The sequence below is a fragment of the Gouania willdenowi genome, unplaced genomic scaffold (genome assembly GCF_900634775.1).
Source record: "Gouania willdenowi unplaced genomic scaffold, fGouWil2.1 scaffold_258_arrow_ctg1, whole genome shotgun sequence".
Classification (NCBI taxonomy): domain Eukaryota; kingdom Metazoa; phylum Chordata; class Actinopteri; order Blenniiformes; family Gobiesocidae; genus Gouania; species Gouania willdenowi.
Genome location: NW_021145015.1, coordinates 1,019,087 through 1,089,613, shown reverse-complemented (window position 1 = coordinate 1,089,613; position 70,527 = coordinate 1,019,087). Strand labels below are relative to the sequence as shown.

Here is a 70,527-nt window from a genome sequence, read left to right as displayed (position 1 = left end):
TACAATTAGTGTAGCAGTTTGTCCTTGAGTCAGAATAACATCTCCTGGTGGCTGTGTGACTTTCTCCTCTCCTTTACACTCTGTGGAAGAACAGAACATCCAGAAGGAGAGACCAGTCAGCTCCAAAGGAATTTAACATTGAAATCCAAAGCGTACCATGAAGAGTTCATCAATGTATTCAAATGTTTCAGAGACAAACATGTACAGTCTGTATGTTACCGAAGCAAAAAGCAGCGAGAAGAATCCACAGCCAAAGTTCCATTTGTACAAGCAGGTTTGAATGTGTGGAAGAAAGCAGCTCCTGTTCATATTCAGTAGTAGAATAGCTCTCTTTAAAGCAGCACTTCTTATCCACACAGAGGCTGAACATAGAGGAGTGGATATAGCACAGTGCTGCCCTCTAGTGGAGCTACAGAGTGCAGTGAAGCCACCCAGCAGCCAGTCACTAGACATCCATGAGACATGAAGAACATCTGAGAACATCTACATCCTCTAATGGAGGAAATCCCTGGATTGTTCTCAGGTTCTTTGGAAAACTTTCTGATGGAACTCAGTGTGTGTGTGTGTGTGTGTGTGTGTGTGAGTGTGTGTGTGTGTGTGTGTGTGTGTGTGTGGACTGCAGCCCTTAAACTAAACAGAATTGAAATTAAATGTGTTAGAGCCAAAGTCGACTAAAGCATGACATTTAATATTTAATAAATAAAAGTCACTGTGACATTAAACTAATTAAGTTTTTTTGTCTATTGTTATTTTTAGTCATTTTTATAGTTTGTAGATTTATGACAGTTTCTTTCTCTCTTTTGAAGGTACATATAACAATCCAGGATGGACAAATCTTGCCAGAATTGGGACAAAGCAGGACATGCTTCAAACTGGTTCATTGTCCATTTTGCAGCTCAACTTGTTTCAGCCAACAAAGCTGAACAATGTAGGAAACACCTGGAGTCACACTTTAACAGAGCTGGTAATTATTAAGGTAAAGTCTGAACACATTCTCCTAGGACATGGTTTGTTTCACGTCCTTCTTGTGTTGGTCGTTCTTGTCTTCTTACCTGATAGATTTCTGTACTTTGACATCTGGGTTTTTCTCAGATCCTGACAAAAGGGTTTTAGAAAATCATACATGATCCAGCTTTTTCATTCATTAAGTTTAAAAAAATACTAGTGAAGGCCAGGACATGTTGTCACACCTTTCAGACTCTTTTTATATATCGTGGGATCAGTGCATCATATTTTTAAAAACAGCAAATCAAATGAACGAACAATGATTCAGGAAAATCTACCAGCAAAGACTGACTATAATAATTAAATTCAAGAGCTTCACAACCACTACCACTGCTTGTACTGCAGCTCAACATTAGTTAGAAAACCAGACTTTTTCAAGAGGGTCCAGCTGCAGAACCTCCACACTCAGAACCTCCACACTCAGAACCTCCACACTCAGAACCTCCACACTCAGAACCTCCACACTCAGAACCTCCACACTCAGCTCCTCCACACTCAGCTCCTCCACACTCAGAACCTCCACACTCAGAACCTCCACACTCAGAACCTCCACACTCAGAACCTCCACACTCAGCTCCTGAAGTGACATCAGGAAATGAAAAAACCAAACAAAATCAAACCGATAGCATAGCCATGTTGGGTAACATCAACAACATATAAATTGATCAGCATTTCGTGAATGATTTCCTCAAGAAACACAATGGTTTCATTTGTGCTGCAGTCCTATCACAACCTCTTTGTTTTAACCTTAAGATGAAGATAAATGTAGGATAAATTCAATGTTTAAAGATTCACAGCATTATTAATACCTTCAAACTTTAAGTACAACACATGAAGGTGAAATATTTCATTAAGTTTTATGATAACTGTGTCACAGTTATGTATAGTATCTATATATATGTAAATATATTATTTTTTGTGATTAAAGTAATTATTACAGTCCAGAGCTAATTGTTTTATGAAACAATATCAAAACGTTACATTAGACAATTTGTGTTAATGTTTTACGTATTCTGTAATTTTAAAAAAAATTGCAATTTTAAGGTTTTACTAGGATGGTGTCTCATGTGCTCATAATTTATGCACAATCGCATTAACATTACACTAGAAATAATTAACCATATGCAGAATCACATGACTTGATAATCACAGCTTATAGCTCAGATCTGGTAACAGTAGACATCAAGGAACATAATTATTGATATATATATATATATATCACAAATCTAATATTAATGACATCAGTAAAATATACACAAATGTACATTGTGTTACAGTTGTGAATAGGCATATTATTATTAACCTATTAAGTATACAATGCCAGATACAAATACATTTACATTAGAACCACTAAAACGAAGAATTACGTAGGTAACTACGGTTCTATGAATCCCAGATGACCGCCAGAGGCGGTGCATAAAGCACTGAATGATCATCCTTGCGCATACGCAGGTCAAGAATTAAATGACAACAAAGTCACATGTGACCTCCCGGTGGCTCACGCGAGGCTATATAGTCATGTGACACCGGAAGCTCAGTCCCTCAAAACTTCTCGCAAGCAGGTGATTCCGAGGGACTGGACGCTCTGGCGGTCATCCGGGATTCATAGAACCGTAGTTACCTACGTAACTCTTCGTTCTATTTCATCCCTTCTGACCGCCAGAGGCGGTGCATAAAGCACTGGATCTTGCTTCTCTCGACGAGGTCAGTCGCATTCTCTGTTTCTCCCTCCCTTCCGTCTTATCTCTCTCCTAGCTGCTGCTTTGTCAGGTCTTGTGAAACTAACAAGAGCCTCTCTCTGCAACTCATCCAAAACCGGAATAATGGAACTAATTAGTTGGTCTCTCAGTGCTATCGATCAGATTTTTTCGACGCAAAGAACCAGGGGTGGTGACCCCGCATGTCCAAGCGGGACGTTTGCGGCTGGATACACACTTGACCCTTGGAACAAGTGGCGAGTTGTGTGTCTGTCCATCCTTTCCGTGGAAGACGTGGAGGACATCTACATGATTGGAATAATGATAGTAGGCATGCTGCTGATCGGAACTGGTGGCTTCCTAATCTATCGAAAAGTCCGTACTACGCTGGCGACTGTTTTGGAAAAGCTGCCAGTGATTTCTGAAGGATGTAGCAGGGCTCTGAACACTCAGACTCATGTGTTGATCGATATCAAAAGCAAGCAGGAGCTGCTTTTGGATCGTCTACGCGTTATGGATAACAACTGGGAGAAGTTCGAGACCCGGCTTGGAAGTGGAAACTAGGCCACTCATTGGATTACAGCAGAGAGACCCAGGACAGAAGGCTATTGGAAATTAACATAGCCTGTATCAAATCACATTGCTTATCTCCCTTTCGGCTCCCCAGCTGCCAAGGCTAAAGCCAAGGTTGTCTCAACTCTTATCACCAGGAAGTTTCTGCAGACGGCGGCTCTTACCCCCCACTCCCTCCCCCCGCTCCTTCCCTACATTCCTCCTGGAACTGTTGATGCTGAACTTTTCCACACGTCATCTGGTCATCAGTAACGCAGCTACAGGTCTTCAACTTCAAATGCCTCGTCGGCCATCTTTCCCCACCTCCCCATCCACAGCTGCATGGAGGCGTGGTTGCAGCGCCGACTGGCAGCACGCCCATGTCCCCAAACGGCTGGACTCCTGTTGTTCTTCCCACCTGACCCCCTCCCCCAGCCAACCTCCCACCCAACCCTTCCTACATGCCTTGTCTCGAGTTGTTTGACTGTGTCATGCTTACATTTATGTTTGCAGAGGCGGTTTTTTTCCTGGTTTCACACTGTTTTCTCTGTTTAGGGAAATCAGTTTCAAACTGGCAGTTTTTTTTCCCCTCACCCCTCCTCTCCTCCTGTTATTGATCCCTTTTTTCACCTAAATATGTGGGCGCCGCAAATGGCTGCTCCGGTGTGTTGATGTGTCTCCTCTCACTGCAACTACCTAGTCAAATTCCTCGTATTGTTCTAAACTGTACCTGGTCAATAAAGCTGATTCTGATTCTGATTCTGATTCTGATGACACATATCAACAAAGTCCCGAGGATTTCGAGAAAAAGCTGATAATAGAATCAGCCTACCTTATGACGCAGATGAATGCTGCCGAAGGACTCCCTCCAGTGGGTGAGACACCGCCACGTTCACCCTGTAGAACTTTGAAAAAGTTGATGCAGACGTCAATGAAGCTGCTTCACAAATGACGTCCAGGGGAACACCGGTCAATGCCGCCCATGAGGTGGTCAAACCACGAGTCGAGTGGCACCTCACACTATCCGGTAGAGAATGCCCCCGTGAGAGATAAGCCCGTTCGATTACGTCTACAACCCAATGGGAAAGGCGTTGTTTCGACAGGGTCCGACCCAAGCGCGGACCGGCATAGCAGACAAACAAGTTCTCGGTTTTGCGTATTTCCGCTGTGGCACGTATGTATAATTCAAGAGCACGAACAGGACACAGAGGTTCGGGCGAAGCTGTAGACCCAAAGCGCGCCAGCTGGAGTGGGCGCACATTGGTAGTAGTAGTAAGTACCTTGGGGAGAAAAGAGGCATTAGGCCATAGTGTCACTCCGGAGCCGTCAGCGTTCCACCTACAACATGTCTCATGAATTGACATGGCCTGCAGCTCCCCAACGCGCTTACCTGAGGCCATAGCCAATAGAAATGCTGTTTTTAACGACAGCCACTTCAAATCAACCTGGTCCAAGGGCTCGAATGGAGGGACCCGCAGGGACTTCAGGACTAGGGACAGGTCCCATGATGGAGCCACCGGTCGAGTGGAAGGACGGAGGCGACGGGTACCCTTCAAAAAAGCTGACACCGTAGTGTCTCTGCCAACCGAACGGCCCTGAAAACCATGATGCAAGCAAGAAATTGCGGCAACATACACCCTAAGGGTCGACGGTGAGCGACCCTGGTTGAAGAGGTCCTATAAAAACTCCAATACGGACAGCAGCGGGCATTGGACAGAGTCAAGACCCCTGCTCCGACACCACCTATCAAAGAACCTCCATCTGCTGGTATACAGCTAACGTGTGGATGGTGCCCGGGCACTGGCAATAGTACGGCCTATATCGCCACTGTACTCAGAGAACGAGACCCCTGGCCCTGCAGCAGCCACACCCATAACCGGAGATGATCGGGATTGGGGTGCAAGCTCTTTCCCCTTGTACTGGGACAGGAGGTCCCTCCGGGACGGCAGGCGCCTCGGCAAGCTGCTGCAGAGCTTGCGCAGCAGCGGAAACCAGGTCCTGGCTGGCCAAAATGGGGCTATCAGGATCAATTGATGCCCCTTGTGAGAGACACGGAGTAGTGTAGGAAAGATCAGGGGAAACGGTGGAAATGCGTACAGCAGAGTTCTGGGCCTATGTGTGCCAGTGCATCCAGGCCCAGGGGAGACGTGTCGTTCGCAAGACTGAACCATTGGGGGCAATGCGTGGATTCTTTGGATGCAAACAGGTCTACTGTTGCCTTGCCGAAGGTCTGCCAAACCCGTTCCACCACTTCCGGTTGAAGTCTCCAGTCTCCTGACAGTGGTGACGGCCGGGACAGGAAATCTGCCGACATGTTCTGTACCCCCGGAATATGCATGGCCCTCAGGCTGACAAGACGTGGCGCCGACCACGTCAGAATCTGAGTGGCTAACTTCACCAAACCCCAAGACCGAGTGCCCCCTTGGTGGTTGATATAAAAAACCACACTTGTGTTGTCTGACCTGACCAGCACATGTCTTTCTCGTAAATGTGGGAGAAAATGCCGCAGTGCTAATCCCACAGTCATCATCTCTAGAGAATTGATGTGTTGCGTTTGTTGCCATGGCGACCACGTCCCCTGTACCATCCGCCCCTGCCATGTTGCTGCCATGTTCCGTATGGACGACCTCCCGTCGAGCTGGAAGGGAACCCCGTGGAACTCCCTGTGTAATGTAGCGACTCTTTTGCCACTGAGAGAGAGACACCAGGCATTGAGAAGACACGCGCAGGCGCCTGTGCCTGTGATCGTGTCGCTCGGGATTCAGGTGCAGGCTGTTCAGCCACATCTGTAACGGACGCAGAGACAGAAGGCCCAGAGGAACTACTGTTGACGCCGCCACCAATTTCCCTAAAAGGCGTAGGTAGAGGACATAGGGAGGGGCTCCCCCGTGCTGGAACTGCAGGAACATGTCCAGAATATCCTGGACTTGCTGAGGCGAGGGGTATGCGTTCATGGTTTGGGAATCCAAAACCATCCCAAGAAGGATGGTCACCTGTGTAGGGACCAAGTTGCTCTTCTCCATGTTGACACGCAAGCCGAGAGAGGCTGCATGGTCGAGCACAACTTGTGTGTCCCGAATGGCTTCCTCGCGAGACGGGGCGCATATCAGCCAATCGTCCAGATAGGGCAACATTTTGGGCCCCCGAACTTGCAGGGGGGACAGAGTTGCAGCAATGCATCTGGAGAACACTCGAGAAGATAGGGAGAGTTCGAAGGGAAGGACCCGGAACTGATAATGCCTCCCTTGAAAAGCAAACCGAAGGAACCGACAATGTTGAGGTGCAATTGGAACATGAAAATAAGCGTCCTTCAAATCGATCGTCGTGAACCAGTCCCCTGGTGATATTGCCTGGAGGACCTGCGGGACACGCAGCATTCTGAACTGAAGAACTTTTAAAAAACGCGTTCAGACCTCGAAGGTCCAGAACTGGGCGTAAGTCGCCCGTTTTCTTCAGGACGAGGAAATATCTCGAGTAAAAACCCCCTGCATCCAGCAGGGGGTCAACTGGCACAATAGCACCCTTGGCCATTAAGGTGCCTATCTCTGCTGACAGTGATTGTGCCCTGACTGGGTGGTGAATGATGGTAAGTCTGACCCGGCCATGAACGGGAGGTTGGCGGCGGAACTGAATGCGGTACCCCTTGGATAGTGTGGCATGTACCCAAACGTCTGGGGTGTGGGCAGCCCAGAACTTGAGTTGACCCGGGGTAAAATATCCAACCGCCGGCCGACGTGCCTCAACTGCGTGCCCCCCGTCCTCTGGAGGACTTGGGGGGTCGCTGGTAAAACTTCCCAGACCGCAAAGGGCGTGGGGGCAGAGCTGAACCCTGTGACCTCCTCTCTGCGGCTGTTCTGTGATCCTGTCGACGAGACTCAGGCAACGGATTCGATGGAGCAGAGGAGTACCTCCGTGAAGATGAAGAGATAGCTGCTGAACTCCCATAAGGAGGGGGGCGCCTCTGAAGACCCACTAATTGTTGCCCTGTGCGATTCGCCTGGGCGGTTCGCTCTAGGGCCTCCAAAGCAGCGGACCCAAACAGCTCCCCAGGAACTACCGGCACACTCCGTAATGTTCGTTGACTCAACTCTGAAAGCGGGGACTGCGCCAGCCAAACTTGGCGTCGAGTCTGGACAAGGGTAGACATTAAACGCCCCAGCTCCCTTGACATTAGGGCAAACGCCTGTAGAGACGCATCCATCAAGCCCTGTGTGGGCTGGTCGACAGCACCACCCACCAGTGATGCCGCCAGACCCAACATGAGGTGAGAGAGAGAGTTCCCAATACGCCCCGTGCATGCACCCATGTCGTATGCCATACACAACAGGTCATCTGTGGTCCGGCACTGTGGCCTCAGGCACCTCGCATTTGGTCGCAGGGTCTCCTCTGGATGTACAATAAGGGATGCAATAGCTGGTTCGACTACCGGCATCTGTCCCAGGACAAACTTATTGGCATCTTGCATTGCTGCTAACGCTCGCCCATCCCTTGTACTCTGTGAAAACGCCTTAGTATCCATCCAACAGCGTGTAGCTCCTTCACATATTCCTCTGAAGGAGGAACAGCAAAAGACATAGCGGTCAGTTGGCGCCGAAAGAACGCGCTGGACTGGGCCTGTTGTGCATGTGGCACATCCAACCCTAAACGAGTGAGAGTGGTCTTAATGGCTACAGCCACCGAGTCGTCTCCCGTGCAGGGAGAACCCGTAGAATTATGAGAACCGGCCTCTGAGGCTCGAGAGCTCAGCACATCGTGTTCCTCCCGAAACTGGGTATCAGACGCGGCCACGGACATCACATCCTCCTGAGAGGCCACTTCGTGTCCCTGTGGAACCACCACATTTCGTCCCACGTTGGGTTGAAGTTTTGGAGAAGAGCCTTCATTTGAGCCAGCTCCAATGTGAGGTTGTCCACCTTATTGGACAACCTGCCGTCCGAGTCCTTCTTCCTCGGACGAGACTGGGTCTCCGAGGGAGTGCGCTTGTGTGTAGTTGGCCGTCCCTCAGGTACCCCAGTAGCTGTGGTGCCCCACTCAGGCAGGTCCTCAAATGCTGCCAGGCGATCAACCTTCACAGAATGTGGCATCACCATGCAATTAGGGCAGGTAGTGCTCGTGAGGGCATCCCGCAGATGGTCCACACCAATGCAGGAGGGGCACAAATCATGGCCATCCTCCGGTTAGAGCGAGGACAAGCAGAGTCTGCAGCACAGCTGTTCCAACATTGTACCGTACAGACAATTGGGTGAGCGAGAGTCAGGTCGAGCAGAAAACGCCACGAGTAACTCTAGAATGTTTGAGCACAGGGCCACAACCCGGGTCGAGCAGAAAACGCCACTTGCGAGTTGTGACAGACTCACAGATAACAGCCGATATAAATGTCAACGAATCAAGGAAGACAGCGTTGAATCTGTAAAAAAGAAACTAATAACGTGGCAAAAACTGATAACAAGCTGAAGGGTCAGAAGGGATGAAATAGAACGTACCTTGGCGAGCACTAACAGTAAATGTTACAAAAATCCTACTACAATTTTGTTCCAAAGTATCAAACCAGTATTATTTAAGTTATAATTAAGTAATAAGATAATAATTTGATAACTAAAGACACAAATCAGTGGTTGACAAAAGGCAATATTTAGTAATGTAAAAAAAAAGTACATATTAAGTTATGTAAGATCAACATAAAACAATATTAAACAAATACAATGGGTTGTTTTGTGTCTTTATTTAATTTAATTTCAATTCAATTGTATTTATAAAAAGATAACTAAAAGAAAAAAATCACATCATAGTTCTCATAAAAAAATATTAAATTAAGAAAAAACAACAATTCCACATAAACAAGCATCAGCTACAGTGGAGAAAAAATTCCCTTTTAGAATAGAAGCTTTTATTGTCATTATACATATGTAGAATATTAAGGTGATCTCCAAGAATGACATAAAACACACAAATAAATAAAATACTGGAAAAGGAAAGACATAAATATGTAATCCTAAAAAACTACTCAGCAAACTATACACATTACCATACACACAATATAAAAATATAAAGTGACCAGTTAGGAGATAAATAAATATAACTCAGTGTATTACACATTGATGTGGATTATTGCACATGTAGTGTTACGGTTCAGTGTGGACACAAATGCAGAGAGAGAAGGAGGAAGGATCAAAGCATAACGTTCCTGGAACCAGTCCAAGTTTTATTCTCAAAAAACAAAAGTTAAATCCAAAAGGGGAACAGGACCAGACAACCTGACAACATCACACAATGATCCCACAGTCATACTGTGTCCAAGCACTCAGCTAAATAGTGAGGGAAGCTTAATTGGGAATGGCCCACACCTGGGTGGAAACATGAGGGAGCTAATCAGGCACCAACCAAGCACATAGACATCACTGGGGGGTGGAGCCACAAGTAGGAATACCTGAAACACAGACAAGAGTTAAACATGACCAGACTCAAAACCAAATAAACAAAGACACAGAATAACTAAAAGAGAACCTTAAGGCTAAATAACTAACAGAACATGACATGTAGTCTGAGTCATGGGAGGAAAAAGGTTATTTTATGTTCAGGGTTCTCATGGTCCAGGGATACAAACTGTTTGCCATTCTGGAGGTGGAGCTTTGATTGATCTGTATCTCCTTCTGAGGGGAGCAGGGTGGGAGGGGTCAGAGAGGATGGGTGGGAGGGGTCAGAGATGATGGTCTGGTGGTGGCCCAGGAGAGCTCCTCCTGGATGTGAACACCCAGGAACCTGAAGGATGATACTTTCTCCACCAGGTCACCATTGATGATGAGAGGAGCGTAGTCTACCAGGTTCCTCCTGAAGGTGATTGTGTTGTGTGTTTCTTTTGGATACGTGTAGGGACATTTATTCAGAATAATAAGAGGCTACAGTGAAGATATTTGACCATTTTAGATCATACTGTAGGTGAAAGAGTGGAGGGAACTGGTGCATCTGTTGAAGCAGGTTGTGAAGGAGAAGTAGTGACTAGGATAGGTTCAGTAGAGGTAGGTAGACATTGGGCACGGCTGCACATATTGAGGTGTACTTCCATATGACCCACATCTCTGCACTGTAAAGTGAAACAGCAAATCAACATATCTAAAACAAATAGAAGCAAAATAAAATGATTATTACAGACAAAGAATAAAACAAGGACAAAAATAACTTGTATAACTAATAGGAGCATTTATTTTTAATCAGCATTGATATCAGATGTACATTTACACAATAGTCTGTCTGAGTGCATGTGAATCTTACCTTTAAATGTTATTGTATTGTTTACATGTGCATCAAAATGCTTCTCCAACTTCTAAAACTTAAATAACTTCAGTTTAGGACAAATGGATCAGTGATAACGCTCGCAGCACGTTGTGCAGCAGCTCACCTCAGATTTCAAGTTGTTGACAAAAATAAAAACATTTCAAACATGAAGCATCAGTGAGTTAAATAGGTTCACTTGGAAAAAGTTGATTTGATTCAATAATAACTCATAAAGAGAGAAAACATGAGATTTGGTCAGATAATATTTTTATTTAACAATCAACACAAAACCTTCAAATCTACATTTAAAACTCATGAAGTTTTAATTTACATTACGACAAACTCTGCTAAATAAGACCAACCATGCCATCCTTTTTTAATGGATACACAAATACAACAATAAATCAAACTACAGATTTTTATAATTCCCAGAGTAAACTGTGAAACCATTATTATAAATACGTACTCGATTACGACTGTTATTACAATATAATCATATCAAAATAAACCTCTGCGACTAAATTCAATATCATGACAAATAATAGAAAGTTTTTTGATTTAATCTATTTGAGAAAAACAAAACCACGTTAGCTTGACCTTGGGGTTGTGTTTGATCAGTCAATGTCTTTGGAGGGTCACTGTCGTCAACTGACCAAAAACTGGTTTTATTACCTGAGAATTATTTCTAAAGTGAAGAATTTTTGTCAAAATCAGATCTTGAAATGATCATCCAAGCGTTCATCTCGTCTCACATTGATTATTGTAATTCTGTTTTCACTTGTTTCAACAAGTCGACTCTAAACACACTTCAGATTGTACAAAATGCTGCTGCCAGACTTTTGATTGGTGCACCCAGAACATCCCACATTACCCCCATTCTATCAAGTTTTCATTGGCTTCCAGTCAAACTTTGCATCGAGTTTAAATCTTTTGTCTTGGCTTTCTGTGCGTTGCGTGGTGAGGCCCCTCAGTATATCACTGATTTGTTGAACCCCTACACTTCAGGGCTCAGCCTTCTGTCTGCAGTAAAAAGCGCTACGTTCACTAAGCTAAGTATATATGCTTGAGTACATAAAAATAAAAAGAGAAATCTTAGTGGAAGAAAGAAAGAGAAATAAAAACAACAACATGCTGTTAGAACAACTCCAAAGCTTTTTGTCCAGACGTTGGTGGTTTCCTGTCACTGTGGGCCTCAGAGCACAGTAGTACACAGCAGAGTCACACACATGAAGATCCTGAATCATCAGAGGAACAGAGCTGTCTTTGAGCTCAGCATCAAATCTGTCCTTCACAAACTCTGGAGAATTATCTGCTACATAACGTGAACGTCTCAGAATAAACTTTGGGTAACTGTTCACTTCTTGTTTGTACCAGAACAAATTAGGGTCTGAATAAGTGGTGGTAAAAGTACATTTAAGTGTAGCAGTTTGTCCTTGAGTCAGAATAACATCTCCTGGTGGCTGTGTGACTTTCTCCTCTCCTTTACACTCTGTGGAAGAACAGAACATCCAGAAGGAGAGACCAGTCAGCTCCAAAGGAATTTAACATTGAAATCCAAAGCGTACCATGAAGAGTTCATCAATGTATTCAAATGTTTCAGAGACAAACATGTACAGTCTGTATGTTACCGAAGCAAAAAGCAGCGAGAAGAATCCACAGCCAAAGTTCCATTTGTACAAGCAGGTTTGAATGTGTGGAAGAAAGCAGCTCCTGTTCATATTCAGTAGTAGAATAGCTCTCTTTAAAGCAGCACTTCTTATCCACACAGAGGCTGAACATAGAGGAGTGGATATAGCACAGTGCTGCCCTCTAGTGGAGCTACAGAGTGCAGTGAAGCCACCCAGCAGCCAGTCACTAGACATCCATGAGACATGAAGAACATCTGAGAACATCTACATCCTCTAATGGAGAAAATCCCTGGATTGTTCTCAGGTTCTTTAGAAAACTTTCTGATGGAACTCACCCTAACCCTGGTTTGTAAGACGTGTGTTGTTGTGCTGCTTGAGGCTGGTTTAGGGCGGGGCTTTCATGTTGTCATTCAGTAGCTCCTAGGCTGAGGGTTACAGACGTTTTACTTCCTAGTGGATCATTTACCACCTTGTCCCGTCTTCCACACTAATAAAGTAGTTTTGATTGGAATGGATACCATCCAAAAGTGAAACTAGTTCTGATTGGTTTTCATCCCATGTCAACATTATAGTTTCATTTTTATTAGTTAATAAAAATATTAATGTCACATTCACGGTTTGTTTTTTCCTGGTTTTATTTTGACACTTCCTGTTTTGGTTTCTAATTGTCTTTGTCATTCCAGGCTGCTTCACCCTCTGATCAGCCTGTCCCATCAGTTTCTCCTGGGTTCCCAGCTGCCACTAATCAGTCGTTAGTCTGTCTATTTAGTTCAGCTCCTTCACTTTCTGTTTACCAGATTGTCTGTGTTCATTCTTGACCAGTGATCCAGCGTTTCCATAGTGACGAGTTCTGACTCTTGTTTTTTTCCTCATCCTGCTCCTTTTGTACCTCTGATTGTGCTGACTCATCGTGTACTGACCTGTTTATGAATAAACTCTAGAACTCTGGTTCTGGGTCCTACATTTGAGTTCTGTTCAGTCTGGTCCAATGTTAACATCAACATGTTTTTTACAACAGTGTTTTAGGGATACATTGATTAAAATATTACAAGAATAAAGTCATAGGATAATATTATTAGAATAATCTTGTAATGTTAAGAGATTAAACTTGGTGAGTTGAAAATAGATGCTTTTTCTTTTTAAGGTTCTTATTCTGATAATGTGGTGCAGATTGGCTACATGATGAATAATATTCTAGTTTGAAAAATCTATACCAGAGTACAACTTCACTAAGCTCTACACACACCTTATGTTTCACTCTTCTAGATCTGTAGGATATATTATAACAATCATGTAATATTATGATTTTAATCATGTAATATTGTCCTACGACTATTATTGAAATAATTTATTATATGTATATTTATACACTACCACTCAAAAATTTTGGAACACACTCATTTTTCCACTTATTTATTGTAAGTCCAATGAATAGCTTGAAATGGTCCAAAGGTAAGAACTGAACAGCCAGAGGTTAAAAAAAGGTTTGGTTCCTGAAACTAAAAATAATGTACATTTCAGAATTATACAAATAGGCTTTTTCAGGGAACACAGTGGGTTAAATATTTAACGCTGTTCTACAGCAATAAAGGTTGAATCAGTCTTGAAACCTGGTGCTACTCATTCCTACAGGTGTTCCTACTTTTCTTGGTTACTTCCAACGCCCTCTGTCTGCATAAAAGCAGTGTTAGAACTAAGAATGTCCTGATCAGGTTTTTTTTTTGAGTCCTTTGATTATGAGAATTGGCCGATACTGAGACTCAATCCGATACTTTTATAATACATTAAAAAGATAAAGAAAAGCATTAAAAAACAAACAGATCCAGGATGTTCATTATTTATTTTATTCACCTTATTTTAACATTCAACCCTAAACAGAACACTTCTGTGACGTAGCTTGATCAATCAAGCAATAAATTAAAAGAAAATTCACTTTAGACTTTAGTGCAAGATTAAATAATATTAAATAAAAATGTCTAATATAGAAATGAATTGTGTCTCATCTTAAAATACCCAACAGGCATGTTAACAAATAAGAAAATAAAAGTGCTGTAAAGTAAGGCCAGTAATGTGTTTTTAGGAACTGTACTCTTAATGTTTATTCTCCTCATTTAGTTTCACCCATTAAAATGTATGTTTTTCTTGATGAAAAGTATGACAACTTTATTTTGTTGTCATTGCAGGTGCAGAGCATGTAAAGTATCAGCTGTTTATTAAATAAAGTGTGTGATGTCAGCAGATAGAGGTTGATTTAGAACACACCTACACGTCCTGTTGTAGGCGTTTGTTATAATAAATACTACAGTAGATTAACTTAGGATGGTCTATTCTAGGGGTGTCAAACTCATTTTAGTTCAGGAGTCAAATATGGAGCAGTTTGATCTTGTAGGTCACAGATTTTATGCATGAAAATGAGTTATTTCAACATTATTGTGCACAAGTTTACACTTCTACGTATACATAAAATACAAATTATGTAAGAAATCAACAATATTCTAGCAATAAGTGATAAATATCAACAGTATCTTCACTTTAATTTTTCTAGATCTTGTGACCAATTACTATTTAATTAAGGGAAATATTATGGAATAATTGGAGGAAAAATGAAAGAACAAATTCCTTAATGTTATTATCAAAGGTCTGTCTCTTTAAAACAGTTAACAGATCAACTTCACTCTCACCTATCCCACAATAACCTCTATAAACAGTTCCAGTCTGGTTTCCGCCCCCTCCATAGCACAGAAAATTAATCACCACCTCAATCATTATTTTCAGTTGATCTGTGTTTATTTTTTTAAACACTGAACTTTGAATGCTGGTGTTCGCTGCTCTGCTTTGTTTTTTTCACCACTTATTTTTTCATGGGTCTTTTTGAGATTCTTTGACAATGTCCATCAACTGTTTCTGTTTCTCCAGCGACACGTCTTCCTGGGTCACTATTTCCTCTACAGTGTTAAGAAAATTTGAAGCAAAACATTTTATAAAATTGTTTTGTCATTGTCTCATAGACATACCTAATGTACACAGACATGATCATTCACCAACCATATAGTGCTCTGGAACTTCTGCCAAATGGAGAGAGAACTTGGTGGTCATCTGTGTCTTGGTTCTGAGACCAAACATCCAGATATTCATCCCACATTTCTGGATGATTGCAGACAAGTTTGGCCAGGGTTCTGAAAATAAAAGAAATTATAAAATATTAGGAATTTATGATGGAGACAAATTATTAAATTTGAACTGTTGAATACAAAGGAACACCAGAAATCAAATCTAAACATATACATTTAAGAACTATGGCTATCAGTATAATATGATTGATTTAGCTGATGTGGTAGAGTGGGTCATCCAATAACCAAAGGGTCCTTTAGTAAAGACACTTTACCCACATTGCCTAGTATGAATGTGGTGTGTGTGGTCAGAGGAAACGATGGTTCAATATGGCAGCCTCGCTTCTGTCAGTCTGCCCCAGGGCAGCTGTGGCTACAGTAGTAGCTTACCACCACTGTGTGTGGAGTGAAAGAATAATGCACATCAATGTAAAGCCCTTTGAATGTTACAGAGACAAGAACTCACCTTTGAATAGTTCTGTTCATTCTTTCTCCAAGGTGTTGGTTTGAGGATGGTAGGAGGAACATAAGCTTCTTTTTATTTTAAGAATTTCACACAATCTTGTTGATCTGCAATACAATTAAAAAATACAGTAATTCAATAGCAGTACCATACATCTCATGCTGAAAACTATATGAATATTATACATGCCAGCTGTAAAACAATTATTTATTTTGTAAGTAGAAAACATTATCTTATTAAACAAATAGTTTTTAACTTTATTGTTCATCTCCTTACAGCTTCTGTCCAGGATTAGTACTTACGTCGTTGACAAATTCTGTTTCCTGGTCTGACAAAATCCTTTTTTATGCCTCAAATTGGTAAACAAAATTCAGAAAGCATGACGTAACCTCTTTGGCTGCCTTAGATGTCAATGCATAGGCCTGTGGCCATTTGGTGAAGTAATCAATCATTATGCAGATGTATTGAGTCCCATCATTGTTAACTTCCTAATCAATTACATTCTGATGAGTTCAAATGGCTGGAAGACCTTATGGAGCAAAAGAGTTTCATCTAAAATAGTTTCACACCTTATATATGTAAACACATCTATAAACTATAAATCTAAACCTTGATGTGTACAATACTTTATATCTTAAAGATTTTTGGGACATTTTTATCAACAAATTACAAGTTATATGTAACAAATGGAACTTTCTGAAACATTTTTACAATTTCTTTTTTTTTTAATCTTTTTAGATGAACCAACCTTTATTAAAGTGTATTCAGTGGGCTTTTTCAATAATTGTCCACTGGCCTGACGTGCTGTGCATTGGGAAACCTGTTGATAATATAAAAACATGGTACATGACCTTGTCATAGAATTACTACATAGGAGTCAACAGCCATCCCTGCCAGTAAAACCTTGTTGATATCACCTCTCTTGTTTTAGTTTGTCCACAGTGTGCCCCAGTGGGGCTGCCATGAAAACCTACAAAGATGGAATTAGCCTGATGGAGAAAGTGGATGCACTCAGAACCCAGATGAACAGTAACTATGCTACGCTAGCTAGCATTGCTAAAGCAGTGGAGTTAAACGTGGCAGAGATCAAAGATTGCAAGAACCAACTGCAGTCAACTGTAGGAGAAGTAACTACTCTGAAGAAAACCAACGCTGAGCTGCTGGAACGAGTCCTGGATCTGAGCGATACAAACGTTGATGGAACCTCCGTATCAGGGGGATGAAAGAAGGAGAAGGAGAGGACATTCCTGAAAAAGTTAAAGGTCTGATAACTAAAATCTCTCCCTCGTGGTCCTCAAACTTCAACTACATCGTGGATTCTGTTCACCGACTTGGCCGTTGTGATGACAACAAGACAAGGCATGTGATAATCCAGTTTACATAAAGATTTAATCAGGATGCACTGTGGAGGATGACCAAGGAATCCAGGATTTGCAAACAGCTGCACATCACCGTCGTCAAAGATCTCTGCAAAGCTGACCGTGATCACAAGCCAGAGGTGAGGGACGGAGGGCCTATTACAGAGGTGGTGAGGGATACATTGATGGAAAACGTATTTCCTAAATATCTGAGGTTTGAGGTTCAGATGACAACAAAAACTAATTCATAAAGGTTTTATTTAGTTCCAACATTTATAAAGTTGTGGATGGTTCATCATTACAGAATTTGACAGGACGTTACATTTTACCGTAAATCGTTTATTCCATAGGTTCTATACTCTTCTCTTTTCCAGTTGTAGTTAAGTTGTTGTTTTCTGATGAATGTTCCTTTTTGTTGTTTGTCATTCAATGTCAGGGGCTTAAGAGACGTTGTCAAAAGAAAAGCAAACTTTCTTTTTTGTAAGAGGAAAAAAGCTGATTTTATTTTCTTACAAGAAACTCATTCAATATCAACAGACGAGACATTTTGTAAAAACCAATGGGGTGACAAAATAATATTCAACCATGGCTCTAATAAATCTGCCAGCTTAGCATTTCTCTTTTAAATTCTCCTGGAAAAGTCATAACTTCAAACTTTAGTAACACTGGACATTGGCTTATTACTGTGGTTAATATCAATGATCTCCATCATTTCCTGGTTAATGTCTATGGTTTCAATAACTTGCTCCAAAATGAAAAGTTAATTGGGGATCTTCAAATTAAATTTCCTTCAGCAAATATAATTATGGGGGGATTATAATATGGTTGATAACGAATGCCTCGATAGATTTCCCTCAAAAGTTCATCAAAAAAACTCTTCTAATCCTGTTATTGCTAATTTATGGAGCAATTTAAACTTAATAAATCCCTGGAGCTTCAATTTTCCAGAAAACAAACAGTAAACTTGGCATAAACCCAACAGATCCATTCCATCAAGATTAGATTTCTGGTTCATTTCTTGCTCTTTGTTATCATGTGTGTCTGAATGTAGCATCTCAGCAGCTCCTCTCACCGACCATTGTGAAATTAAACTGACACTCAAACCTACAATCTTTAATCCCAGAAACAGAAACTATTGAAGTTCAAAATAAGGGAATTTTCAAAATAAGGGAATTTTCTATTACTTATGGGAAAATAAAATAAGTGAAGTCAACCTAATGAAAGAAATTAATAATAATGTAATAAAGCGGCACCTTTGGAAGCAGACATACCAAATTTAAAAATTTTGCAAAACAAGCTTGATGAAATATATCTTCACAAAGCTCAAGGAGCCTTTATTAGATCTAGAGATAAATAGATGGAGGAAGGAGAGAAAAGTACTTCATACTTCTGTCAACTAGAGAATAAATGTATATAATCTGTACCTTTTCTCAATAAAAAAAGAACTGTTTAAATATGTTTTTTTTGAAAACAAAATGCAAATAATTTAAAAACAAAATTTAATTAAATTTATTTCCAACTTTAAATTGTCTTTTTTTAGTAATTCTTCTGTGTTTTGCAGAGAATGGTTTATTAAAAGTTGATGAACAGTGTGTGAACTGTATGAAGGTGTGTGTTGGATGTGTCAGTGTGAGTGAGCAGCTGTCAGGTTGTTGTACAGGGATTGTGTGTTTGCTGTCACTGTGGGCCTCACAGCACAGTAATACACAGCAGAGTGTGACTGTGGTAAGGATGACCGGCAGCGGAGGGGACAGACAGACTCGAGAGTAGAAATACGTTTCAAGCTTTTTCTATTTATTTTTCTTCCTTGTCAGGTGCAATATATTTACAGTGAAACCCCCAAAACAGAAAACCAAAAACTTGAGCAAAACAAAAAGAAAAGGGCATTGAGATGCCAGGCTATATTTTTTCAAATCCTGAACATGAACTTTACCCTCTGTTTGTTGCCATCAGTTTAACAGGTCTGCTCACTCAGGGTCCTCTCTAGCAACTGAGGCTGTGCTTCCTTTATAGGCAGCCTCTAACTGTAACTCCTCCCACAGACAAACCAAACCCCATCTAAAATCAATTAACTCAATAACAAACCAAATAATCATACAAGCAACACACAAAACAACAAACCTTAATTACTCAATCATACATAATAACTTCATGGAAATTAATTCACCTTAAATGTTTTTAAAATCCATAACAAACAAAAATTACATAAACACCCCTGTACAAATGGTTTGACCCAACACCAGCCCACCAAACACCCCTATTTACATGAGTTGGTTTCGTCCCTCTGGTTTTCTGAAAATGGAAGTGCTCCTGTGACCATGGTGGTGAGTTAGCTGCTAACCAACAAACACATATGCTGGTAGGCCTTTCCCTGCATAGATGCTGAGGTCAGTAACTAACTGTGGTTATAGTGTGAGCGTCACGGCTCACTCCGTGACATTTCCCCCCCCTTCTCGAGATGCCCCCTGTGGCACTCTGGAGAGAAAGTCTGCAGTGCAATTCAATTTCCCAGAACGGTACAACACCTGAAAGTCAAAAGGCTGTATAGCCAATAACCACCTGGTTATATGTGCATTTGTGTCTCTCATACGCCCCAACCATGACAGTGCCTTGTGGTCCGTTTCCAATACAAACTTACGACCCATCAGGTAATACCTGAAAGAGTCCAAGGACCACTTGATTGCCAGGCACTCCTTCTCAATGGTGGAGTAGTTACACTCCCTTGGTAGGAGTTTGCGACTAATATAAGCCACAGGGCGTAGCTGTCCATGGCTCACCTGCAGCAGCACAGCGCCCAAGCCTCGCTCTGATGCATCCGTCTGAAGTGTAAATGTCTCATCAAAGTTGGGACTGATCAGCACCGGCTCCTGGCATAAAGAGTTTTTTAGGGCCCAAAAGGCTGTTTCACAGTCCTCAGTCCAAATAACCTTGTTGGGCTGCTTCTTCCGTGTCAGTTCAGTCAGTACCAGTGCTACTTCTGAAAAGTTTGGGATGAAGCGTCTATACCAACCCACCAACCCCCTAAAACGAGCGTACCTGCTTCTTGGTGGTAGGTCGCTCTGCAGACATGATGGCTTCCACCTTGCCCACTTGAGGCCGGATGACACCCCGACCCAATATGTAGCCGAGGTAAGAAGTCTCTTCCTTTGCCAAGGTGCACTTATTGGGGTGAATGGTCAGGCCTGCCTCTTTTATCAAAGACAGGATATGACCGAGGTGACGTAAATGTTCCTCCCAGCTGGTACTGTACACAACAATATCATCCAAGTAGGCAGCTGCAAAGCCCTCCGTTCCCCCGAGGACTCTGTTCATTAACCGCTGGAAGGTAGCGGGTGCCCCATGCAATCCAAAAGGAAGTACAGTGAACTGGAAATGCCCAAATGGTGTCCTAAAAGCGGTCAGCTCTTTACTGTCCTCCGCTAATGGCACCTGCCAGTACCCTTTGCATAAGTCCAGCGTGCTCAGGTACTTTGCTTTGCCGAGGCGCTCAACCAGATCATCCACCCTCGGCATGGGGTAGGGGTCAAACTTTGCCTGGGTGTTGACCTTCCTGAAGTCCAGGCAAAAGCGCAGGCCTCCATCCTTTTTTGGGACCAGAATGATGGGACTGCTCCACTCACTACTCGAGGGCTCAATTACCCCCAACTCCTGCATCATGTCGAGTTCCCCCTTCAATATTGGAAGAAGACGTTCAGGAACTCTGTAGCATGGCTGTCGAACTGGCCCCCGGTCCGTCAACACAACGCGGTGCTCCACCAGCGTTGTCCTTCCTGGCCGCTCCATGAAGAGATCATCAGGCAGGATGTTGTGAAGCTCACTCCGCTGAGCATCTGGCAGGTGACTCAGGTCTAGCTCCGTCCTCCCTTCCTGGCCCGGCAGGTACTGCTCACTGCAATCATCCTCTTCCTGGACCGCCCGGATCAGCATTGCTACTGATGTGGCTGCAGGCTCCGGTCTCTCGTTCCACACCTTCAGCATGTTGACATGGAACACCTGGTGCTGCTTCCGACGATCAGGCATATCAATTTCATAAGTCACTGGCCCCATTTTCCTTGATACGACGTACGGACCCTGCCATTTTGCAAGTAATTTGTTGTCAGAGCTGGGCAGCAACAGCAGCACTCGATCACCTGGCTGGAATGTGCGGGAACGGGCTGCACGGTCGTACCAAGACTGCTGCTTCTTCTGGGCCTCCCGCAGGTTCTGCTGTGCCAGTCCTGCTGCTGTTGAGAGCTTCTCCCTCATCTTCATCACAAAGGAGATGACATCCATCTTGTTCGGCATCTCTCCCTCCCAAGATTCTCTGAGGACGTCCAGTGGCCCACGAACATGATGTGCGTACAGGAGCTCAAACGGTGAGAAGCCTGTGGATGCCTGCGGAACTTCTCTGTATGCAAACATCAGGTATGGCAACCACTGGTCCCAATCTTTAGCATTCTCTGAAACAAACTTCTTGAGCATGCTGATCAGAGTCTGATTGAACCTTTCGACAAGTCCGTCAGTCTGTGGGTGGTATGGGGTCGTTCTGATGCGTTTGATACCTAAGAGGTTGTAAACCTGCCTGAGAGTGCGACTCATGAAGTTTGGGCCTTGATCTGTTAACACCTCCCGGGGAATACCCACTCTTGAAAAGAACTGGAGCGTAGCAGTGGCAACATGTTTTGCCGTTATGTCACGTAAGGGGAAAGTCTCTGGGTATCTCGTGGCATAATCACAAATTACCAAAATAAATCTATTCCCCGCCTTACTCCTCTCCAAGGGACCCACTATGTCCACCCCAATTCTCTCAAATGGAGTGTCTAAAACTGGTAGGGGAATCAAAGGGGCTGGAGCAAGAGCTTTCCCACCTGTCTTCTGGCATTGGGGACAAGACTTGCAAAAGTTTTTAACATCCTCATACAGGCCTGGCCAATGGAACCTCTTGCTGATTCTTTGTAAAGTCTTCATGCAAGCTAGATGGCCCGCCCATGGGATTGAGTGTCCAAGTTCTAAAACTTCCTGTCTATTCTTTTTAGGAACAATCAGTTGGAGACCTTCTTCACTCTTCCGATATAAAAGATTGTTCTCCACTACATATTTATCCCTGCCCAGCAAAGAATAATTATCTGAACTATCTGCAGTTCTCTTAAAGCAAGGGACAAGTGTGGCATCCTGACGTTGTTCCTCTGCTAAGTCTGTACTGAACACTAACTCTATGTCAGTTATTTCTGGGTGTGTCGCATCAGTGTTTGGCTGCATGTTGGCATGCTCTACCATCTCACCAACATCCTTCCTGCGCCTCTCACAGCGCGTCTCCCTTGGCTGTCTAGACTCAACTGGGACATCAGCCTCAAAGTAAGGCAATTCTGAGAGGTGTGATTGCTGTTCTGTTTTAGCTTGGGCTCTGGTACCTACACCACACCAAGCAGTGTTACCCACCAGCTCTGGTAATAAGGGAAAGTCTTGCCCTAACAGCACTGGATAGGGTAACTTTGGCACCACTCCCACTCTTAGAAGAAAGGTCTGGTCACTAACTCTCACATACACATCTGCCGTATCGTACTCTGTCCTATCACCATGCACACAGCAAACTTCAACAGTTTCACCAAAATTACATTCCTTGGGAGAAATTATCTCTGCTTCAACCAATGACTGAGAACATCCTGTGTCTATGAGGGCTGTAACTGGTTTACCATTAAGTTCTATGGTGATGATGGGATCTTTAAGTTGGCAGATTTTTAGGGGTGGGGAGGGGCTGGGCACATAGCAGAGATTACTATATTTTGACTTTCGAAGAGGGCAAGCTGGACTCTTGTGACCTTCCCTGCCACACTCAAAACAGACTAAGGGTTTGGGCCTGTTCAGGGAGGGGGTTGGAGCTTTGCTTTTATGATTAAATCTAGCATCAGAGCCATCCCTACCAACACCATCAGACTTACCCCAGGCCTGCTTGTCGATCACCCCAGCGTAGCGATAGGTCCTTGGGCCCCTGTGCGCCGCCACAAAGTTTTCCACCAGCTTGGCTGCCTCTGCTGCTGTTGCTGGACTGTGCTCTTTAACCCAGATCTTTAATTCAGGATAGAGGACACGCAGGTACTGTTCCAGCACCATCTTCTCCATCAGGCCTTCTTTAGTGCACTGCTCGAACCTGGTCCATTTGCAGAAGAGGTCTTTGAGGCGAATGTAAAGTTCTTGCGGTGTCTCTGTTGGGCTGGTCTCCATGGCACGGAACTGTAGGCGATAAGTCTGAGTTTATTTCGTACTTTTTCAGCACAGCTTCTTTGAGCAGGTCATAATCTGTTGTGTTGTCTGGGTCCATAGCCACAAATGCACTGCGTGCTTTGCCTGTCAGCAGCGGAATCAAGTGAATGGCCCACTCTTCCTTCGGCCACTCATACACCCCTGCGAGGCGCTCATAAGTGGTCAAGTAGTGCTCAATATTGTCAGAGTCCTCAAGCTTGGCCATCTTTAGCTCGTAGGCCCGACCCCTGGGGTTAACTGCTGGCGGCTCTGGCGTTGTGGGGCGGGATGGAGGTGGTTGAGGTGTGCTTGCTCTCTCTCTGGTCGCTTCCAAGTCCAATTGTAGCTGAACCACCTGGTGGTTGAGAACCTGGAACTGCTTGGCTTGTCTGGTTGACTCCTTCTCCATCCGCTCATCTCTGGCTCGCTGGACCTCCATGAAAGACTCAAACATTTTTCCAAGGTGACTAAGTGCTTCACCTGCAGTTGGTTGCCCACTGACCTCTGTCACCTCAGCAGCGCTCTCTTCAGGTCTTTTCTTCCTGGTCTCCATTTTTTTTTTTTTTTTTCTTTCTCTATTATTGCCTGTCCTTCTTCAGTCCACCTCCTTCATCCCACTTCTGACACCAAATGTGGTAAGGATGACCGGCAACGGAGGGGACAGACAGACTCGAGAGTAGAAATACGTTTCAAGCTTTTTCTATTTATTTTTCTTCCTTGTCAGGTGCAATATATTTACAGTGAAACCCCCAAAACAGAAAACCAAAAACTTGAGCAAAACAAAAAGAAAAGGGCATTGAGATGCCAGGCTATATTTTTTCAAATCCTGAACATGGACTTTACCCTCTGTTTGTTGCCATCAGTTTAACAGGTCTGCTCACTCAGGGTCCTCTCTAGCAACTGAGGCTGTGCTTCCTTTATAGGCAGCCTCTAACTGTAACTCCTCCCACAGACAAACCAAACCCCATCTAAAATCAATTAACTCAATAACAAACCAAATAATCATACAAGCAACACACAAAACAACAAACCTTAATTACTCAATCATACATAATAACTTCATGGAAATTAATTCACCTTAAATGTTTTTAAAATCCATAACAAACAAAAATTACATAAACACCCCTGTACAAATGGTTTGACCCAACACCAGCCCACCAAACACCCCTATTTACATGAGTTGGTTTCGTCCCTCTGGTTTCCTGAAAATGGAAGTGCTCCTGTGACCATGGTGGTGAGTTAGCTGCTAACCAACAAACACATATGCTGGTAGGCCTTTCCCTGCATAGATGCTGAGGTCAGTAACTAACTGTGGTTATAGTGTGAGCGTCACGGCTCACTCCGTGACAGTGACAGTGCAGCAGAGGAGATGATCATTTGGAGTTGGTTTGTCTTCACATTGATCTTCAGTCCATCAACAGCAGCTTCACCCACATCTCCTGATGTTGAGTGAGAAATAAGAAATTCTGGTGCTTTTCCAGGATCTTGTTTGTACCAGAAAAAATAATAAGCAGATGCAATTTTGTTGTAATTGTAGGACAGAGTCAGTGTGTCTCCTGTTAAAGTGTTCACTTCAGTGCTGACTGCTTTGAGTTCTTCACACATGATTTCTACAGGAACAGAGAAAACTCTTTAAGTTGGTATGTTTCACTTTAAGGCCTTTGCTAACTTTGAAGCAGCAATAATGAGCAGATGTGCAGAGATGAACTGGACTTACCCGTGAATATGTGGAGAAGCAGTAGTGAGACTAAAACCATCATGTCCCAAACAAACAAGCTGAGCAGTGCTCAAACTAAACTGTTGGAAACTCTGACTTCTTTCTCATGCTGACAACCAGCTTCTGTCCTTTTGTACAGGAAGTCCCTCCTCCTCATGATGTCACTTTAACATGTGAAACCAACAGGAAAGTGTTATGGCAATTATTACGTTAATCATCATATCATCAAATGTTTTCATGTGTACAATTTGTCATGTGTTTATATCACTGCATTTTATCGTTCTTTTGAACAGAGACGTTGGTCCTTTGCTGAGTCATGTTAGATTAGATTACCCACAGTACAGACAGATTGTGCTGTATTCACAGTGCCAGCAACAAACAGTCTCTGCTCAAGGTCTCATACCAAAAACTCTGATAAGCAGAGCTCTGTAACAGTGCCTACGTATAATAAGATGTGATTCTTGTTTTATGCCTTTCACAGGGTTTAGATGGTCAAAGGCAGACTCACATGCAGACACACACACACACACACACACACACACACACACACACACACACACACACACACACACACACACACACACACACACTGTTATTTTAAACGCCGTTGTTCCAAACACTGTCTACGACTGAATCACACCAGTACTGATATTTCAGCACAACATTAAGTGTGATATTGCTTAAATGTACAAAACAAGAAGGAACAAAGTGAATGTAAACCTACATTTTCTTTTAATGGATTTTATTGTTCATACATGCTGTATGCATACATACATACATACATACATACATACATATATACATACATACATATATACATACATACATATATACATACATACATACATACATACATATGTTCCAAAGCTTTTTGTCCAGACGTTGGTGGTTTCCTGTCACTGTGGGCCTCAGAGCACAGTAGTACACAGCAGAGTCAGACACATGAAGATCCTGAATCATCAGAGGAACAGAGCTGTCTTTGAGCTCAGCATCAAATCTGTCCTTCACAAACTCTGGAGAATTATCTGCTGAATAAAGTGAACGTCTCAGAATAAACTTTGGGTAACTGTTCACTTCTTGTTTGTACCAGAACAAATAAGGGTCTGATCTAATGGTGCTAAAAGTACAATTGAGTGTAGCAGTTTGTCCTTGAGTCAGAATAACATCTCCTGGTGGCTGTGTGACTTTCTCCTCTCCTTTACACTCTGTGGAAGAACAGAACATCCAGAAGGAGAGACCAGTCAGCTCCAAAGGAATTTAACATTGAAATCCAAAGCGTACCATGAAGAGTTCATCAATGTATTCAAATGTTTCAGAGACAAACATGTACAGTCTGTATGTTACCGAAGCAAAAAGCAGCGAGAAGAATCCACAGCCAAAGTTCCATTTGTACAAGCAGGTTTGAATGTGTGGAAGAAAGCAGCTCCTGTTCATATTCAGTAGTAGAATAGCTCTCTTTAAAGCAGCACTTCTTATCCACACAGAGGCTGAACATAGAGGAGTGGATATAGCACAGTGCTGCCCTCTAGTGGAGCTACAGAGTGCAGTGAAGCCACCCAGCAGCCAGTCACTAGACATCCATGAGACATGAAGAACATCTGAGAACATCTACATCCTCTAATGGAGGAAATCCCTGGATTGTTCTCAGGTTCTTTGGAAAACTTTCTGAGGTGTGTGTGTGTGTGTGTGTGTGTGTGTGTGTGTGTGTGTGTGTGTGTGTGTGTGTGTGTGTGTGTGTGTGTGTGTGTGTGTGTGTGTGTGTGTGTGTGGACTGCAGCCCTTAAACTAAACAGAATTGAAATTAAATGTGTTAGAGCCAACGTCGACTAAAGCATGACATTTAATATTTAATAAATAAAAGTCACTGTGACATTAAACTAAATTAAGTTTTTTTGTCTATTGTTATTTTTAGTCATTTTTATAGTTTGTAGATTTATGACAGTTTCTTTCTCTCTTTTGAAGGTACATATAACAATCCAGGATGGACAAATCTTGCCAGAATTGGGACAAAGCAGGACATGCTTCAAACTGGTTCATTGTCCATTTTGCAGCTCAACTTTGTTTCAGCCAACAAAGCTGAACAAATGTAGGAAACACCTGGAGTCACACTTTAACAGAGCTGGTAATTATTAAGGTAAAGTCTGAACACATTCTCCTAGGACATGGTTTGTTTCACGTCCTTCTTGTGTTGGTCGTTCTTGTCTTCTTACCTGATAGATTTCTGTACTTTGACATCTGGGTTTTTCTCAGATCCTGACAAAAGGGTTTTAGAAAATCATACATGATCCAGCTTTTTCATTCATTTAAGTTTAAAAAATACTAGTGAAGGCCAGGACATGTTGTCACACCTTTCAGACTCTTTTTATATATCGTGGGATCAGTGCATCATATTTTTAAAAACAGCAAATCAAATGAACGAACAATGATTCAGGAAAATCTACCAGCAAAGACTGACTATAATAATTAAATTCAAGAGCTTCACAACCACTACCACTGCTTGTACTGCAGCTCAACATTAGTTAGAAAACCAGACTTTTTCAAGAGGGTCCAGCTGCAGAACCTCCACACTCAGAACCTCCACACTCAGAACCTCCACACTCAGAACCTCCACACTCAGAACCTCCACACTCAGAACCTCCACACTCAGAACCTCCACACTCAGAACCTCCACACTCAGCTCCAGAAGTGACATCAGGAAATGAAAAAAACCAAACAAAATCAAACCGATAGCATAGCCATGTTGGGTAACATCAACAACATATAAATTGATCAGCATTTCGTGAATGATTTCCTCAAGAAACACAATGGTTTCATTTGTGCTGCAGTCCTATCACAACCTCTTTGTTTAAACCTTAAGATGAAGATAAATGTAGGATAAATTCAATGTTTAAAGATTCACAGCATTATTAATACCTTCAAACTTTAAGTACAACACATGAAGGTAAAATATTTCATTAAGTTTTAGTATAACTGTGTCACAGTTATGTATAGTATCTATATATATATAAATATATTATTTTTTGTGATTAAAGTAATTATTACAGTCCAGAGCTAATTGTTTTATGAAACAATATCAAAATGTTACATTAGACAATTTGTGTTGATGTTTTACGTATTCTGTAATTTTTAAAAAAAATTGCAATTTTAAGGTTTTACTAGGATGGTATCTCATGTGCTCATAATTTATGCACAATTGCATTAACATTACACTAGAAATAATTAACCATATGCAGAATCACATGACTTGATAATCACAGCTTATAGCTCAGATCTGGTAACAGTAGACATCAAGGAACATAATTATTGATATATATATATATATATATATCATAAATCTAATATTAATGGAATCAGTAAAATATACACAAATGTACATTGTGTTACAGTTGTGAATAGGCATATTGTTATTAACTTATTAATAACAATGCCAGATACAAATACATTTACATTAGAACCACTAAAACGTACCTTGACGAGCACTAACAGTAAATGTTACAAAAATCCTTCTACAATTTTGTTCCAAAGTATCAAACCAGAATTATTTAAGTTATAATTAAGTAATATGGATAATAATTTGATAACTAAAGACACAAATCAGTGGTTGACAAAAGGCAATATTTAGTAATGTTAAAAAAAGTACACATTAAGTTATGTAAGATCAACATAAAACAATATTAAACAAATACAATGAGCTGTAAACATGATGAAACTTAAAGACATCTGTTTTGTCTTTATTTAATTTAATTTCAATTCAATTGTATTTATAAAAAGATAACTAAAAGAAAAAAATCACATCATAGTTCTCATAAAAAAATATAAAATTAAGAAAAAACAACAATTCCACATAAACAAGCATCAGCTACAGTGGAGAAAAAACTCCCTTTTAGAATAGAAGCTTTTATTGTCATTATACATATGTACAATATTAAGGTGATCTCCAAGAATGACATAAAACACACAAATAAATAAAATACTGGAAAAGGAAAGACATAAATATGTAATACTAAAAAACTACTCAGCAAACTATACACATTACCATACACACAATATAAAAATATAAAGTGACCAGTTAGGAGATAAATAAATATAACTCAGTGTATTACACTTTGATGTGGATTATTGCACATGTAGTGTTACGGTTCAGTGTGGACACAAATGCAGAGAGAGAAGGAGGAAGGATCAAAGCATAACGTTCCTGGAACCAGTCCAAGTTTTATTCTCAAAAAACAAAAGTTAAATCCAAAAGGGGAACAGGACCAGACAACCTGACAACATCACACAATGATCCCACAGTCATACTGTGTCCAAGCACTCAGCTAAATAGTGAGGGAAGCTTAATTGGGAATGGCCCACACCTGGGTGGAAACATGAGGGAGCTAATCAGGCACCAACCAAGCACATAGACATCACTGGGGGGTGGAGCCACAAGTAGGAATACCTGAAACACAGACAAGAGTTAAACATGACCAGACTCAAAACCAAATAAACAAAGACACAGAATAACTAAAAGAGAACCTTAAGGCTAAATAACTAACAGAACATGACATGTAGTCTGAGTCATGGGAGGAAAAAGGTTATTTTATGTTCAGGGTTCTCATGGTCCAGGGATACAAACTGTTTGCCATTCTGGAGGTGGAGCTTTGATTGATCTGTACCTCCTTCTGAGGGGAGCAGGGTGGGAGGGGTCAGAGAGGATGGTCTGGTGGTGGCCCAGGAGAGCTCCTCCTGGATGTGAACACCCAGGAACCTGAAGGATGATACTTTCTCCACCAGGTCACCATTGATGATGAGAGGAGCGTAGTCTACCAGGTTCCTCCTGAAGGTGATGGTGTTGTGTGTTTCTTTTGGATACGTGTAGGGACATTTATTCAGAATAATAAGAGGCTACAGTGAAGATATTTGACCATTTTAGATCATACTGTAGGTGAAAGAGTGGAGGGAACTGGTGCATCTGTTGAAGCAGGTTGTGAAGGAGAAGTAGTGACTAGGATAGGTTCAGTAGAGGTAGGTAGACATTGGGCACGGCTGCACATATTGAGGTGTACTTCCTTATGACCCACATCTCTGCACTGTAAAGTGAAACAGCAAATCAACATATGTAAAACAAATAGAAGCAAAATAAAATGATTACTACAGACAAAGAATAAAACAAGGACAAAAATAACTTGTATAACTAATAGGAGCATTTATTTTTAATCAGCATTGATATCAGATGTACATTTACACAATAGTCTGTCTGAGTGCATGTGAATCTTACCTTTAAATGTTATTGTATTGTTTACATGTGCATCAAAATGCTTCTCCAACTTCTAAAACTTAAATAACTTCAGTTTAGGACAAATGGATCAGTGATAACGCTCGCAGCACGTTGTGCAGCAGCTCACCTCAGATTTCAAGTTGTTGACAAAAATAAAAACATTTCAAACATGAAGCATCAGTGAGTTAAATAGGTTCACTTGGAAAAAGTTGATTTAATTCTATAATAACTCATAAAGAGAGAAAACATGAGATTTGGTCAGATAATATTTTTATTTAACAATCAACACAAAACCTTCAAATCTACATTTAAAACTCATGAAGTTTTAATTTACATTACGACAAACTCTGCTAAATAAGACCAACCATGCCATCCTTTTTTAATGGATACACAAATACAACAATAAATCAAACTACAGATTTTTATAATTCCCAGAGTAAACTGTGAAACCATTATTATAAATACGTACTCGATTACGACTGTTATTACAATATAATCATATCAAAATAAACCTCTGTGACTAAATTCAATATCATGACAAATAATAATTAATTTAATCTATTTGAGAAAAACAAAACCACGTTAGCTTGGCCTTGGGGTTGTGTTTGATCAGTCAATGTCTTTGGAGGGTCACTGTCGTCAACTGACCAAAAACTGGTTTTATTACCTGAGAATTATTTCTAAAGTGAAGAATTTTTGTCAAAATCAGATCTTGAAATGATCATCCAAGCGTTCATCTCGTCTCACATTGATTATTGTAATTCTGTTTTCACTTGTTTCAACAAGTCGACTCTAAACACACTTCAGATTGTACAAAATGCTGCTGCCAGACTTTTGATTGGTGCACCCAGAACATCCCACATTACCCCCATTCTATCAAGTTTTCATTGGCTTCCAGTCAAACTTTGCATCGAGTTTAAATCTTTTCGTCTTGGCTTTTCGTGCGTTGCGTGGTGAGGCCCCTCAGTATATCACTGATTTGTTGAACCCCTACACTTCAGGGCTCAGCCTTCCGTCTGCAGTAAAAAGCGCTACGTTCACTAAGCTAAGTATATATGCTTGAGTACATAAAAATAAAAAGAGAAATCTTAGTGAAAGAAAGAAAGAGAAATAAAAACAACAACATGCTGTTAGAACAACTCCAAAGCTTTTTGTCCAGACGTTGGTGGTTTCCTGTCACTGTGGGCCTCAGAGCACAGTAGTACACAGCAGAGTCACACACATGAAGATCCTGAATCATCAGAGGAACAGAGCTGTCTTTGAGCTCAGCATCAAATCTGTCCTTCACAAACTCTGGAGAATTATCTGCTACATAACGTGAACGTCTCAGAATAAACTTTGGGTAACTGTTCACTTCTTGTTTGTACCAGAACAAATCAGGGTTTGAACTAGTGGTGCTAAAAGTACAATTAAGTGTAGCAGTTTGTCCTTGAGTCAGAATAACATCTCCTGGTGGCTGTGTGACTTTCTCCTCTCCTTTACACTCTGTGGAAGAACAGAACATCCAGAAGGAGAGACCAGTCAGCTCCAAAGGAATTTAACATTGAAATCCAAAGCGTACCATGAAGAGTTCATCAATGTATTCAAATGTTTCAGAGACAAACATGTACAGTCTGTATGTTACCGAAGCAAAAAGCAGCGAGAAGAATCCACAGCCAAAGTTCCATTTGTACAAGCAGGTTTGAATGTGTGGAAGAAAGCAGCTCCTGTTCATATTCAGTAGTAGAATAGCTCTCTTTAAAGCAGCACTTCTTATCCACACAGAGGCTGAACATAGAGGAGTGGATATAGCACAGTGCTGCCCTCTAGTGGAGCTACAGAGTGCAGTGAAGCCACCCAGCAGCCAGTCACTAGACCTCCATGAGACATGAAGAACATCTGAGAACATCTACATCCTCTCATGGAGGAAATCCCTGGATCGTTCTCAGGTTCTTTGGAAAACTTTCTGATGTGTGTTTGTGTGTGTGTGTGTGTGTGTGTGTGTGTATGTGTGTGTGTGTGTCAGCTGATCAAAAGTTTAAGATCGCAACTAAAAACCTCCAAAATACAACATCATGTTATTAAAAAGGACTCAGTAATGATTATCTACACCATCCTTGTTAATCACATAAAAATCATTTCATACTAGATTCCAGTGTTTTATTTTCCAACCCAGTTCCACAGCAAAATATGTAATAGTTACATTTTCCACAACCAATATTTTACGTATGAGGCTTTTAAAATGAAAGATGTTTACAGTTTCTACCATCCAGTCTTTTCAACGGGCTGACGTCAGGTCACGTGATTGCTGACTCCGCCCCTGCCTGCAGCGAAAAACATGGTGGACATTTTGTATATTTTAGTGGCAAATTGCTTTATTTCAAGATAGATTGTAGTTTTAGAATTGTTTTGATAACATTTCTAGTGACAAATCTACCCTTAACTTTTATGCTATTGAATTAGTTTATGTAAACGATCTGTAGTTTTTTCGTTATCATGGACATTCTTCTGTGGTTGATAAACTATCATTATTCTCAATATTTTTATTCATATTCCTTCCCATTTGAATGTGTTCCTACACTTTGTTTCTAATACTGTCTGTCATGGTGTAAAAATACTATACGTCATTTGCACAGTGTTTTCTATGGGGCATGTGACAGGTCACGTGACCACCTGTCAGCCCCGTTTGAGAACATGGTGCTATATATTACTAGAGCTTGTGGCTTCAGCTTTGTTTTGCAACATTTTTAGTGAGAAATGAACCGTTAACTTTCATAATATCCATTCGGTTCATGTATAAGATCCATAGTTTGGTCGTTTCAATGTACATTCATCATGTTTTATCCTCATGCTAGGTGTTGCTAGCATGCTTAGAATGTACTGGAAGTGATGTTAGATTATTTGTTTACTATTTAAAACCCTGAATTACGTGAATCAATTATTTTTTTACTATCTTTATTATTATTATCATTTATATTCATTCACATTTGAATATATTTCCACACCTCGAGGCTAAAGTGCAGTTTAAAACTGTTTGAAACATTGTAATGATGGAAGAATGTAAATAAAGTTTTTTTTCTTTAAAAAAGTGCTGTGCCTTAACTTAAAGGAGCAAAGAACACGATTTATGGAAAAATAAACATTTATTTTAAATTTTTTTTAATGCTAATGGTTGATGAAACGCTCAAAACCAAAGAGAAAGAGTCGTCACACATTTCAGTGTGTGTGTGTGTGTGTGTGTGTGTGTGTGTGTGTGTGTTCCACAAAAAAAATCAAATCTTCATTAATTCAATTTCAATGGGTTTTTCTGAACATAAACTGCCCTGAACATGAATGCAACATTGAAGAACATGAACATTTATTCTGAACATGGCTTCTCTAGCCTACTTCTTGCTGTCAACAAGAAAAGCTAAGTCCATGAGCCATTTTGGATCACTTAGCACAGGAAAAGCCACTCCATCCTTCTCCATGAAGGCTTTTACTTCTACTCTCAACTCAAAAAATCTCTTCAAGATGTTTCCCCTGCTGAGGCCAACGTACCTCGATGAAGTAAAGCACATCCTCATATTCTGACTCCATTTCCTCTAAAAAAGCATGGAACTGCCGGTGCTTTAAGCCCCTGGACCTGATATAGTTGATGCATTTCACAACAACAGACATCACATTGTCAAACTTCAGACATTTGCTGCAAAGGACCTGCTGATGGATAATGCAGTGCAGAGCAATGGCCTCCTCCACACCCTCCTCTTCCAGTTTTCTTTGAACCAGAGCCACCAGTCCATTTTTCCTCCCTGTCATTGATGGTGCTCCATCAGTTGTTATTCCAACAAACCTTTTCCATAGCAAACCAGCATTCACAATGGTATCACACAGCTGGCCAAATATCTCCTGAGCAGTGGTCTGACCATGCATTGGAAATACTGTGAGGAACTCCTCCATAACTTCAAAATTGTCATCAACATCTCGTACATATATTGTGATCTGGGCAGTGTCAGCGATGTCTGTATTCTCATCAAGAGCGACTGAGTATGCATCAAAACGTTTGGCTTTCTCACACAATTGATCATAAATATTACTTGACAGGTCAGAAATACGCTCTGCCACAATGTTTGCAGAAAGGCCGATGTTGCTAATCTGAACTTTCTTTTCTGGACAGACGATACTTGCAGCTTGTAATATGCACTTTTTGACAAACTCGCCTTCTGTGAATGGTTTTTCCGTCTTAGCAATCATCTCACTGACCACGTAGCGAGCTTCAACTGCTGCATTATTCTCTTTGGTTGCTTTCTTAAATACATTTTGTTGCTTCAGTCGACGTGTTTTAAGATGGTCAACCTGGTTGGCTTTCTCTTCTTCCTTTTTTTTTTTTTTTTTTTTTTTTACTTGTCTGCACATGCTGTCAAAGGTCAACACCACAGGAAGTGCAATCATTATGAGACAGCAATGCATATTTTGTTATTGCAATAAAATACATTGATTTATTTTATTGCTTAATTGTGACCATCACCAGCCCTCCCTAAGGAAGGGTAAGAAATCTTTTATTATAGGGAGGATATAAAAAGGGAGAGCAGTGTTACACCTAAGTGGAGGGGGAGGGGGAGGGGGAGGGGAAAGGGAGCAGGGAGGAAAGACTCAATGCAGGGAATAGAAAAGGTGGGGAAGAATAGACTGTTTTTCAGTGAGGGTGAGATGTGAGGTTGTAGAATAAATTGTGCTTATTATGTTGTGTAATCCAGCCAGTATGGTGACAAGTGTGAAGCTTAGCTATAATGGTGGTGGCTGTGGACAGGGGGAATGAGTGAATGGTAGTACCTAAAGCAGGTATTTGGGATTAATGTGTCTAAGGTTAAGCCCAGTATGAGTTTTATCCCACATCCCAAGGCGTGCCAGTGCATCGTATACCAGTATATGTGCAAAAAAAAAACGCTACTGCAAACCCAGGAACTGCCCTGGGCCCGCAGATGCAGCCAGGCCAGCAGAAAGAGTGGGGGCCAGGGAGCCCCAGGCAACCCCCCCGCGGCCGAGCAACCCCCCAGATGCCCCCAAGATCCCAGGCCAAGAGGCAGCCACCGCCCCCCACACACACATCCGAGGAAGCCCCAAGCAGCCAAGCACCCAGCGCATCCCCCCACCGACCCCAACCCCAAGGCCCCCCGCCAGCATCCAGCCCCCCTACCCACCCACACCCAAGCACTCAACCCCCTGAGGGAAGGGCCCAGAGAGCCCCCCGCCCGAGACCCCAGCAGAGGAGCCAAGGCCCCCGCCCAGCAGACGGCCAGAGCCGCGCGGAACGGGCAGCCGGCGGGCGCCCGCTAGCAGGGTCCGGACACCAGGCCAGAAGGACCCGGAACGGAAGCAGCACCGAGAGCAGCGCCCCCAGGGACGACAACCACGCCCATAGTTGCCGAGGACACCAAGGGGATGCTGCAAGCTGCCCCACCGGCCCCCAGGTGCACCGACCAGGCACCCCAAAGTGCGCCAGATCGCCTTTCCTTGATGCCGCCCGCGCGATGCGCCCCAGACACTGCCCAGGTCCCACCCCCCACCGGACAGCGCAAGCCACGAGGCAATGCCCCCCCCCCCGGCGCAAGAGCGCACGGCGGCCGCCACCACAGGAGAGAGGGACCCCATAGGCAAACAATTGATGCGGAGCAGCAGCCCCCAGCCAAAGGCGCAGAACCCACCCACCCGCCAGCCCGCAGATAGCAGGACAGACCTACCAAGTGGCCGATACCGACCTCAACCCCCGGAAAAGCTAGAGCCGCCCCCAAGCAAAGAGCACCACCCCGGAGTGCCAAGCAACCCCGGCGCAGACGCCGGCACCCCCCAGCGCGCCCACCCCCCACACCGACCCACATGCCGCGAGGCACGCCCCCAAGGCAACTAGGAGACGAGACAAGCGCCAAGCCCCACCCGCAGGGAAGGGGCACCCCCACGCCCCACCAGGCCAACACCGCCCGGAGAGACCCCGCAAAGGGAGCCCCCAGCAACACTCCTCCACGCCCCCCAGAGACCCACCACCTCGCCACACCCGACCGCACCCCCCGATCCCCACACGGTAGCCCAGCCATCAACAGAGGGGCCGGGCCCCCACCCGACAGGCCCAAATGTGTGAATTTACCCACCACCCTGTTATGGTATCCGTATCCCCTGAGTGAATGTATGTGTTTAGTGAATGTATGAAGTGCTATTAAAAAAGGGTGGATGGAGGGGAGCGGTGCTCCCCTTCCAGCCTATGTGTATATATGTGTATGTGGTGCAATAGCGCCGGAGGGTGGAAGTGGTGGTCCCACCCTCCGGGGGGTGGTGTGTTGAGGTGTAATTAAAATTGGAGGGATTAGTAGGGCAGCCAGAGGTGGGAGTGCCGCCCCCGCGCCACTACTTAGTAGCGCAGGCGGCGGCCCCCTCCACCCCCAGCCCCACCATCCAGCCCCCCAAGGGTTGAGTATGTGAGTGTGGTGCAACAAGTGGGTGAGCCAGACCAGCTGGGAGTGAGTGATGTGAAGTGTCCATGTAGGAGGCCTGTCTGGAAGAAGCCTGGCCCGTCCGCACGGCGAGCCACCGGAGAGGGCAGACGGCGCAGACGGGCACACGGCACCGCGGGCCCCAGAGACGCGCCGAGCAGCACAACCGGAGACCCCCCGCCACACCCCCCGAACCGCGGCGGCCATACAGAGCACGGCGGGACCCCCCCCCCCAGGCGGAGCCAGGCACCAGCCACATCCCCCAGCAGTCCAGGAGGCGGCCCGCCCCGCCAAAGCAGGCGGCAACCGCGCAGGAGAGAGGCCAACTCCCACACCATGGCCAGCACAGGCCCGCACGACACCACGACATAGCACCCTCCACAGGTGGGCGGCCCCGGCCCCCCCGACGAGAGAGGACACCACCAACCACCCAAGCAGGGCCACCCCGCCAGCCACGGACTGATAGGTAGGCTCCCCCAGCCAGGCACCGCAACCCCACATCAATCTCGCCAGCAGAGCCCCCCCCCCCCACCCACGGAGACCATCCTCAATCACCCCCGCGCCGACATGAGACACCCCCGACGCCAGCACAGCCCGGAGGACAGCGGGCCCCAGCCAACAGCCCCACCTTGCCCAAGACGGTGCGGCACCTCGCCGAACCGCAGCCCGTCCCCGGGCAGACGGTGGGGGGCGCACCCCGAGACTCTCTCTTCTTCCTGGTATTTTGCATATTCTTCAGATGTCTTATGGAGTAATAACATTTGAGGTTGTATTCTTTGTGCACTGCAACTTTAACTGAAACGTTATTTATTGGTTTTTATTTTCTAAATTAACCCCATGGAATCAGCTGTACGTTCCAGCCAACACTGATGTTTTGTTGACTATAACCGAGGCGGGTAGGTCCCCTATGAGCCCCCAGCCTCGAAAGCGCGAGCTGGCTGGGTGGATGGCTCCATTGGAGGTGTGCGTCCCTTGGTGACAACATCAATGCACAATGCTGTAAAGTGCCATTCATATTATAACAGAATGGGTCCTATGTTACTGAGTTATGTTCCACATGTAGTTTATTCAATGTTTAACATATTTTGTGGTTTCCAGTGGCATTGAAGGCATTGTTGTTACGTGAATCTTTCTCTGCCAATGTTCGTCTTTGTTTACATGTGTTCTGCGTGTTGATTGGCTGGGAGGCTGGGGAAGGGCAGGTGTAAGCGAAGAATGAGGAGTACATTCTGTTCCCACGGGTGTTCAGTGAGAGAAATGATGGAGTGTTTGTGTCTTCATTGTTTATTTTGGCGTCGACTACGGCCTACAGTCGTCAGGATGTAACGACTTCCATTAAAAGCTGATAAACATTTGATAACGGCTCGAGTCACTTCATTACAATACAGTATAAAACACATGGGCCGCACTAACATAACATTTTTACATTGTCCTGCGGGCCACAAATTATCGTCCCACGGGCCGCGAGAATGAGACCTCTGGTCTATGATCAATATATATTCACGTCACAGATTTTTTATTTTAAAAAGAAACCTAAAAAAAAAAAACACAAAAAATAAAAAATACGAGAACTCACAAAATCGACCCCAAAAACAAAACAAAAAAACACTATAAAAAACAAAATGACAAAAATCATACTGAATTGATAAAAAACAAAATGTATAGAAATCTAAAAAGGGCCAAAATACAATCACAAAGGGGGTATGCTACAAAACTAGATAATTATATCCTGGATTAATCTCTGTTAGTGGGCTTCACCTAACAGCTGTCCTACGAAGGTTGATCACAACACGCTAATTTAACCAAGTGTTTTCAGCCTAGGTACATGCACGCTCCCATAAAAGGGGTGGAGATTGCAGCGTCTGACCAATCAATGGAGAACCTGGCAGAGCGACCGTCTTTACAATGAATGGAGGAACAGCTTATGATCTTAAACAAATATAATGAATTTAAATTCATGATAACAGCAAAGAGTGCAGCGTGCACCAGGAGGGAATGCTGACAGCGAATCACTGACTCTGTGAATGCATGAAATTATTTATGATATTAATCTATTGGATGATAAATGGACAGCGCTCTGATCAGTTTCCTTTTATTACAGCACACACGTTTTTCTATTCAAGTAGACATATTTATCACACACACTGGGATGAGAGCACATTGTTTCACTGTAGTATGTTCCTGCTGATGTGGTCAGCCTCACTATAGGTATGAATGAATGAATGAATGAATGAATGAATGAATGAATGACTTCACCCTTATTTGCATACAAAGACAGAGGCTTCATCAGCTGACTATAGATCAGTTCATCAGATATAAATCTATATCTTTCCTAAATGATGTCATCGGTAAATGAAAGGATTGCATTAATATCTAAATATTGTCTCTCCTGTCAGATCCACACAGTGACGTGTTCACACATCATCTTTTATTGAACAGCTCGTTTTCTAAGAGAACTGGTTGGTCAGGATGTGACCTTGATATTTTTACTAACTAATAAAAACTAAATTATAATGTTTACATGGGATGAAATCCAATCAGAACTAAGTTTCACTTTTGGAAGTCATCCAATCCAATCAAAACTACTTTAATAGTGTGGAAGACGGGACAAGGTGGTAAGTGATTGTTACGACTGGTTCCTCCTGTCCTCTCAGCCTGCCCTTCCTCCTTCTCTTCTTTCATTTCATTTTATTAAGATCCCCATTAGCTTCTGAAATCTCAGTCGCTATTCATCCTGGAGGAGCTCCATCTCCTCACTCCTCTTTCATTGTTTCTAATGAAATAATGAAACCAATGCTTATTGAGTGAAAAGAAACAAATTCAATTTCTTTTGATAACTTTGTTTGTTGTTCTCCAGCAACAAAAACACAGGCAATGCATTTCATGTAACCATGGCTCGATAAGATACTGTCCTTTCCATTTGATTGGTTCTACATGCAGGTAGCACAGCCCTCATGTTACTGTTTTACCTAGTAGTTACATGATAGTGAGAATCTGAAAAAAAATACATCATTCATTTTAAATTACTTCTGGATTTTTTGTTAAAAAAATAATCCTGATTAATGTTATCAAAAATAATTTAATCTGGATTTGACAGTCAACCAACCCAACTCACTATGCATTGTTATGTTCACTGTGGGCAATGTTATATCAATTGCTTGGTAAAATTCGCCATCTATTGGTTGTTGTAAGTCCGTTTTATTTGAGACAGTAGAAGAAGAACTCAAACAGGAAGTTGTTCAGAACGATCTCACTGCAGTACATGGCAGCTCCACTTTCCTGGTTTTTCCTATGTTTTGTGTTTGTTTAGGCATTGTTTGTAAGTATTGCTTAGTTAGAAGGATTAGACACTAAATTTATTGACCTTTAGTTGCACATAAATGTGTAATAGATGCAAAGACATACAGGGAAGGACTTGGTCCTCAGGAAAAGGCATGATTTCTGAAAAAGGTACGCTTTATTGGTGGTGCAGATCCACACGAGTTGGTTCCCTCGTCTTGGATCAATTACGACCCAGAGAGTCTTCCGTTTATTGCGTATCCTGATATGGTCAACGACCGGGTTTTAAGCCTAAAAGGACTGTTGTCAGCAATTATCTTGAGTCTCGATCTTTAAAAGCTAAAGACCAAGTCAAAATCCTTGGTGTTCTGATTGACTCAGATCAAATCTATCACAAAAACAGCTTCTACCACCTAAAGAACATCTCCAGAGTGAAAGGTTTAATGACTCAGAAAGATCAGGAGAAACTGGTCCATGCTTTTATCTCCAGCAGACTGGACTATTGTAATGGTCTTCTGACAGGAATCCCCCAAAAGAGAATCAAACATCTACAGCTGGTTCAGAACGCTGCAGCTCAGGTCTGAACCAGAACAAAGAGATCAGAACACATTAGTCCAGTTTTAAAGTCTTTACACTGGCTCCCAGTCAGCCTTAGAATAGACTTTAAAGTTCTGCTGCTGGTTATAAATCTGTGAATGGGTTTGGTCCAGAATACATCAGTGACATGTTAGTCAGGTATGAACCCAGCAGGTCTCTGAGATCTATGGACACAGGTCAGATAGTGGAGCCCAGAGCTCACAGTAACCATGGTGATGCTGCTTTTAGTTGTTATGCTGCAAGGAAGTGGAACAAACTGCAGCAAAACTGAAATCAGCATCACATGTGAACATTTTTAAATCAAAGTTAAAGACACTTTTTTTCTCGACTGCGTATGATTGAGAGAGAGATTTATGGTCATGTAGTTGATGTAATGTGTTTGTTGATGATTTTAATTGATTTTACTGATGATTTTAATTGATTTTACTGAAGATTTTAAATGTTCTTATTTTAAACAATTGAATGTTTTATCATGCCTTGTGTATGAAATGCGCTATACAAATAAATTTACCTTGCCTTGCTGAACCCAATCTGGGTCCTTTTGATGAAGGTCAGACCTTTTATCTGGAACACAATGAGAAATACAGCACATTTTAGCTCTACATTTTAACAACTGTGTTGATACTGTAGCTGGCTATTAAATGTGATTATGTTAAGTCAATAATACCACATGCAGTAGCTTGATATGAATTATATTATCATCATCACACGAGAAAATTTGTTAACAGCCGCTGCTATCAACAATTCACTGACCTGACAAGAAATGGGCCGAACAAATTTAAATGTTGTCCAGATTTTTGCCTCATAGTTCCTGGTTTAGCTTCGCTAACCATGAGCTCCTCCTTTTTTCTAACACCTTTTGGCAGTCTATAACACTCCAAATGTTTTTCATGGTCTGACCGATTGGTACAGCCAAAAACACAACAATAATTCACCATTTGTGCGTGCGCTTTGTTTACCTGCTGAGTACCTCCAATATGGTGACTTCTGGTTTGAATACGCAGTGATGAAGTGCCTTGAAAACCCTGTGTAGGGTTGGCCCAGTGTCCTCCCTACTTTTGTAGAGTTTGGTCAGCATCTCCAGTCCCTTTTGTTTCGTTGTGTTGCTACTTTTAATGACTTTATATGAATAAATACTTTGAAAACTTCTGTTATGGTGTCTTTTATGTTGCGGCCCCTCATTTTTTTTGAGAAATAGCAAATCAGATGGTCGACTTCATGGTCGTTAGTCTATAAAAGAACAGAACCAGCACCCCACGTACTGGCTTCAACTTGTAACTTAAAAGAGCGCGCAAAGTCAGGGGCCACATTCATATACAGCCCCCAAAGTACATGTACAAAATGACAGAAAAATAAACAAACAAGAGTAAAAATACATTAAAAAACACAAAGAATTACAGCATTGCAGGAAAACACAGTAAAAGACAAGATAAATACACAGAAAATACTCCAAAAACACACAAAACTAATACAAAAATGAACAAAACAACAATAATAATACACAAAATTACAGAAAATAACAAAAGTACCACAGGAAACTAGAAAAACATAAAGAATGACTCCACAAACCCACAGTACTAACAAACAAGAAAAACGACAACAGAAATACACAAAAACTTATGCTGGTGTGGCAAGAGGGAGTTACTCTCCCTACCACAGGGGGGCAGTGCGGCCATTCAGTAATTAGTGCACTGCATATAAACGCACCCAGCTGGCCTCTTCTTCTGTTTCCCTCTTCCTCCTTCACGGAGTTGACGTGTGTGTGTGCGGGGAATCTGACGCTGTGCCGGTGCGGAGCTGCGTGCATAGCAAGGTATGCATGAACTGTTTTGATCCTTGGGGCGCTGTGTTTACCCGGGTTTTCCTCTGTTGTAGTGGTGTGGCTGGGAGCGGAGCTGCTTCCCGGATCTCGTGTGTGTGCGCAGTGCTAATCCTGCAGGTAGGGCGCTGGATTGTCTGCCTTATGGGGAACGGAGGATGGTCTGGAGAAGTTAATTTAAAACTCTTTTTCAGCCCTCCTATGTGGAGTCTGAGCCGTATGTTTACCTCCTCCTGCAGCGCGATTACTCAACCTGACAGCTGGGTTGTAAGTTCAATTTCAGCCCAAACTTGTATTTGTTCTTTTAAGATTAGTTCTTGATTTATTGATATGTTTATTTTACAGTATGTGGTCATCAGCTGTCGGTTTCTGAGTCCACGCTGCTGTTTTGGTTCTCCTCGTTATTCCATTCACATCACTGTGGCATTCTCAAGTTGGTGTCTGTGGCTGCTGTGACTCTGTCCTTCTGTGCCTGGGACAGTAGCTGGCCTCCGCTGCTTAAAGCCACAGATTCAACATTTTATTATTTACTTTCATTATAATTTGTGTTTTCATAACCCAATGTGTTGAGTTTTTGACATATTTGTTTATTTGTATTTTCCATTTGTGTTGTTTTATGGTTTATTTTGGATTGTACTCATTTGTGTTTTTTTTGATGGTATGAGGGCTGCCATTTCTGTATTTTTGATGGTGTTTTCTTCTTGTTTGCCAGGTGCTGGGAGCCTGTAGGCGACAGCGGTTCCGTGGTGGTGGTTCCGTGTGTTTCACTTTGTCTGGTTGCTGTCTCACGGGTGTTGTTGAGTTTGGATCCTCCCCTTTTGTTACCGCTGTCGTGGTAAGCCCCAGCCCTGTCTCTTTCTTTTTCTTTGCAGGTCCTCGTACCATCTGGTTCCCTGTGTTTAGTTTGTTTTTTATTCATTATTGTTAATAAAGTACTTTTAATTGAGTGGAACCACGTTCTCTGCCTGTGGGTTTTATTCTGAACCTTGTGCCTATTTTGTCAAGGGTTATATCCCGGGGGTGCAGGCCCCCAGGTGGCGTTGTCCTCCAGCATTGCTACAATCTGGCGTTTGTCGACAGGACCCACAATTAAATGGCAGAGATGTGATTTATTTAATTTAATTATTTCTTAATTTTTTTTCTTTTTTTTTTTTTTTTTCACCTTGTTTGCACATGCTGTTGAAGGTTAACACTACAAGAAGTGCAATCTTTTAACAGCAATGCATATTTTATTATTGCAATTAAATAAATGAATTTATTTCATTGCATAATTGTGACCATCACCAGCCCTCCCTAGGGAAGGGTAAATACTTTATTAAAGGGAGGATGTAAAAGAGAGAGGGCAGTGTTACACCAGGGTGAGGGGGGTGGGGGGGGGAGTTAACAGGGAGGAGGGATACAAGATAGGAAAACGAATGGGTGGGGAATAATCAATAAGTTTCAAGTGATGTGATGTGAAATTGTGGTTGTGTATATTGTGCTTATTGTTGTGTTATCAAGCCAGTCTGGTGACCAGTGTGCGGCTTAGGAATAATGGTGGTGGCTGTGAGCAGAGGAGGAAGTGAGTGGAAGTTACATAAAACAGGTATTTGGGAACAACGTGTCTATGGTTGAGCCCAGTATGAGTGTTATCCCACAGCCCGAGGCCAGTGCGTCCATGACAAATGTGATTCCAAGAGCCGCTACTGCAAAACCCATGAGCCTCCCCCGGGCCCGAAGAAGCAGTCGGGCCAGCAGAAAGAGCGAGAGATCTAGGGGCCCCCGGCGACCACCCCACGGCCAAGCAGCCCCCCGAACGCCCCCAAGGTCCCAAGCCGAGAGGCTGCCATTGCCCCCCCCATACACACCCGAAAAGCCCCCAAGGAGCCAAGGACCCAGCGCACCACGCCACCGACTCCAACCCCCAACCCCCAGGCCCCCCACCCCCCCACCACCACCCACACCCCCGCGCCCAGCCCCCCGAGGGGAGGGCCCAGAGAGCCCCCCGCCCGAGACCCCAGCGGAGGAGCCAAAGCCCACGCCCAGCAGACGACCAGAGCCACGCCGAACAGGCAGCCGGCGGGCACCCGCCGGTGAGCCCAGAGCCAGCAAGGACCCGACCCCAGGCCAGGAGGACCCGGAATGGATGCAGCACCAGGAGCAGCCCGCCCAGGGCGAACGACCACACCCCAAGCCACATAAGGCACCAGGGGGCCGCTGGGAGTCCCCCCGCCAGTCCCCAGGCACCCCAACCTAGCCCCCCCGGGCGCCCCAGATGCTGATGCCGCCCGCGCCACGAGCTTCAGTTCTTTAAAGCCAGGGCCCCCTCCAGAGGCCAAGCCAGACCGCCCCGCCGGGATGTGGCCCCCTAATCTAACCCAGACACTCTGCCTCACGGGGGACTGCCCAAGCAGGGGCCGCACCAGAAGGTATGCAAGGGCGCGGCAATTATTATTAATTATTTCTTAAGTTTTTAGGTTGTTTATTGTTACTCGAGAGCCAAGACAGCAGTATTGCCTCAGAACTTACACTAGTTAACCTATTTTTTTGTCTGAAAATAATTTTTTTTACTAGTGCTGTAGAGTGGTTGTTTTCAGTATGGAGGAGGAATTACATCGTCTCAAGGAGCATGTGCTGCGCCTGACGGCAGACAATGAGCGCCTGAATCGGGAGCGGGCTGTGTCGCAGGTGGGCGCCGGTGGGGTGGCTTCAGGCTCCCCTGCCCCAGCTGCTGTAACGGAGCGGCTGGTGGTTATTCCTAGAGAACGCAGATGTCCCATGTTTAATGGTAAAACAGGCATTGGGGTAGCCGAATGGCTTGAGGAGATACAGGCATGCATACGGGCCCGCCACCTCACGGCTTCAGATCAAGTCCTCTTTATCATAGATCATTTGGAGGGAGAGGCACGGGAGGAGATCAGGTTTCGGCCGGGTGTAGATAGGGATGACCCTACTCGCATTTTCTCCATCTTACGAGAGCTTTACGGCCATACGCATTCCTATGTCACTCTACAGCAGGCTTTCTTTGCCAGACAACAGCAGGAGGGCGAGACACTGCAGGAGTTCTCCTTAGCCTTGCTGGCTTTAATGCAGGACATCCAGCAGTGTGCCCCGATGGGATACCCAATGCCGCAGCGCTGCTACGCGATCAGTTTGTGGAGCATGTTCTCGACAGCTCTCTGCGCCGTGAACTAAAGCAAATGGTTCGACGGCAGCCTACAGCTTCGTTGCTTGATGTGCGTAGCGAGGCTATAAGATGGGAGAGGGAGGGTCTTCCCGGCGGTTCTCGGGAGAGAAGCTATTCTCTTCCTTCCGCTCATGGTCATCAGTTTAGTGTTCGGGGCAACCCCCGTCCAGCTCCTATGGTTGCTTCCCAGGGGCCGGATTTGACTGAACTGATGGACCTCTTGAGACGTCAACAAGAACAGCTTAATGATCTCACCCGTACAGTAGCTTCCTTGCAGGCTCCCCGTCCCCAAGGGCGGATGTCATGCAACAATACGGTGATTTGTCGTAGATGTCAGCAGCCTGGACATTTTGCCCGTGATTGTGATGGGGAGCGTATACCTTTTTGGTCTCGTGCTCACTCTGCCACCGATTTATCCCCTAGCCTTCCCAGGCCGCCTTTCTCCACTCAGGGGGCGGAAAACTGAATCCCGCTGAGTTTAGGAGCCACAGCTCAGTAGGGAAATTTTCGGGCTCTGTAGAAGGTAATCTGGTTGGTCTCATGTCATCTTGTCCAACTGTTGAGGTTTTCATGGGTGATGTGTCTGTGTCATGCTTGGTGGATACTGGCTCAATGGTGTCCACCATAACGGAAAGCTTTTTCTTGAAGCATTTCGGTACATGGGGCCAGGACCGCCTCCAGTCTTGTCATTGGCTACGACTACAGGCGGCTAATGGCCTAGCCATTCCATATGTGGGTTATCTGGAGCTGGATGTGTCCCTTTGTGACAAAACAATGCCAAGATGTGGAATTTTGGTTGTTAAAGACCACCTTGGAACGGTGGCGTCGGTCCCTGGAGTTTTGGGGATGAATGTAATTCGACGCTGCTATCGTGATCTTTTTGGGGCATACGGCCTCTCTTTGTTTGATTCATCCCCTGTGTTGCAGGCTCCTTCCCCAGTCGTGGAAGCCCTTCAAAAGTGCCACCAGGCCGCAGCCCAAGTACAGAGAGACCCCACCAATATAGTTAAAGTGCATGGTAAACGGGCACTTCGAGTCCCGGGTGGAGTGATGCAGTTTGTCCCCAGCACATGCTCCTCACACTTAACTGATCTGCCGGTGCTGTTCGAGCCCCGGGACTCTGGACTGCCAGCGGGATTGTTGGTGTCTCCTTGTTTGGTCCAAGTTGTGCAGGGAATGGCTTATATTCCTGTGGTTAATGTAGGTAGTACTAACCTTCTCTTGTACCCACGGACCTGGCTAGGTGCACTTGTTGGAGCACAGGTTATTAGCTTACCCAGAGGGGTAACCGAAGTGAGGCCTACTATGGCTACAGTTGCTGCACAGTCAGCAACTAGTTCCACCTTGGAAGTGGCCCCACCTGTTGATCTGTCGATGTTGACTGAAGAAGAGCAGGGGGAGGCGAGGTCTGTGTTGCAAAAATACAGTTCAGTCTTTGCAACCCATGAGGGAGACCTGGGCTGTACAAATCTTATTGCACATGACATTCCCCTTCTTGACGACGTCCCTGTTCGCCAGAGGTATCGTCGTATTCCACCTTCGGAGTATGAAGCTGTTAAAGCTCATATCAATCAGCTTCTGGAATCACAGGTGATTAAAGAGAGTAGCAGCCCCTATGCTTCGCCCATTGTCTTGGTCCGAAAGAAAGATGGGAGTCTACGCTTGTGCGTTGACTACCGTCTTTTGAACAGTAAGACAAGAAAGGACGCTTTTCCACTACCTCGCATTGAGGAGAGTTTGGATGCACTCTGTGGTGCCCGCTGGTTCTCAACCATTGATCTTGCTAGTGGGTACAACCAGGTGCCAGTGTCAGAATCAGACAGGCCTAAAACAGCTTTTTGTACCCCTTTTGGACTCTTTGAGTTTAACAGGATGCCTTTTGGGCTATGTAACGCCCCCAGTACTTTCCAGCGGCTGATGCAGAGGATGTTCGGAGATCAGCAAGGTCAGTCCCTTCTCCTGTACCTTGATGATATTGTCATCTTCTCCTCCTCTGTGTCCCAGCATCTACAGGTGGAGGTAGTACTGGGACGCCTCCAAAACCAAGGTCTAAAGGCCAAACTGGAGAAATGCACCTTCTTCCAGGAAGAGGTTAGATATCTGGGCCATGTTATTTCAAGTAAGGGAGTGTCTACAGACCCGGAAAAGATTGAGGCTGTGTCTAACTGGCGGCGTCCCTGCCATGTTGCCGAGCTGCGCTCCTTTTTGGGGTTTGCCAGCTATTATCGGCGTTTCGTTGAGGGCTTTGCCCAACTGGCCAGTCCTTTGCACCAGTTAGTGGTTGAAGTTACAGGTAAAAGGTCTAGGAAAAGTGCTCGGCTGGACCTGGGTTCAGCTTGGACACCACAGTGCGAGTCCAGCTTTGAGGCCTTGAAAGCAAAATTGGTCTCGGCCCCGGTGCTTGCGTACGCCAACTTTTCTCGTCCTTTTGTGTTGGAAGTGGATGCTAGCCTTAGTGGCCTTGGGGCAGTGCTCTCGCAGGAGACGGACAAAGGACTTAAACCCGTAGCTTATGCCAGCCGTGGTCTACGACCAACCGAGCGTAACATGGACAAGTACAGCTCTATGAAGCTGGAGTTTCTGGCACTCAAGTGGGCCATGACAGAGAAATTCCGTGAATACCTGCTTGGGCAAAAGTGTGTAGTGTTTACAGACAACAACCCACTGAGCTATTTGCAGTCTGCCAAGCTCGGCGCCACAGAGCATCGTTGGGCTGCTCAGCTGGCCGCATTTGACTTTGATATAAAGTATCGGTCAGGTCGCAGTAACAGAAATGCCGATGCACTCTCCCGGCAATATCTGTCTGCCACTAGTCTGGAGGAGGCTATTGTTCCAGGTACCTTGGTCCCCAAGGCCCTCCAGCATGTAGCATGTCCAGACCCTAAGACGGTGGCCACCCAGGAGACAATGTCTGTTTTCCCATCTTTTACTCCTGCTGACATGTGTGCTCTGCAGGAGGCTGATCCTCTGTTAAAAGAGGTTCTGGTATTTTGGAGATGGCAGGCTCGGCCAACGCAGGAAGAGAGACGTCAGGTTTCTAAGCTAGCAATAGCAATGTTGCGCCAGTGGGACCGCTTGGTTGAACAGGAAGGTGTTCTTTACCGGCGTGTCTTCCAACCTGATGGTGGACAGGAATCCCTCCAGCTAGTCTTGCCTGCAGCCCTTAGACAAGAGACTTTGAGTGCTTTGCATCAAAACCATGGCCATCAAGGCATTGACCGAACAGCTGGCTTGATAAGACAACGCTGTTACTGGCCAGGGATGTCAGCAGACATCAAAAGGTGGGTCCAGGAATGCGAGCGGTGCCAAGTCGCTAAAGACTCTGATTCAGTGCCTCACAGCTTCATGGGCCATCTGCTTGCTTCAGAGCCCAATGAGATATTGGCCATTGATTTCACTCTGCTGGAGCCTTCCAGTAGTGGTATTGAAAATGTACTTATAATGACTGATGTTTTTAGCAAGTACACCGTCGCTGTCCCTACCCGAGACCAACGGGCCTCTACAGTGGCCCAGGTGCTGCTGACAGAGTGGTTTTATAAGTTCGGTGTCCCGACCCGGCTCCATTCAGACCAGGGTAGGAGCTTTGAAAGTGCTTTACTCCACCAGCTCTGCTGTTTGTACCAGGTGGCGAAGTCTCGCACAACCCCATACCATCCTGCCGGTAATGGGCAGTGCGAACGGTTCAACAGAACGCTTCATAACCTCCTGCGCACTGTTCCAGTCTCTAGGAAACGGGATTGGGCCTCCTGTTTGCCTCAACTATTATTTTCATATAATACTACGTCACATCAAGGGACAGGAGAGTCACCGTTCTACCTAATGTTTGGTAGAGAGCCCCGTCTTCCTATTGACTTCCTTTTAGGGCGAGTTCAAGATCCTGTGCGTGGAGAGGTAAAGGATTGGGTTGTTGAGCATCAAGCCAGGCTTCAGGTGGCTTTTAAGGATGCTCGGGAACATTTGTTGGCCGCGGCTAGCCGGCGGAAGGGTTTTCATGATCAGCGGGTTCGTGACGCACCGTTCCAGACAGGCCAGTTGGTGTACTTAAGAGATCATAGTGCTCGCGGTCGTCACAAAATCCAGGATATCTGGAGCACAGTAGTCCATCAGGTGTTAAAAGCTCCAGAAAATAACGGGGCTGTATATACGGTTGCTCCAGAGAATGACCTGCAGAAGGCACGAACAGTACATCGGGACATGCTAAAACCTGTCCTCAGACCGAGGTCTCTTCCTGTTCCCCCGAAGAGTCCCTCACCATGTGGCCTGGGACAGGTGGAGAGGGACTCCCTCGGTGATGGAGATTTGTGGCTTTTGATTCCCGACACATCTGCGCCACCAGCTAAAGTACCTAGTTGTAGAGGTCAGGAAACTTCCTATGCTGTAGCTCAGCGGGAGTTCCCGGACGACTCAGAAGCACCTACTGTATCAAGGAGCAACACGTTGCCTCCATCAGAGCAACCCGGCCCGAGCCAGCAGGGCTTACGGCGGACTGCTCGCTCCACAGCTGGACACCATTCTAATGTGTACCATCTCCCCTCAGCCGTGGGCGCGGATAGTAGGCCAACGCAGCCTGTGTTTAATTCCCAAATAGCCGTTTTTCGACCCTGGTGCTAGTGTCTAACCTGCAGATCATCGTCGGGACGACGATGCAAAACCTGGGGGTAGGTGTGGCAAGAGGGAGTTACTCTCCCTACCACAGGGGGGCAGTGCGGCCATTCAGTAATTAGTGCACTGCATATAAACGCACCCAGCTGGCCTCTTCTTCTGTTTCCCTCTTCCTCCTTCACGGAGTTGACGTGTGTGTGTGCGGGGAATCTGACGCTGTGCCGGTGCGGAGCTGCGTGCATAGCAAGGTATGCATGAACTGTTTTGATCCTTGGGGCGCTGTGTTTACCCGGGTTTTCCTCTGTTGTAGTGGTGTGGCTGGGAGCGGAGCTGCTTCCCGGATCTCGTGTGTGTGCGCAGTGCTAATCCTGCAGGTAGGGCGCTGGATTGTCTGCCTTATGGGGAACGGAGGATGGTCTGGAGAAGTTAATTTAAAACTCTTTTTCAGCCCTCCTATGTGGAGTCTGAGCCGTATGTTTACCTCCTCCTGCAGCGCGATTACTCAACCTGACAGCTGGGTTGTAAGTTCAATTTCAGCCCAAACTTGTATTTGTTCTTTTAAGATTAGTTCTTGATTTATTGATATGTTTATTTTACAGTATGTGGTCATCAGCTGTCGGTTTCTGAGTCCACGCTGCTGTTTTGGTTCTCCTCGTTATTCCATTCACATCACTGTGGCATTCTCAAGCTGGTGTCTGTGGCTGCTGTGACTCTGTCCTTCTGTGCCTGGGACAGTAGCTGGCCTCCGCTGCTTAAAGCCACAGATTCAACATTTTATTATTTACTTTCATTATAATTTGTGTTTTCATAACCCAATGTGTTGAGTTTTTGACATATTTGTTTATTTGTATTTTCCATTTGTGTTGTTTTATGGTTTATTTTGGATTGTACTCATTTGTGTTTTTTTTGATGGTATGAGGGCTGCCATTTCTGTATTTTTGATGGTGTTTTCTTCTTGTTTGCCAGGTGCTGGGAGCCTGTAGGCGACAGCGGTTCCGTGGTGGTGGTTCCGTGTGTTTCACTTTGTCTGGTTGCTGTCTCACGGGTGTTGTTGAGTTTGGATCCTCCCCTTTTGTTACCGCTGTCGTGGTAAGCCCCAGCCCTGTCTCTTTCTTTTTCTTTGCAGGTCCTCGTACCATCTGGTTCCCTGTGTTTAGTTTGTTTTTTATTCATTATTGTTAATAAAGTACTTTTAATTGAGTGGAACCACGTTCTCTGCCTGTGGGTTTTATTCTGAACCTTGTGCCTATTTTGTCAAGGGTTATATCCCGGGGGTGCAGGCCCCCAGGTGGCGTTGTCCTCCAGCATTGCTACACTTGGGACAGCTAACCCATGCTACATTAGATAATTCACCTCACTTTAAATCAAAGCTGGTTTAGTGGGATTGACCCTATAAGCATGTTGTTTGATTAACAGATGACCCTGAACATCAATGTGACTAAAAAACTGAAGTCTGACGAGGATGATCAGAGAAAAGTGTTAAATTATCCTCAGTTTAATGATGTCAGCTCTTGTAGATTTGTTTAAATAAGATGAAAAAAAGACTCTAAGTCACTCAACACCTCTGAGTTTTGAGTTTATAATCCACAGATCACACATCAAAAGAACTGTTTAAATATGTTTTTTTTTAAAACAAAATGCAAATAATTTAAGAACAAAATTAAATTAAATTTCTTTCCAACTTTAAATTGTCTTTTTTTTTAGTAATTCTTCTGTGTTTTGCAGAGAATGGTTTATTAAAAGTTGATGAACAGTGTGTGAACTGTATGAAGGTGTGTGTTGGATGTGTCAGTGTGAGTGAGCAGCTGTCAGGTTGTTGTACAGGGATTGTGTGTTTGCTGTCACTGTGGGCCTCACAGCACAGTAATACACAGCAGAGTGTGACAGTGCAGCAGAGGAGATGATCATTTGGAGTTGGTTTGTCTTCACATTGATCTTCAGTCCATCAACAGCAGCTTTAATCACATCTCCTGATGCTCTGTGAGAAATAAGAAATTCTGGTGCTTTTCCAGGATCTTGTTTGTACCAGTAAAAATAATCTCCAAATGCAATTTTGTTGTAATTGTAGGACAGAGTCAGTGTGTCTCCTGTTAAAGTGTTCACTTCAGTGCTGACTGCTTTGAGTTCTTCACACATGATTTCTACAGGAACAGAGAAAACTCTTTAAGTTGGTATGTTTCACTTTAAGGCCTTTGCTAACTTTGAAGCAGCAATAATGAGCAGATGTGCAGAGATGAACTGGACTTACCCGTGAATATGTGGAGAAGCAGTAGTGAGACTAAAACCATCATGTCCCAAACAAACAAGCTGAGCAGTGCTCAAACTAAACTGTTAGAAACTCTGACTTCTTTCTCATGCTGACAACCAGCTTCTGTCCTTTTGTACAGGAAGTCCCTCCTCCTCATGATGTCACTTTAACATGTGAAACCAACAGGAAAGGAAGTGGTTGGAGAATGTGTGTCAGGGATTTCAATGGGAATGGAACAATTCACTCCTTTGAGAAAAAACCTATGAAACTATCAAACATTTGAACTGATGAATCTAACAAGAAGAAACATGGAGAAGAAACCATAAAGAATAGAAAGAAAGAGGTGAAAAAGAAAAGCTCATTCTATGTCATTAAAACATATTTTCAAGACATCCCACACACTTCTTTAACAAAAAATTCTGAAATGTTTCCCAATAGTTCCTTAATTATTCAATAGACATATTGTACATTTTTAGTTTGATCAGATTAATACTTTCTGAGATAATGACAATTTAGTGAGGGAGCGATGTGTCGATTTTTGTACGTCCTAATTTATTTTTTTTCCCCATTTTCAGCTTCTAATATCTCAGGAACTACATCATATACAAAACTGATATTTGGTATAGTAATACAGCTTTACCTACTGTATCAGATTATACAAAAATATCTGTTATACATCCTATCTGGTGGACATGCCAGACCCTCAAAATTGGAAAAAAGTGAGCGTGTGTTTGGGTCTGGAACATGTTTTAGACTTCAGTAAATAACTTAGCATATGCCTCAGCTCTTTGCAATTAGATTAGCTTAGAGCTATGAACATATACTGTTCACATCACTAATGATTAGTCACATATATGCATTGGTTCTTGGGTGACACGCTCTGAAAATCCAAAAAAATACTTTGTTTTACTATTTTCATTGGCCCATAACTTCATGTGGGAATGTAAGAAAAAATGTTCTCTGTTTTAGTTTATAGTATAAAGATTTCTCTTTCTGGACTCTTTCTGCTGCAGACTGATGGACACAAACACGTACAACTCCTTCAAGCTTCAGACGTGTAAGGTTAGAAACAGTGACGTGCCGTGACCACTAGGGTTGGGTAGGCACGTTGCAAATGGAGACCACCAATGACAATTTCATATGTTTCTGCTGGCAAGTGTTAATTCAATTAAAATCATTTTTATTTGTATAAAGCAATTTCCAACAAAGTCATTTCAATGCGCTTATCAAAATATAAAATTCATAATAAGAAAGAAAAAACCCAATAAGATCCACATGAACAAGCATTTAGCCATCTAACAAAATCAACATCATAAACACCATTAAAGAAACATAAACAATTATTTAATATAGTCTCCATACTCTCCAACAACATATATCTCATGACACGGCAGCACATCTGTTGTTTGTGTTCATGGACATAATATTTTCATTTAAATGTTCACCTGCACTACTCATCAATGCACTACTGCACTATTATCTTATTATTATTATTGTATTTTTATTATTATTATTATTATTATTATTATTATTAATATTATTATTACTATTATTATTATCTTGTTATTTTATTTAGTTTGGACATATTAGTCTAACTACTCTTTATATTTATGTTTATACTTATTTTTTTAATTTATTTTTCTTTTTTCTAGTTGATTGTTATTATTAGTCTAACTACTCTTTATATTTATGTTATACTTCTTCTTTTTTATTTATTATTCTTTTTTCGAGTTGATTGTTATTATTTAATGTTTACACTATCAGTGAGAGCACAGTTCACCAAGACAAATTCCTCGTGTGTATTCAATCCATCACTTGGTCATTAAAGTTTATTCTGATTCTGATTCTGATTCTGAAACACAAAGAAAATGAAGAAACAACTCAGAACAGCCTCAGCGAGGAGCATCCACAAAGTCAATCCTTCCTTTTGTTCCATTCACTGTAGAAAGTATGAAACATGTTCTGACCTTACCTTAGCTGAAGGTCTGGTGACTCAGGTGTTGGTCTCCATCTTTTAAAAGCTGTCGTTTTTCCTCAAAAAAAGTTTCTCTATCATCTCTCGCGCTGTCATCATGACTGTAGTGTTATCCCGCCCACTAGCTAGAGAAACGTAGCAGCAGTGGTCACGTGATAACAATTCACTAATGTACTGTGAACTTACGTATAGCATTTAGCATAGCGCGGTTACGTCCAAAAGCAGCTCTTTACGCTGCCTTTGGACGTAAATGGTTTTCATCTTGGGAACCTGACTGCGCATGCACAAACACGTACAACCACGCAATGGGAATGGAGGCAGGGGAGCAATGTGCCTTTGAGAGGGGGCGTGGCCTCCCTCTGCCTTACAGCGGAGTGGAAAAAAAAAGACTGTGCAGCTGTTCTAGGAAATAGCGCTGTTTAGTAATTTGGGCTATGAAACGCAAAAAATGCAGACACTTTCAAACTTATAGGTACTGTAGGCTATTGGAAATGGAAAAATAAATAATTTATAATTATATTATAATTAAAACAAATAATCAAAATATCAATTCACCCTTGGGTAGGCACTGCCTACCTTGCCTACCCTGACGGCACGTCACTGGTTAGAAATTAACACTCTTTTCACTGTTTTAGTCTACCGACCTCCTGGTCCTGCTCGTTTATTTTTCAATGAATTTACTGAGTTTATGTCATTTATCATTAAATTGGAGAGTGTTCTAATCTTTGGTGATTTCAATCTCCATGTTGATAATTCATCTTGTCCCATGGCAGCTGAGCTGGTATCTCTTATGGACTCCTTTCACTTTGTGAAGCATGTGTCGGGTCCAACACACACAAAAGGTCATACTTTAGATTTGGTCTTTTCTTTTGGAGTAAAAATTGACCAACTAAGTATTGAAGATTTTCAAATAAGTGACCATTTGTGTATTGTATTTAATGTCTTTCACACTGGTACAGACTACTTCCAATGTGAAAAAGCATAAACACATTCCTAATGAATCTGCAATCAGTGGGTTTTCTGCCTCTTTTGACCCAATTACCTTTGCTAGTTGTGACAATGTTGACACATTTATGACAAACTTCCATAGCCATTGTTTGACTGTTTTGGACACAGTAGCACCAGCTAAAATACTCTAAGCTCTCACAAAAAACCTTGTCCATGGATGAATGAAGCCATTTGTAGCTTTAGGAGAAGCTGTCGGAAGATTGAACGTTTGTGGAAAGCCACAAAATTAGAGGTGCATAGACTCCATCTTAAGAAATGATAATGGAGCTAAATAAAATAATAAAACGTGCTCACTCAGCTTACTTCTCAAATCTTGTTATGCGTAATAAGAAAAACCCTAAATTCTTGTTTGACCCCTCATCTTGTTGCACCCTCATCTCCCATGTGCCTGTGTACACACAGGATGACTGCAATAATTTTCTAAAAATTTTTGTGAACAAAGTACAAGACATTGGGGCCAGTATCACTCCTCCCTTGGTTAGCTTGTGCACTGCATGAGCCCGTGTGCTCATGGTCCTCCTTCACTCCTGTCAGCCTGTTCAGGTTTTAGTGGGAAAGATGAAACCCTCATTAAGCTCCTGTGGACATTGTTCCTGCTCCTGTTCTTAAAGGTTTTAAATGTTGTCAGTCCTTGGGTTGTAAAATTGATACATTTTTCACTTCAATCTGGCTCTGTCCCCAGCTTCTATAAACATGCTGTGGTGAATCCCATTCTTAAAAAACCTAATCTTGATCCCATGGAGCCGATAAATTACAGGCCCATATCAAAACTTCCCTTCATGTCAATAATCATGGAAAAAGTGGTGGCAATACGACTAAGCAAATTTTTTGGAACAGCATGATTTTTATGATAAATATAAACCTGTTTTTAGGTCAATCCACTCCACTTAAACTGCTCTTGTGAAAGTTTTCAATTACGTGACGATGGCTGCTGACTCTGGTTGCTACACAGTTTTGGTTTTACTCGATTTGGTTTTCACGGTATATTGATTGATGGACTGAAATCTGAGATGGGGTTTTCTGGGGCTGTTCTCCAGTGGTGTTCTTCATATATAAATCTAAGAACTTTTAATGTTTCTATCAACAATGTAATGTCGAATGTGTCCAACCTCTCATGTGGAGTAGCCCAGGGCTCTGTTCTGGGGCCTGTCTTGTTTTTGTTGTACTTGATGCCTCTTGGTCAATTGATCCATGGTTTTGAAAATGTGTCTTATCATTTCTATGCAGATGATGTTCAGTTGTATTGCTCCTTCATTGACTCAGAATTTCACTTTTTATCTGAGTTCTTGGATTGTGTATCGTTTATCAAATACTGGTTGTCTTCAAATTACCTTCAGATAAATTCTAACAAAACAGAACCTCTGATCATTGCTCCCGATAAAAAGATTCTCCTGATTAAGAACTCACTTGGTGCTCTGAGCTCATCTCTGAAAACCAACCTCAGAAACCTTGGGGTTGTGTTTGATCAGTCAATGTTTTTGGAGGGTCACTGTCGTCAACTGACCAAAACTGTTTTTGTCACCTGAGAATTTGCTCTAAAGTGAGGATTTTTTGTCAAAATCAGATCTTGAAATGATCATCCAAGCATTCATCTCGTCTCACATTGATTATTGTAATTCTGTTTTCACTTGTTTCAACAAGTCGACTCTAAACAGACTTCAGATTGTACAAAATGTTGCTGCCAGACTTTTGATTGGTGCACCAAGAACATCCCACATTACCCCCATTCTATTAAGTTTTCATTGGCTTCCAGTCAAACTTTGCATCGAGTTTAAAATTTTTGTCTTGACTTTCCGTGCGTTGCATGATCAGACCCCTCAGTATATCGCTGATTTGTTGTGCCCAGCCTTCGGTCTTCAGGTTAAGGTCTCCTAAAGATGAATTAAATTAAATTCAACTTTATTTGTATATCGCAATTTACAACAAAGTCATCTCAATGCCTTATCAAAATATAAAGTTCATAATAAGAAAGAGAAAACCCAACATGATCGACATGAACAAGCATTTAGCAACAGTGGGAAGAAACAATTCCCTTTAACAGGAAGAAATATCCAGTAGAACCAGGTTCAGAGGTGGCAGCCATCTGCGTCGACTGGTTGGGGTTCGTAGACAGAAGGACTAACAGAACAGGATAGAGAGATAGAACATCAGAGTGTCCCAGACGAGTTGAGCCGTGAACCACAGATCAGGAGGAGAAGGCACTGACTGCATAAAAACATGATACAGTATTATCAAGTCAGCCTGTTTTGGCCTTGGACTTCACTCCCAGTGGCCTTGTCAGCATTTAATATAAAGGTGACGAATCTCTACCCGTTTATTGGGAAGCTAACAGCGTTTACAGATGAGCCCATGGCCGCTCTAGCGATCAGATTATGATTTACAGTCTGCATAAACAGGAATGAATCAAAACATAAACAGCTACATCAGAATTTGTATCTCTTGCCTTTTATATGCAATCTAACAAGCCCATGTCCACTCTAGCGGTTAAGTTTATGCTGTTATACGTATACGCTTCAGCATACACTGTAAGTAGGTTTAGAGTTTAGCCGAAAAAGGTGGACAGAGTAGCAGCCTCCCTCACTGAGACTGGAAGCTGGTTCCAAAGTTGAGGGGCCTGATAGCTGAAAGTTCTTCTTCCTGTTCTACTTCTAGACACGTTAGGAACTTCCAGAAGGCCAGCAAACTGAGAGAGAAGTGATCTGCCTGGACGATAGGGCACTAACAGGTCTCTAAGATATACAGGAGCTTGATCATGCAAAGCTTTGTATGATAACAGGAGGATTTTAAACTCTATTCTAGATTTTACAGAAAGCCAATGAAGGGAAGCCAACACTGGAGAAATATGCACTCTTCTGTTAGTACCTGTTAGTATTCGAGCTGCAACATTTGGAATTAACTGGGGACTTTTTAGTGAGTTACTAGGACATCCTGAAAGTAGAGAGTTACAATAATCTAGTCTCGATGTAACAAATGCATGGATTTCTTTTTTCTGGATCACTCTGGGTCAAGATATTCCTGACTTTAGAGATATTATGGAGGTGGACGAAAGCTGTCCTTGTGATTTCTTTAATATGAGAATTAAAGGATAAGTCGCCATAAAAAATAACGCCCACGTTTTTTTTTTTACTGTGGTGCTGGGTGACAGAGTAATGCCATCGAGAGACACTATTTGCTCTGATAATTGTTCTCTGAGGTGTTTTGGACCAAATAAAATCACTTCAATTTTATCCTGGTTAAGAAGGAGAAAGTTACAACTCCTCCAGGATGTGATGTCTTTAAGACAAGCCTGGAGTTTTAAAAACTTATGAATTTCATCTACAATATTGAATAGAAACCGAGGATTATTTTGGATTTCCACTATTAAAAGTGAGTAATAGGAAGTTCTTGCTTTGCGAAGTGCTTTTTTAAGTTAAACTCTTTCTCCAAGCAATATGAACTTCTACCATGTTTGAAGAAAGCCACTTACTTTCCAATTTTCGCAATGCCTGTTTTAAAAGACGCAATTCAGAATTATAGCAGGGAGCACCCTTTTTATGACATATTTTGTTCTTTTTAAGCAGAGCAACAGCATCCAGAGCTGTGTGCAATGACAACATTGCACTGTTGACAAGATCATCTATTTTCTCTGTCGTTAGACATTGATAGCGTCTCTCTGTTGAGATATCATATGGATCAGAGGTAAGCAGAGATGTAACTAAATCTTTAAATCTAGCTACAGCTTTTACACCTACTATGATAGCTGTATTGGTGTTCAGCACCAGATCAGTGAGAAAGTCAGAGAATTCAGAGAGAAACTCTGAATATGGACCAGGAGGACGGTAAACTATAACCAGTAAAATGGGTTTTTCTATCTTGTTTTTGGGATTACACATTTTAAGTGAGAGGCTTTCGAATGAATTTTGGTTGTTTGATTTTTGGGGTAACTGATTGAGCTTGAGTAAAAAACTGATTCCACTCCTGTCATTCCTAAAACTCATTTTAAAACCCAGGGAGACCTGGCATTCCAGGTTGTGGCCACCAAACTCTGGAATGACCTTCACCAGTCCGTCCGGGAGCTTGACTGTGTGGACTCTTTTAAAAAGTATTTTAAGACATTTTTCAGACAACCTTTCAAGTACATGGAGTTTTAACTTTTGTTATCCTTTTTGTGATGATGCTCCAGTTGTTTAAATTCCATCTTCGTTTTGTACAGCACTTTGTGACTTTTAATCTGTGAAAAGCGCTTTATAAATACAAATGTATTTACTTATTTTCTTGGGATGTAATGTTGTGCGATTTCTGTCCAGATATGGTGATTGGTGGTAATTGAAAGTTCTATCTCTCTTTCCTGTTCTGTTGGTCCTTCTGTCCACTGACCCCAACAAGTGGACGCAGATGGCTGCCACCTCTGAACCTGGTTCTACTGGAGATTTCTTCCTGTTAAAGGGAGTTGTTTCTTCTCACTGTCGCTAAATGCTTGTTCATGTGGATCTTGTTGGGTTTTTTCTTTCTGATCATGAATTTTATAATTTGATAAGCACATTGAGATGACTGTTGTAAATTGCGATATACAAATAAAGTTGAATTTAATGACTGGTAAGTGAATAGCTTTAGTGTTTGAGAGAGACCTATATATTTTCAAGTTGTTTTTTTTTTGTTGTTTGTTTTGTTTTTTTAAATTGTTGAGATTTCTTTAATACATATCACCAGCTCTGCAGGTTGTACGGTAATTTGATCTACTGGAGTGTTTTTCTTAATTGTCTCTGTTACTTGTAAGTACTGTAGAAGTTTACTCTTATTATAATGAATGTTTGGATTAGATTGTTATATGTCCTGAGTCTGTCATATTGGAAGACGTCTTGGAGATGGGTGATAATAATTATTATTAATATTACATTAACATTTGCTGAGGTGCCATCCAGGATTGAGTTATAGTATCCTGGATCATTTAAAGAGTTATTAATACCTTTTCCTTCATGGTGGTAATTCTTCTCAAACTATATACTCTTCTATAGCAAAGCTATTCTATTACATGAACCACAGACAAATAGTTAAGTTTAAACATTTATTAATCAAACAAGTTAAATCTATTTACACAAACACTGAAAAGCGCTACACTCACAAAGCTATGTATTTATGCAGGTACATGAGAAATCTTAGTGAAAGAAAGAAAGAGAAATAAAAACAACAACATGCTGTTAGAACAACTCCAAAGCTTTTTGTCCAGACGTTGGTGGTTTCCTGTCACTGTGGGCCTCAGAGCACAGTAGTACACAGCAGAGTCACACACATGAAGATCCCGAATCCTCAGAGGAACAGAGCTGTCTTTGAGCTCAGCATCAAATCTGTCCTTCACAAACTCTGGAGAACTATCTGCTGAATAACGTGAACGTGTCAGAATAAACTTTGGATAACTGTTCACTTCTTGTTTGTACCAGAACAAAGCACGGTTTGGATCAGCGGTGGTAAAAGTACATTTAAGTGTAGCAGTTTGTCCTTGAGTCAGAATAACATCTCCTGGTGGCTGTGTGACTTTCTCCTCTCCTTTACACTCTGTGGAAGAACAGAACATCCAGAAGGAGAGACCAGTCAGCTCCAAAGGAATTTAACATTGAAATCCAAAGCGTACCATGAAGAGTTCATCAATGTATTCAAATGTTTCAGAGACAAACATGTACAGTCTGTATGTTACCGAAGCAAAAAGCAGCAAGAAGAATCCACAGCCAAAGTTCCATTTGTACAAGCAGGTTTGAATGTGTGGAAGAAAGCAGCTCCTGTTCATATTCAGTAGTAGAATAGCTCTCTTTAAAGCAGTACTTCTTATCCACACAGAGGCTGAACATAGAGGAGTGGATATAGCACAGTGCTGCCCTCTAGTGGAGCTACAGAGTGCAGTGAAGCCACCCAGCAGCCAGTCACTAGACATCCATGAGACATGAAGAACATCTGAGAACATCTACATTTTCAGTGGCCACGTTTACATTAGAGATTTAATTTCTCTTTAACCTGACCTTGTAAACAGTTCATTCCTAATGCTAATTTAATTCTGAATTAAACTTAAATCTGAATTAAATGGCTGGTTTATTCCGATTTTAATACATTCTTGTAAACACTTAACTTGGTTAAAGCCGCTTTAAGTTCATTCGGATCATTTTGCACTTGCGCGACTTGTGGCGATGACGCACTGGTGATGACATAATTCAAGATGGCGGCAGCCCAGACTATTTAATTACTATGAGCCTTAAAAGACATGAATATAATGAAAAGAGTGGATGGACAAAGGCATAAACATGCAGACTTTCACACTGACACACAGACTTATTAAACACACACTGACCTCGGTAAACACGGTAAACAGAACAGGCTTCACCGGAGGGCTGGCACTAGGACCTGGAGGAGGAGTAAATGTGTCCCTGTACTGCATTCACAGGCTGTAATATCACCAGTTTATCATTTTACCTGTTATTAGAGCTACTGTCTTTACCAGGGAGCAAATATTTATTCCTGTTACAAATACTGACAAATCACACAAACACACATGACAAGGTTGCTGCAGGTTTTTGGAGGTTCATCTGAAGTGTTGGGTGATTCTTAAATTCTGAAGCGTTACAAGGGCTTTTTACCAGTGATTAGTTCCTATCTCTGTTCTGCTTTGTGGTCCAAACTGAAACTGTGTGTTATTGTTGAGCTGCTGCTTTAAAATTACAATCAACATAAAAGTGAAAACAGTTCTCATGTGGTGTTCTGTGTTATAGCTGACAATAAAAGGTTTGTTGTGTGTTTCTCCCAATAGAATCAATCAGATCCTTCTTAACACCCAGACCTAAAGGGGAGTGGTGGCCTAGTGGTTAAGGACGCTGGGCTTGTAATAGGAGGGTTGCCGGTTCAAGCCTCACCTGTTGAGCAAGTCCCTTAACCCCGAACTGCGCCGCAAAAATGGCTGCCAACTGGCAAAAGCCCCGATTTAATTTTAAAGCGGATTTATCTAAAGCCAAATAAACTGGTTTTCCATGTAAACACGAAGCAGAACCTCAAGGCCCTGGATGTTGTGGGGCTATCCTGGATGACACAAATCTGCAGCATTGCATGGACATTGGGGGCAGAGCCCCTGGATTGGCAGACTGGGGGGGTGGTCCCTCCTTTAAAGAAGGGAGATCGGAGGGTTTGTTTGACCTATAGAAGGATCACACTCATCATCATCCCTGGTAAGGTCTATTCAGGGGTACTGGAGAGGGGGGTCCGCCGGATAGTCAAACCTCGGATCCAGGAAGAGCAATGTGATTTTCTTCCTGGTCGCGGAACTGTGGACCAGCTCTACACCCTCAGCAGGTCCTTCAGGGTGCATGGGAGTTTGCCCTACCAGTCCACATGTGTTTTGTGGACCTGGAGAAGACATCCGACCGTGTCCCTTGGGGATTCCTGTGGGTGGTCCTCCGGGAGTTTGGGGTATCGGACCTTCTGATAGGGGCTGTTTGTTCCCTGTACGACCGGAGTCAGAGCTTGATCCACATTGGTAAGTCAAACTTGTTTCCAGTGAGGGTTGGACTCCGCCATTACTGCCCTTTGTCACCGATTCTGTTCACAACTTCTATGGACAGAATTTCTCGGCGCAGCTACGGTGTTGAGGGGTTCGTGTTTCTGGGCCTCAAGATTGTATCACTGCTTTTTGCAGAGTATGAAGCGGCTGGGATGAGAATCAGTACCTCTAAATCCGAGTCCATGGTTCTCGTCCGGAATAAGGTGGAGTACCTTCTTCAGGTTGGGAATGAGATCCTGCCCCAAGTGGAGGAATTCAAGTACCTCTGGGTCTTGTTCACGATTGATGGAAGGATGGAGCGAGAGTCTGATGGGTAGATTGATGCTGCGTGATTCGTCGTGATAAAGAAAGCTGAGCTGAAAGGCAAAGCTCTCGATTTACAGGTCGATCTACGTTCCTATCCTCACCTAAGGTCAGTGGCGGATGCTTTAAGACTACAAGGGAACCTCAGCTTCCCCTAAAATCAGTGGTCAAATATGTAGTGTTGTGTGTACATTTCATTGACTAAATATATGACAGAACACATGTATGTTTAGTTCAGAATCAGCTTCTTATAACAGGAAACTGACAGTGACAGCGTGACGTTCTTCATTCATTACCGCAGCGTCACAGTGTTAATAAACAGTGGTGAAGTTCAGCTTCAATTGACTTCAATGGGAGAGGATTTAGTGGTTGAGCCACTGCAGTCAAACTAGACGCTCATTGGATAAATGCTCGGTTATGACGCACTTAGTCCCGCCCATCGGACGCCGGGATTCACAGGAGGTCTATGGAGCAGTGGGCTGGATCTGTCTGTTCCGGACGCTGGAATAATGGATGATGATTGGATGATCTGTCTCAGGCTAATTCAATTTTGATTGACAGCGAAATGAGCCAATCAGAGAGTTTGACGTTGTAAGCACACAGGCGGGTTTTTCAAATATTTCAGTCCGTTGCTCTGTGTTGACACGGAGACTTTGCTGATCCTCTCATAGCGAATCAACTTCTGACAAACCTAGTGTCTGTTTTTGGTGTTTGTGGAGATTGTTACTGCTTGTGTTGTGAGACTTTTGACCAAACACTCACACTCCAGCGCGCAGCAGCTACGCGCGTGCGTGTGTGATAATCTACAAATAGTTGTTGACAACAAAATGTTTATTCTACTAGAATTCACATTTAAATAAACAGATACATTTTCTGAAGTAGGCAGAAAATGAGCTTCCCCTGCATGAAAACCAGCAGCTGCCACTGCCTAAGGTCATGACCAAAAGAATAAGATCACAGGTCAAGCAACCGATTTGAATTTCTTCCACAGGGTGGCTGGGCTCTCCCTTAGAAATAGGGTGAGAAGCTCAATCATCCGGGAGGAGCTCAGCATAGAGCAGATGCTCCTCTGCATTGAGAAGAGCCAGATGAGGTGGCTCGGGGACCTATTTAGGATGCCCCCTCAACGCCTCCCTCGTGAGGCATTCAAAGCATGTCCCTCCAGAAGGAGACCCAGGCCACGCTGGAGAGACCAAGTCTATTGGCTAGCCTGGGAACGCATGGGATCCTGAAAAGCTGGATGAAGTGGCCGGGGAGAGGGAAGTCTGGGCCTCCCTGCTAAGGATGCTTCCCCCGCGACCCTGCAACGGATTAGCGGAAGAAAATTAATTGAAGAATGCTTTTTAAGTTGTATCTATAAAATAAAATACTGTATTATTCGGGGTAAAGAACACACCGCTGTATTGGCTGCATTCCAAGAATATTTAGATTTTTTGGGAGAAATCCACAAATTGGCCACACCTTCACATAGCACACAGCTCCACTCGATAAACTGCACGGTACATTGATTGGCACCTTCCTAAGCCAACAGAGTGTCTCTACCGTACACATAAACTAACCTCTTCACTGCCCTACGTCTGTATATCAGTCCTTTTTACAGCTTTTTATGATTGTTTCTGACTGTAATGAGGTGCTCCTGCTCTGTCTGGTCATCAGATACACCAGTACTTACCGTGCACTTTCACTGTGGCACCGGCCTTAGAGACGGGAGGGGTGATCCCTCCTGCTCCTGGACACTCTATTGTGATGATTTAGCAACTTAATATCAGTTATTATTTTCAAATATTGTAAACTGACAGAGATAATTCACATTTAAAACTTTATTATATCTTCTAAATACTCCTTTCTTGCCGTACATGCAAACACGCCCACAGTCCTCCCTCAGTCCAGAAACTTCCATTCATAACCAATATTTGTTTTATTGAAGCATTTAAGACATAAAGAAAAACAAAGATTTATAATAGATGTATTTACTGAACTTTTCATTTTTTTTAAACACTATATATTAAAATATTACACACAGTGCACCTCTATTGTTGTAAAATTGAAGAAAGTTGTATAGCTGCAGCATCTCCTCACTGTCGCCATGGCTACTACTAAAGGTAGTTGACCTGCAAGATTCAAATATACTTTTAATGTAATTTTGAAATGCATTGTGGGTAATCGCTAGATGGTGCTGCTGACTTGCTGAAAAATCCACACACAGAACACACTGCCACATTAGCCACACCATCAACTTTTGATGAAAAAAATAACGTCCTGTGTGCAGAAAAATACAGTAGTAATGCTTTCTCATGTATTTTACAGATTACAGTGAAACAGTTGATGACTGTAAGATTATTGTCTTTTTGTTCTATCTTTCCTCTGAATAAACCTAAATGTTTCCTTGGTTCTTTTAGTTTTTTATTATGTCTGTCTGTTCAACATGTCTGACGTTTGTAATGAACAACTGGTGTGAATATATTTGAACAAATGTGTGATTAATGAGTACTTTAATAGTTCATTCCTCCGTAGACTGGTGCCATCTAGTCACGTCGGCTCCAATCAGCAGCAGCTCTCCATGAGGCGTCTACGTATATGATGTCTATGAAATCACTTTGCAGCAGGTGGACATTTATACAGCTTCCAGGGCGAGCACTAGACACTGTAGTGTCAAGTTGTCCATCTTTGTTTCTAATACTGTGACAATTGTAGCATAGCTTGATGGCTACTACCCAGGAGAGTTACAATCTGATGTTCCTCTTCAAATACTGCACCTATTGCTCCAAGCTGCTCAGTCAATTCCTTCATTCATTTAAACTCTCTTTATTTTCTAGACTAAAAGGTTTCATCATAGTTTTAACAAGTTTTTAAAAGAATAAAGGCAAAAAACGTTATTTTAAATATATTTATTTAATTATACGACAATACACTTGAAACATTACGACAAAGATATAGAACAATATTACATGAATAAAGTCAATATTACATGATTGTTATAATATATCCTACAGATCTAGAAGAGTGAAACATAAGGTGTGTGTAGAGCTTAGTGAAGTTGTACTCTAGTATAGATTTCACAAACTAGAATATTCTTCATCTTGTGGCCAATCTGCACCACATTATCAGAATAAGAACCATAAAAAGAAAATGTGTCTATTACGGAGAAAGTTTATTCTTAATATTATCCTAAGATTTTATTCTTGTAATATTACAACCATATTTCATTAGTCTCACATTTTTTAAATGTTTTAATCAATGTGGCCCTAAAATAAATCAGTTCTAGAGTTTATTCATAAACAGGTCGGTATACGATAGATGAGTCAGCACAATCAGAGGTACAAAAGGAGCAGGATGAGGAAAAAAACAAGAGTCAGAACTCGTCACTATGGAAACGCTGGATCACTGGTCAAGAATGAACACAGACAATCTGGTAAACAGAAAGTGAAGGAGCTGAACTAAATAGACAGACTAACGACTGATTAGTGGCAGCTGGGAACCCAGGAGAAACTGATGGGACAGGCTGATCAGAGGGTGAAGCAGCCTGGAATGACAAAGACAATTAGAAACCAAAACAGGAAGTGTCAAAATAAAACCAGGAAAAAACAAACCGTGAATGTGGATGTGACATTAATATTTTTATTAACTAATAAAAACTAAACTATAATGTTGACATGGGATGAAATCCAATCAGAACTAGTTTCACTTTTGGATGGTATCCAGTAAGAATGTCCTGATCAGGTTTTTTTGAGTCTTTTGATTTTATGAATTGGCCGATACTGAGACTCAATCTTATACTTTTATAATACATTAAAAAAATAAAGAAGAGCAAAAAAAAAAAAAACAAACAGATCCAGGATGTTCATTATTTATTTTATTCACCTTATTTTAACATTCAACCCTAAACAGAACACTTCTGTGACGTAGCTTGATCAATCAAGCAATAAATTAAAAGGAAATTCAAGTTAGACTTTAGTGCAAGATTAAATAATATTATATAAAAATGTCTAATATAGAAATGAACAGTGTCTCATCTTAAAATACCCAACAGGCATGTTAACAAATAAGAAAATAAAAGTGCTGTAAAGTAAGGCCAGTAATGTGTTTTTAGGAACTGTACTCTTAATGTTTATTCTCCTCATTTAGTTTCACACATTAAAATGTATGTTTTTCTTGATGAAAAGTATGACAACTTTATTTATTAAATAAAGTGTGTGATGTCTGCAGATAGAGGTTGATTTAGAACAGGGGTTCATCTGATCAAAAACTGATCACGACCCACTTTATTTTCTTTTTTTTAGAATTCAACCAATTCAATTTAGATTTTCAAAAATAGCTGTTGAAAATATACACACACACACCCATATATATATATATATATATATATATAATCTTTTAAAATACACAAATTTATATATTTTTTCTTGCAACATACAATTTACAGCATTCCTGTCAAAAGAAAAGGTTATTTTAAAATAAAAGACTTTAAGTGTTTGTTAATTTTTTACCAGCTGTCCACGACCCACCCAGTACAGGTCTGCGATCCACTTTTGGGTCCTGACCCACCAGTTGAGAATCCCTGATTTATAACACAGCTGCACGTCCTGCTGTAGGCGCTTGATATAGAAATTACTGTAGTAGATGGACTTAGAATCAGAATCAGAATCAGAATCAGAATCTTTTATTGACCAGGTACAGTTTAGAACAATACGAGGAATTTGACTAGGTAGTTGCAGTGAAAGAAGACACATCAACACACCGGAGCAGCCATTTGCGGCGCCCACATATTTAGGTGAAAAGGGATCAATAACAGGAGGAGAGGAGGGTTGAGGGGAAAAAAACTGCCAGTTTGAAACTGATTTCCCTAAACAGAGAAAGCAGTGTGAAACCAGGAAAAAAACCGCCTCTGCAAACATAATGTAAGCATGACACAGTCAAACAACTCGAGACAAGGCATGTAGGAAGGGTTGGGTGGGAGGTTGGCTGGGGGAGGGGGTCAGGTGGGAAGAACAACAGGAGTCCAGCCGTTTGGGGACATGGGCGTGCTGCCAGTCGGCGCTGCAACCACGCCTCCATGCAGCTGCGGATGGGAGGTGGGGAAAGATGGCCGACGAGGCATTTGAAGTTGAAGACCTGTAGCTGCGTTACTGACAACCAGATGACGTGTGGAAAAGTTCAGCATCAACAGTTCCAGGAGGAATGTAGGGAAGGAGCGGGGGGAGGGAGTGGGGGTAAGAGCCGCCGTCTGCAGAAACTTCCTGGTGATAAGAGTTGAGACAACCTTGGCTTTAGCCTTGGCTAGCTGGGGAGCCGAAAGGGAGATAAGCAATGTGATTTGATACAGGCTATGTTAATTTCCAATAGCCTTCTGTCCTGGGTCTCTCTGCTGTAATCCAATGAGTGGCCTAGTTTCCACTTCCAAGCTTGCTTTTGATATCGATCAACACATGAGTCTGAGTGTTCAGAGCCCTGCTCCAACTTCTCCCAGTTGTTATCCATAACGCGTAGACGATCCAAAAGCAGCTACATCCTTCAGAAATCACTGGCAGCTTTTCCAAAACAGTCACCAGCGTAGTACGGACTTTTCGATAGATTAGGAAGCCACCAGCTCCGATCAGCAGCATGCCTACTATCATTATTCCAATCATGTAGATGTCCTCCACGTCTTCCACGGAAAGGATGGACAGACACACAACTCGCCACTTGTTCCAAGGGTCAAGTGTGTATCCAGCCGCAAACGTCCCGCTTGGACATGCGGGGTCACCACCCCTGGTTCTTTGCGTCGAAAAAATCTGATCGATAGCACTGAGAGACCAACTAATTAATTCCATTATTCCGGTTTTGGATGAGTTGCAGAGAGAGGCTCTTGTTAGTTTCACAAGACCTGACAAAGCAGCAGCTGGGAGAGAGATAAGACGGAAGGGAGGGAGAAACAGAGAGTGCGACTGACCTCGTCGAGAGAAGCAAGAAGAATAGGATGGTCTATTCTCACACAAACATACACACGCACACGCAAATCACACAAACATCTATGCACAGTGCGCACACACACTAGCATCAGGCTAGTTAGCAGAGAGGCTAACGATACGTTTGGTCCTTTATTCACAAACGTCTGAGAACTTGTGTCTAACTCTCCACCTCCGCTCTGCATCAACTTGTTCTGCTGACCAAACAACAGACATGGCTCCTCCTCTTTTTGTCACAACTTCTTCTGTGTCATCATGTTCTGCTAGTTTTGCAGCTTCAGAGCTTTCTTATCCATTTACAACGTAACCATGGTAACCATAGCGCTACTGTTTACCTTCGCAGTGCAACATTGAAAAGGCTCCGGTCAGAGTCGGAGCAGCGTAGCGTTCCAATCGTTGTGTAATCAATATATTGGTATGGTGGTATATTAAAAATGTATATTATAACAAAAAATATATACCGGTATTTGGTATGAACCAGTATACCGCCCGCCCCTATAATGATATTAAATATACATATATATCCGAGTCTTGATCGGGAGATAACGTCCAATTCCGATCGAATCTGAAACCACGTGATCGGGCCTGATTTCCGATCACGTGATCCACGAGGAAGTAAGACGTTTGTTACCTCTTAGCCTAGGAGCTACTGAATGACAACATGAAAGCCCCACCCTAAACCGGCCTCAAGCAGCACACCAACACACGTCTTACAAACCAGAGCTATTTATTTACCACAGGTGAAATGAGGATTTGTACAAACAGGGTTACGCAGAACCCAAACAAAGAGAACAAACGTTTTAGCTGACTCAGCTAAACTAAAGGTCCTATAATTAAACAAATACTACTGGAGTGTCTGACACGCTGTCAAACTCTCTCACTCTGTCTGAAGGAGGCGCTGTGTGCTGATTGGAGCAGGGTTAGGATGACCCGCCCATCTGAACTCTTCAGTCCTTATATAGCCGGCCTCCACTGATGCTCAGCCAATCCAGCGTTGACCCATTTACTTCCCAGACCAGCGTGTAGTCAGGGGCTCGGCTGTTAATTGAGAGACACACCCACAGCGCATCAGAACACAGAAAAATATACAAAACACAAAACAAAACACAACATACGACAGCAGTCGTAACTCCACCTTCTATGAGAATTAAACACCTTCAAAGGGTTTTAATTTAAAGAAGACAGAGAAAGAACATCAAAGTCAGATGCAGCTAACACAGGCTAACTACATAAAAGAGCTTTGGTGGAATCAAAAACAGTCTGACACACAGACAACATTTTTCATGAGACTTACTAGAGCGGTGAGAGAGGCGACAACTTCCAAAAAGTTCCTACAAAACCCTCTATA

At 42.8% G+C, this 70,527-nt stretch overlaps 2 long non-coding RNA genes across 2 annotated transcripts; one reads left to right on the top strand and one right to left on the bottom strand.

Moving 5' to 3' along the window:
- Positions 1-9,825: 9,825 nt before the first annotated feature.
- Positions 9,826-29,899, bottom strand: LOC114459083 (uncharacterized). The gene is made up of 2 exons (XR_003673215.1): positions 29,677-29,899; positions 9,826-9,898 (listed from the first exon to the last, which is right to left on the bottom strand). It is a non-coding gene; the product is annotated as an uncharacterized LOC114459083 (long non-coding RNA).
- Positions 29,900-49,613: 19,714 nt separating this feature from the next.
- Positions 49,614-50,981, top strand: LOC114459086 (uncharacterized). The gene is made up of 4 exons (XR_003673217.1): positions 49,614-50,432; positions 50,495-50,558; positions 50,633-50,705; positions 50,784-50,981. It is a non-coding gene; the product is annotated as an uncharacterized LOC114459086 (long non-coding RNA).
- Positions 50,982-70,527: the final 19,546 nt, after the last annotated feature.